The following is a 72089-nucleotide window of genomic DNA, read 5'->3' on the forward strand; positions in this document are numbered from 1 at the left end:
CTTGTTTGTGATAATGACAAAGAACAGTGGAAATCCCACTATTGAGAAGCTCGACAAGAACAACTACCCTTCATGGAAGTTCCGTGTGACGAACTTCCTCATTGGAAAGGGCCTTTATGAGTTTGTCTCAGGTGAAGAAAAGGAGCCAGAGCTAGGTATCCCTCTGACTGCAGATGAGTTAAAAGCATGGAAAGAGTGGAATGCGAAAGACAAAAAGGTGATGTATTGGCTATCTACAATGATTGATAATACTATGATGGGACATATCAGGAATGCAGAAACTTTACATACAGCTTGGAAATTTTTTGAGAGAATGTTTTTAGTAAATACAAAGGCACGAAAGATTCAACTCAAGCAAGAGTTGAATGCCTTAAAGAAAGGGAAAATGTCTATCAATGAGTATGTGTTGAAGGTGAGGAGCATTGCAGATGCTTTAGCAGTGATTGATGCAATGTCGGATGATGATGATTTGGTTTCATCCACTCTGAGTGGCCTTAACAATGAGAAGGTATGGAAATCATTTGTTACTTCAGTATATGTATGGAAGCCATTTCCAGATTTGATGAGCTGATCTCTCTCATGATTACTGAAGAGATCAATACGCAGGGTGTTTCGTTTGAAAGAAATGGTGAACAAGTCCAAGCATTTTACTCGAGTTTAGGAAGGGGACATGGTAGATCCTCTTTGAGAGGGCGCCCTATGTGTAATATCCCCGTGTTCTTTTTCCCCCGTGACTCCCCCCCCATAAGAACCCCCCCTTTGTAATTTTAAAAAAAAAATTATTATCATCAGTACAATTTTTTTACTTCCCCCTCTCTCCCCGCGCCGACAACACATTCGGGAGAGAGAGAGTGGGAGTGGTGGTGATGAGGGGGGCATGCAACCCCCAGGTGGGAGGGTTGGCCATGCCACCCACCTCCTCCCCCTCCTATATAAGGGGAGGCCCCTCCCCTCCCTCAGCACAGAGAGAATGCGCCTGCATCATCACCTCCAGTAGTAGCAGCATCCCCGGCAGGCTCTTCCCCCCCTCCTCGCTTGGTGACAGCTCCACCCCCCTTGGGCCTTCCGATTGGAGCTCCCCCCCCCCCCCCCCCATCTGCTGAAACAAGGTCCATCCCTGGACCTACGTCCATAGCCACCCCCCCTCCATCCTGCTGAAATGGGGTCCGTCCCTGGACCTACATCCATAGCCACCCCCCCCTCCGTACTACTAAAACGGGGTCCATCCCTAGACCTATGACCGTAGCCACCCCCCTCCGTCCTGTTGAAACAGGGTCCGTCCATGGATCTACGACTGTAGCCACCCCCCCTTCTGATCACCAATTGCCGCGGGGGGCCCATGAGGGAGAGTGAGAAGAAGGGAAGTGGAGGGAGAGAAGGAGAAGAAAAGGAGTAGGAGAGAAGTAGAGGAAGAAGAAGAAGAGGGAGAGAAAAAGGAGAGAAGAAGAAGGAGTGAGGAGAGGGAAGAAGAGGGAGAGAAGGAGAAGGAGAGAGGAAAAGGAGTGGGAGAGTGAAGAGAAGAAGAGGGAGAGAAGGAGACGGAGAGAAAAGAAGGAGTGGGAGAGTGAAGAGTAGAAGAGTAGAAGAGGGAGAGAATGAAGAGGAGAGAAAAGAAGGAGTGGGAGAGAGAGGAGAAGAAGAGGGAGAGAAGGGGAAGGAGAGAAGGAGAAGGAGAGAAGAAGAAGGAGTGGGAGAGAAAAGAGAAGAAGAGGAGAGAAGGAGAAGGAGGGAAGAGAAGTAGAAGAAGGAGAAAAAAAGGGGTAGAAGAGAGGAGAAGAAGAAGGAGAAGGAGAGAAAAAAGGGGTAGAAGAAGGAGAAAAAGAAGTAGAAGAAGGAGAAAAAAAGGGGTAGAAGAGAGGAGAAGAAGAAGGAGAAGGAGAGAAGTAGAAGAAAAAGAAGAAGAGGTAGAAGGAGAGAGGAGAGAAGTAGTAGTAGAAGAAGAAGAAAAAGAGGTAGAAGGAGAAAAGAAGAGAAGAGGAAGAGAAAGAGGGAGAAGGAGAAGAAGGAGAAAAGAAGTGGGAGAGGGAGAAGGAGAAGAAGAGGAGAGAGAGAGAGTAGGAGAGTAAGAGAAAAGAAGAGGAAGAGGAAGAGGAGAGGAAAAGAAGAAGGAGAAGAGGAGAAAAAGAAGAAGAAGAGAGGGGGTGAGAGAAAGAAGGAGAGGGAGTGAGAGTTGGTGAGTAACTGCAAGGAGCCACACTCAAACCACCCCCTCGGTGAAGGACCCTATCCAGCGGTCTTTCCTACCTGAACCTGTCAACCCGAAAACCGTTAAGGTCCAGATTGCCCAATCTCCGCGAGGCGAATGGCTCCCAAGAAGAAAGTCACGGGAAGCATAGGTGCCAAAGCTACCAGTAATGCTGGAGAGGCGAGCGGAGCAACCAATGCAACAAACACGAATCAAACCCATAAATTAATTAGGTATTATTTCTCATGGAAGAGATGAAAGGGTTTGTGACGTGCATGGAACTAGAACGAGTCTTAGGGTTTTTACTTACTCTAAGCACTAAGTTGCATGCGTGAAACGGTAGAATATGGAATTTGCATAAGATTATATGCATGAAATGATAGTTTTTACGCCTATAAAATGATAAGGCCTTCACATTATTCCATATAAAATAATAGCAGTTCAGTGCATGAACAGTCATTTAGAATTCATGCTTCGCATTCATGATTAAAAGAAACACAGAAAATGTTAGTTTCCATTCGTAAAATGCATTTGCACCATCGAAAAAGAAACCTAGACTTCCATATAAGCAAGTCACATGTGATCCGGTGCATTAGAAATAAGTACTTGTTGCTAGGAATGATGAGAGATAAAGGTTGTTTAGGACGTTCAACTTTACTAAGCGCACCATGTGCATGATAGGTAAGGTTGATTGGAAAATTCTGCATGGAACCGCACTAAAAGAAATGGAGGAAACGCATGCATCTAGACTATATCTTGAAGGCCCAAATGAAGAGTCATGTGTTGCCAAGTGTACCAACCGAACTTGGTTAGAACTAGAAGATTAAAAAGACCCTTGGTTGGGTTGGGAATAAGGCACGACCGTTGCCTTGACTGACCAACTAATGCTTGAGTTAGGGATTAAGATACCCTAAGGTAAAACCCAAGGGAAAAGGGCAAGTTAAGAATAAGTTAACTTACCAAGACCATTTGCTTGCATAATCTTGTTTGAGATTATTAGGATCTCACCAAGTCGCAAAAAGACCCAAGATCAGATGCTGGGAGCATCCGGGAAAAAAGGATTCATACCTTAGCAGTCGGTCATGCAAACGACCTCGGAAATATTCGTGCTTGTACTTAGGTACATTATTTGATCTCTTTGCTCAAGGAACTAATTCAAGGAAAAAACTTAATGCTTCAGGTTGAAAGCCTGGAGGGAGAGGCAGGAACAATTACCTCCCACTGTCTGCCTGGCCCTATCCAAGGGGATTGTTAGCCGCACCGAGTATATGGACCTAACCTGTCGTGAGAGGTCTCTCTGTGGGTGCTGCTTGGAGCGGGAGGACGCTTGGGTGCCAGGGGAGGCTCTAGCTCTGTAAATCCCTTACCTTCGGATCCCGTACAAGAGGCGGACGTGACTCGAGATGGGATCTCGAGGCTCGTGTACTAGTCAACATCGCGTAGAACTTGGAGCAGCAATCCTGTAGATTGCTGGGATAGCCTTCGGGCGTGATATTGGATGTACTCCAGGATTCTGATAAATAAAGAGCAGTTATTGAAGAAAAGAAACTTACTTGGCATTGTTTTTGTGTCAGTGCCTAAGTTACGTGAAGGAACCCGTGCTTAATTTGTTTAATTAAGGAAGCTGATTTTGCATGTCAAAACGTAATGTGTTAGGTAATTAGATAACTAAAGAAAACAGAGGAAAGTGTGATGGATGTGGCTTAGGCCTGTCCTACGGAAGGGTGGTCCCGGTCAGCTGGGAACTTTTCTCAAATGATGAGATAATAAGACAATGAAGACCTAGTGTCTGTAGATGTAGAATCCCGGTTTATTCTGATTTAGGGGAAAGGGATGGGACTATGCCATATGGCAAAGAGGTTGAGCTTCGCATCCCTCTCATTTCCCATTCTCCATGAACCAAGTGCAGCATGAATCTGCTTCGACTCTGTTGTTCCTACGCAAAGTGGTACATCTAGAGCTCGACGCTAGCTTCTTCCTAGAGACTTTGCTGATAGGAAAGGAACCCTGACCTCAGATCGATCCCAAGTGGGAACGGTTGGACACTTCCGCTCGGGGTAGACTCGGGAAGACCTAGATTGCAAACCCTATGTCATTCCTTGTGAGTGCCAGGCGGAACCTTCTAGATCCTCCTCCCGATGGGCTGCTAAGACGTGTCCCACAAGTGGACAAGCGGGCACGTTACAGTTGGTATCAGAGCGAACCAACAGGATCTAAGATTTACATTGAAACTTAATGGAGGAAAATAAAGGGAATAAGGGGTCAACTAGGGAAAGGTGAGTGGAATAGAGCAGTGTTTTTTATTGAAAACATTCCTTTACTCACTTATGGATGTTGGGTTGCAGAGTCATGAAGCATGGAGCAAATTCTTGGTGTTCCAGGTTATGTTCATGACTGCAATGCGTGCTTCGAATTATCATTAGAGGCTAGGCATGATGAATATTCTGGACCGCATCTATAATCCTTCACCCCTATATGTGGAACAGAGATGGATGGGAGAATCAAGAATATACTACATAGCAGCCCACCGACTTGCGTACCTTCAGACCAACTTGAAGAGAATCAAGTGGATGGAGGATTTAAAGATCGTGAAGCTGTTCATCTTTGTCGAAGCTCACTCAAACGCAACCCTACATTGCTGGTGGTTGGCAAGTCAAGCATAACAAGTATGTGTACGAAGAAGTGACTCGGATGATCCCTGCCGACAGAATCAAAGTGTTAGGGCGCTATGAGAAGAACGGGTATCAAAGGAAGGGATACCCCGAGCTTCCTATGACTTATCGTTTCTTGAAAATCCACAACCCCACTCCATATTATTACTCAGTCCCTGTAGCCGATTGTAACACAATCCTATTTTCCCCAAACTGATGTATCAGTCAGCTTGTCCTATGTTTCCAAAAGAGAATGTACACAAAGGGTTATGCCCTCATGAATAAAAAAGACTTTTACTATTGTCTATCCTGATTGTAAATGTTGGCAAAGGTGTTAAGTGATTAAGTCACTTGGCTAAGAATCTTATTGTCCAGACGCAAACCCAAGCGCAAGTTCCAAGTCCGACTCCAGCACTAAGTTCAGCTGTGATTCAAGAGAAGAAGTTCCTTCTCAAACAAATTAAGCCACCCAAGTTCGATGGCAAGGGAAGGATTGTTCAAGCTGACGCTGAGATTTGGATCGAGTCCATGGAGGACTATTTTGAGGCAGCAGGAAGTGCACCTGCTAACCAAGCCATGCTTTCCAAACTTAAGCTTACAGGCAAAGCAAAACTTTGGTGGAAACAGTGGTGCAGAGACCAAGTGATCTCAGAAGGGACAGTCACTTGGAAGAAGCTTAAGGAAGCTGTGCGAGGGAGGTATCTGCCACCTGCCTACCGCACACAGAAGATGAACGAATTCTATGAATTGAAGTAGCTTGGACTATCCCTTGATGCATATTATTCAAAGTGTGTCTCTCTCCTAAAGTACGCACCTCCAATGGATATGACACAATAGGTGTCAAAGTGATGTGCTGGGTTGAATCCACCCATAAACACCCGATTGGAATCTATACGCCCAACGGACCTACAGGATGCACTCATTCGAGCTACTCCAATAATACAAGAAGTGCAGACCAAGCCAAGGAACAACAAGACTTGGCCTTACAGGGATCAGAACAAGGGAATGTTTAGGGCTCAGACTAAGAGAGTGCAGGGTCAGAATCAGGGGCCAAGAAAGAAAGCTAGGACCAATGCTGTCAACAACTTTGTTCCTACACAAGGTAATGACCGCAATCTACGTTGCTTCCATTGCAATGAGCCCGGACACTTCAAGAGGAAGTGCCCCAAGCTTAGCAGAGGACATCGCCAAGGGTAATTCCATGGAGCCGCCCATGGCCAGGGAACCATTGTCATGGCCAGAGGGAGAACCTCCAGTGTTTCCAACAAGGAGCTGGGCGATAAAGAATATCCATCCATGGATGCTTACATTGAGAGGGCAACGGTTCACGCCGCTCTTAACAAAAAGGGTCTGAATCGCCAATTCTCGATGATCCAAACTCCATCAAATTACGAAGGTAAAAGCTTCAAAACCCTAATTGACTGTGGCAGTATACATTCCTTCATTTCGCCGATCTGTGCAAAAAGGCTAGGGATAGCCACAATAGACGCACCTACTTTACTTGTGGAATTGGCAAATGGTCGTGAGGTCTCTTGTGCTAGGCAAACTGCTAAGGTGAAATCCCTACTGGTTGATTCAGGGTAATGAATCTAGGTGTCCACGAATGTTTACTTGGAATGGATTGGCTAATACCCAATGATGCCCACATCCACTATGGAAAGGGCCAAGTCTCCTTCCAAAATTCTGAAGGAGAACTAGTTACAACTCAAGGAGAGATTGGTAAGCCAAAAATACAGCTGGCAAAAGCAACACGGATAATAAAAGGAGTTAGAAAGGGCCTACTTGTCTATCTGATTAAACTGAATAAGCTAGATCAGAATCAGAATCTGGGGAAGAACCTTCATGGTTAAGGAAATACGCAGACGTATTTCTTGAAAAGTTGACAGAACTTCCTCCTCAAAGGGAAGTTGACCACAAAATCAAGCTGGCGCCAGGAGCTGCACCAGTCGCAAAGAGGCCATATAGGATGTCCATCCCTAAAGCTATTGAATTGAAAGAGCAACTCAAGCAACTGTTAGACCAAGGCTACATCCGTCCTAGTAGTTTGCCATGGGGAGCTCCAGTGCTGTTCCAAAAGAAGAAAGATGGAACGCTTCGGCTATGCATTGACTACAGAGGGTTAAATCAATCAACCACCAAAAATAAATACCCCATTCCAAGAATAGATGAATTACTTGACCGTCTTCAAGGTGCGAAGATCTTCTCTAAGATAGATCTCAGATCTGGATATTATCAGATAAGGATCAAGGAAGAAGATATCCCGAAGATTGCATTCAGCACAAGGTATGGACACTTTGAATTCCTAGTGATGTCATTCGAGCTAGCGAATGCTCCTGCTACCTTCAACAGGTTAATGCAATATATCTTTAGGCCCTATCTTGATGACTTCGTACTCGTCTTCTTTGACGATACCCTAGTCTACTCTAAATAGGAAAAAGATCATGAACCCTAGCTTCACATTGTTCTTGAAACAATAAGAGCACACAAGATTTATGCCAAGAAAAAGAAGTGTGCATTTTTCAAGCGACAGATTGAATATCTGGGATTCATTGTATCAGTGAAAGGAATTTTAATAGATCCAGCTAAGGTCAGAGACGTTCTGGAATGGCCAACACCAACTTCTGTCAAAGAAATACGTAGCTTTCTTGGATTGACAAGATGGTATAGGATCTTCATCAAAGATTATGCTTTGATTGCAGTGCCTCTGACTGATCTACTAAAGAAGCAAGTAGCAATTGTATAGTCACCTGCTGAACAGATCAGCTTTGACACACTAAAGCAAAGCTTAGTGTCAGCACCCATCCTGAGACTTCTTGATCTTAGTAAGGAGTTTGAAGTGGTAATTGATGCCAGTGCACTTGCTTTAGGATGCGTGCTTATGCAAGAAGGTCATCCTGTAGCATACTCTTCAAGGAAATTGAAGAGCCATGAAAGGAATTATGCTACCCACGATCTGGAGCTGTTGGCTGTCATCCATGCTCTCAAACTTTGGAGACATTACTTGCTAGGTAACAAATTTTCCTTAGTGTGACGGACCACAAGAGTCTTAAATGGATCTTCACCCAAAATGAGCTCAATATGAGACAACATCGATGGATCGAAGTGTTGGAGGAATATGATTTTGAAATCAAATATAGGCCTGGAAAAGAGAATGTAGTTGCCGATGCACTCAGTCGCAAGGCATTTCTAAACTCTATTATTTTGCAAGATCCATCAACAGCAAGGTCACTAGCCACAAAGGTATCAATGCCAAACAACCCAATTCTTGAGCTAGCTAAAGAAGAGGCATGTCATGACCCAGTCTATCAGAAATTGCTAAGGGAGATCCCCATCAAGGATCAAGACCCGAAGCTAAAGACAGTATCAAGAATTCTCTGTCAATAGTGGAGTTGTCTACTTTAGGACAAGATTATGTATCCCTACAAGCCAATCTCTCAAGCATAAGATACTTTGGAAAGCCCATGACTCCCTTTCTCAGGACATCCTGGATATGCCAAGACCCTTAATGCGGTTAGGAAGAGCTATTATTGGGATAGGCTCAAGGGTGACATTCTCAAATATGTCATGGAATGTTTGTCTTGTCAACGCATTAAGGCAGAACATGTCAAAACACCAGGGAAATTACAACCACTTGACATTCCCCAAATGAAATGGGAATTCATTAGTATGAACTTCATTGTTGGCCTACCCCAAGTTCAGGGAGGATACAACTCCATTATGGTCGTAGTAGATATACTCACCAATGTTGCACATCTCATCCCTGTCAAGACAAACTATAAATCCTCAGACATCGCAAGATTATTCATCAAGGAAGTATTCAAACTGCATGGGTTACCCAAAAGAATCATTAATGATCGTGACTCTCTCTTCACATCACACTTCTGGAGGGCTATCTTCGAGGCTATTGGGACTCAACTATGTTTCAATACAGCTTACCATCCCCAAATTGATGGTCAAACGGAACGAGTCAACCAAGTCATTGAAGATATGCTTAGGGCACAGTGCTGTCGCGAACCCAAAAAGTGGATTCAATATTTGCCACTGGTTGATTTTGCCTACAATGCTTCCTACCAACAGAGTATTCAGATGACCCCTTTCCAAGCATTGTATGGGCACGATTGTCGTACCCCTTTGAGCTTCTCGGATCCAACTATGAGGGTAGAAGCTTCAAGGCAGATACTAGAAGACATGGATGATCAAATCAAGTCAATAAGACAAGACATCCAAGTTGCCAAGGATAGACAGAAGGCTTACGCATACTTGAAACGGCAAGACATATCCTTCGTTAAAGGTGATATGATCTTCATCCGCGTACGTCCTAAAAAGAGTTCACTATCCCTAGGAGAGTACAAGAAGCTAAGTCCAAGGTATTGCAGGCCTTATAAGATCATTAAGTGCTTAGGGCCTAATGCCTACAAACTACAGCTACCCGCAACCATAAAGATTCATAATGTATTCCACGTTAGCCTATTGAAAAAGTATCTACCTAATCTGAATCATGTACTTGATGATTAGCCAAATTGTAATGCCTAGCCAAGGAGACCTTGAGCTATGGCCTGATAGAGTCCTAGATGTTAGGGAGAGGCAATTGAGGACAAGGACCTTGAGAGAATACCTCATTCAGTGGAAAGGTTATCCCGAAGAGGATGCCACCTGGGTGGATGAAGATACTCTCAACCAATAGTACCCTCAAGTCCTTTCGAGATGAGGACATCTCGATTCCTCTAAGGGAGAAAGGATGTAATACCCCCGTGTTCTTTTTTCCCCGTGACTCCCCCCCCCATAGGAGCCCCCCTCTTTGTAATTTCAAAAAAAAAAGAAAAATTTACTATCATCAGTACAAAATTTTTTACTTCCCCCTCTCTCCCCGCCAACAGCACATCGGGGAGAGAGAGTGTGGGAGTGGTGGTGATGGGGGGGCATGCAACCCCCAGGTGGGAGGGTTGGCCATGCCACCCACCTCCTCCCCCTACTATATAAGGGGAGGCCTCTCCCCTCCCTCGGCACGGAGAGACTACGCCTGCATCGTCACCTCCAGCAGCAGCAGCATCCCCGGTAGCCGTCAGTTGGCTCTTTCCCCCCTCCTCGCTTGGCGGTAGCTGCACCTTTCCTTGGCCTTTCGATTGGAGCTCTCCCCCCCTTAGTCCTGCTGAAACGGGGTCCGTCCATGGACCTACGTTCGTAGCCATCCCCCTCCGTCCTGCTGAAACGGGGTCCATCCCTAGACCTACCTCCGTAGCCACCCCCCCTCTGTCCTGCTGAAATGAGGCCCGTCCCTGGACATGCGACCGTAGCCACCCCCCTCCGTCCTGTTGAAATGGGGTTCATCCCTGGACCTATGACCATAGCCACCCCCCCTTCTGATCACCAGTTTCCGCGGGGGCCCCGTGAGGGAGAGTGAGAAGACAGGAAGTAGAGGGAGAGAAGGAGAAGAAGAGAAGGAGTAGGAGAGAAGTAGAGGAAGAAGAAGAAGAGGGAGAGAAGGAGAAGGAGAGAAGAAGAAGGAGTGAGGAGAGGGAAGAAGAGGGAGAGAAGGAGAAGGAGAGAGGAAAAAAAGGAGTGGGAGAGTGAAGAGAAGAAGAGGGAGAGAAGGAGAAGGACAGAAAAGAAGGAGTGGGAGAGTGAAGAGTAGAAGAGGGAGAGAAGGAAGAGGAGAGAAAAGGAGTGGGAGAGAGAAGAGAAGAAGAGGGAGAGAAGGGGAAGGAGAGAAGGAGAAGGAGAGAAGAAGAAGGAGTGGGAGAGAGAAGAGAAGAAGAGGAAAGAAGGAGAAGAAGGGAAGAGAAGTAGAGAGAGAGAAGTAGAAGAAGGATAAAAAAAGGGGTAGAAGAGAGGAGAGGAGAAGAAGAAGAAGAAGGAGAGAGGTAGAAGAAGAAGAACAAGAAGAGGTAGAAGGAGAGAGGAGAGAAGTAGTAGAAGAAGAAGAAGAAGAGGTAGAAGGAGAAAAGAAAAGAAGAGGAAGAGAAAGAGAGGGAAGGAGAAGAAGGAGAAAAGAAGTGGGAGAGGGAGAAGGAGAAGAAGAGAAGGAGAGAGAGAGAGAGTAGGAGAGTAAGAGAAAAGAAGAAGAAGAGGAAGAGGAGAGAAAGAGAAGAAGGAGAAGAGGAGAAAAAGAAGAAGAAGAGAGGGAGAGAGAGAAAGGAGGAGAGGGAGTGAGAGTTGGTGAGTAACTGCAAGGAGCCACACTCAAACCGCCCCCTCGACGAAGGACCCCATCTAGCGGTCTTTCCTACCCGAACCTGTCAACCCGAAAACTGTTAAGGTTCGGACTGCCCAATCTCTACGAGGCGAATGGCTCCCAAGAAGAAAGTCGCGGGAAGCGTAGGTGCCAAAGCTACCAGTAATGCTGGAGAGGCGAGCGGAGCAACCAACGCAACAAACACGAATCAAACCTAGGTTCTAAGCTTTAAAATTAATTAGGTATTATTTCTCGTGGAAGAGATGAAAGGGTTTGTGACATGCATGGAACTAGAACAAGTCTTAGGGTTTTTACTTACTCTAAGCACTAAGTTACATGCGTGAAACGGTAGAGTATGGAATTCGTATAATATTATATGTGTGAAATGATAGTTTTTACGCACATAAAATGATAAGGCCTTCGCATTATTTCACATAAAATAATAGCTTTTAAACCAGTTCAGTGCATGAACAGTCATTTAGAATTCATGCTTCGCATTCATGAATAAAAGAAACACAGGAAATGTTAGTTTCCGTTCGTAAAATGCATTTACACTGTCAAAAAAGAAACCTAGACTTTCATATACGCAAGTCACATGTGATCCGGTGCATTAGAAATAAGTACTCATTGCCAAGAATGATGAGAGATAAAAGTTGTTTAGGACATTCAACTTTACTAAGCGCACCATGTGCATGATGGGTAAGGTTGATTGGAAAATTCTGCATGGAACCGCATTAAAAGAAATGGAGGAAACGCATGCATCTAGACTATAACTTGAAGGCCAAAATGAAGAGTCCTATCTTGCCAAGTGTAATAACCGAACTTGGTTAGAACTAGAAGATTAAAAAGACCCTTGGTTGGGTTGTGAATAAGGCACGATCGTTGCCTTGACTGACCAACTAAGGCTTGAGTTAGGGATTAAGATAGCCTAAGATAAAACCCAAGGAAAAAGGGCAAGTCAAGAATAAGTTAACTTACCAAGACCATTCGCTTGCGTAATCTTGTTTGAGATTATTAGGATCTCGCCAAGTCGCGAAAAGACCCAAGATCCGATGCTGGGAGCATCCGGGAAAAAAGGAGTCACACCTTAGCAGTCGGTCGTGCAAACGACCTCCGAAATATTTGTGCTTGTACTTAGGTACATTATTTGATCTCTTTGCTCAAGGAACTAATTCAAGGCAAAAACTTAATGCTTCAGGTTGAAAGCCTGGAGGGAGAGGCAGGAACAGTTACCTCCCATTGCCTGCCTGGCCCTATCCAAGGGGGTTGTTAGCCGCGCCGGGTATATGGACCTAACCCGCTGCGAGAGCTCTCTCTGTGGGTGTTGCTTGGAGCGGGAGGACGCTTGGGTGCCAGGGGAGGCTCTAGCTCTGTAAATCCCTTGCCTTCGGATCCTGCACAAGAGATGGACGTGACTCGAGATGGGATCTCGAGGCCCGTGTACTAGTCAACATCGCATAGAACTTGGAGCAGCAATCCTGTAGATTGCTGGGATAGCCTTCGGGCGTGATATTGGATGTATTACACATATATGTTTAATAATCTTAGGAGTCCATTGCTTTTACCTGAGGTGCATTAATGTTTGATAAATTAAGTTTCAATCTACATGTGATGAAGCAACTTTTGCAACACTAAGATAGCATATACAAACTCAGTGCATGTGTGTTCAAGTGAGCGAGAGTGACATATATTGTAACAAAACAAGTCTCATGAATGGGAGAAAAGTGGATGTAGTGGGAGCTCACGCTCAACCGCCAAGACCCACGGACCGCTTATTGTTTCAAGCGTTCCAAGCGAGCTCTAATGGCTATCTCTCACCTAGCCGACGCGCCGTCGATCCTACGAGTGTAGTGAGCTTACCTTAATGCCGATATGAGTAGCCTCCTCCCTCACACACTTCAGTAGCTCCACGATCCTAGATGCTAGCTCAAGCATCCTCAAGCCTCCTCCATCTCCAAGCTCCATCCTCCATATCCGCGCGTGCGAGAAAAGAGAAGAGAAGAAGAGATGGTGAAGAGCTTCACCCTCTTGATCCCTCACTCTAACACACTCACTCCCTCACACTCTCACACTCCCTCTCTCAAGAGCACACACAAGCAAGAAGAGGAGGAGAAGAGAAGAAGAAGAGAGCTCTTGTTAGCCACACACTAAAGAATGAGCTTTCATTCACTTTTTGAACTTTATATACAAGCCCTAAAATCCCATGGGCACCCATCCCTTTTTTACATGACCGGCCATCGTGGTAAGGTCCTTTTTCCATTTCCCTCTTCTAGCCTTGTGCCTCTAGCCTACACCCATCTAATATTTTACAATTGGCACAGGAGGGAGTCTGGTGCTCTTTTACAAGAGTTTTTCAAGTTTTTTGAGGCACCTTTTCATTTAAAGTTGCGCTTTTTGCCCCGATTCATCTTTAGAGGCCACCTGCGTGTCTTTGCTATTTTTTCATCTTCTTTTTACTTTTTCCTTCATTTTTCCGCCATCTCGACTTGGGGTTAACATTGGACATTTGATAACTTTATTAAGTTGCACTAACATTAGTCTTTCCATATCATAATCTTGTAAGATAAATACTAATAAAACCATTCAAACAAAAAGCGATAAGTAATATGGAGTAATTATGGGAGTGAGAAAGAGAAAGAAGTAACATGAAAGAGAGAGAGAGAGAGAGATCGAAATAATGAGTGAGAGGGGGTGGATAGAGAGATTATATGTGTGAATGAAATAGATTATGAGAGGGAGGGAGGCAGGGAGGGAGAGGGGCATTCTTGCAACATTGCACATCCATGCTTGATAGGCACCTTGATATCCATGTTTTGTATGGGTTGACTGTTGAGCATTATAAAAACTACTAGCATTCCGCGCGCGCTTCGCGCGCACAAGAATGCTTTCTCTCTCTCTCTCTCTCTCCCCCCCCAAATTCTCTGTCTAATTTTCTCTCTCTCTCTCTTTCTTTGCCTTTTATTTTAATTTATTTTTTTCCTCTCCTGGTTCTCTCTCTCTCTCTCCTTTTTTTCTCTCCCCACTTTTCTTCTCTCTCTCTCTCTCTCTCCTTTTATTCTCCCCCCTCTCTCCTCTCTTTTCCTTCTCTCTCCCTCTCCTCTTTTTCCCTTTTTTTTCTTATTCTTCTCTCTCTCTCTTCATTCTCTTTTTAAAATTTTTCTTCTCTCTCTCTCTCTCTCCTTTTCTTCTCTCTCTCTCTCTCTCTCCTCTCTTTTCCTTCTCTCTTTCTCCTCTATTTTTTATTCTCTCTCTTTTTAAATTTTATCTTTTCCTTATATATAATTCTCTCTTTAAGTTTATATTCTCTCTCTCTCTCTCTTTCTCTCTCTCTCCGTCCCCTTTTCTTTTTCTCCCCTTTCTCCTAGTTTTCCTTTTTTTCTTCTCTCCCTCTCTCTCTTTTAAATTTTATCTTTTTCTTCTCTCTTTCTCTCTTTTAAATTTTATATTCTCTCTCTCTCTCTCTCTCTCTCCCCCCTCTCTCCCCTTCTCTCTCCCTTCCTCTCTTTCTCAAAAAATATTTAAATTTTAAGAAGACTTTTCTCTTTTCTCTTTTTCCCCATCTCTCTTCCTCTTTTCCTCTCTCTTCTTCTTCTCTCTCTCTCTCTCTCTCTCTCTCCCCCCTCCTCTCCTCTCCTTTTCTCTTCTCTTTTTTTCTTCTCTCTTTAAAAATTTTTCTTTTCTTTTTCTTTTAAATTTTATCTTTTCTCTCTCTATAATTCTCTCTGTGTTCAAATTCTCTCTCTCATTTTCTTCTCTCTGTCTCTGTCTCCTCTCTCTCCTCTTTTTTCTTTTCTTCTCTCTCTCTCTTAAATTTTATATTTTCTCTCTATAATTCTCTTTCTCTCTGTTCCCTCCCTCTCCTCTTCTTTCTTCTTTGCTCTTTGTATATTTCTCTCTCTCTCTCTCTCTCTCTCTCTCTCTCCTTATTTTAATTAAAAAGAAACTTTCTTTTTTTTCTTTTTCTTTTCTCTTTCTTTTAAATTTTATCTTTCCTTTCTCTATAATTCTTTCTCTTCTTCTTATTTTCTCTCTCTCATTTTCTTCTATCTGTCTCTCTCCGCCCTCTCTCCTCTCTTTTTCTTTTTTCTTTTCCTCTTTCTCTCTTAAATTTCATATTTCCTCTCTCTATAATTCTCTTTCTTTCTTTTAAATTTTATCTTTCATCTCTCTATAATTCTCTCACTGTGTTCAAATTTTTTTCTCTTATTATTTTCTCTCTCTCATTTTCTTCTTTGTGTCTCTCTCTCCCCCTCTCCTCTCTTTTCCTTTTTTCTTTTCTTCTCTCTCTCTCTCTCTTAAATTTTATATTTTCTCTCTCTATAATTCTCTTTCTCTCTGTTCCCCCCCTCTCTCTTCCTCCCTCTCCTCTTCTTTCTTTTTTGTTCTTTGTATATTTCTCTCTCTCTCTTCTTATTTTAATTAAACAAAAAGTTTACATTAAAAAGTTTAATCTGAGAGAGAGAAAATCTAAACCCTACTCATGAGAGAGAGGGGGAAGGGAAAGAAGAAAAATATTTAATTAAAAAATGCTATTCTCTTTCCTCTTTCTCCCCCTTCTCTCTCCGTCTTCTTCTTCTTATTCTTCTTGTCTCTCTCTTTTATTCTATCTCCTTCTCAAAGTGTGTGAAAAACTATGTTTAATAATTGTTAAATTAAAAAACTTTTAAAATGTTTAATTAAAAAAATATTAATCTAATTGAGAGAGAGAGAGAGAGAGAGAGAGAGAGAGAGAGAGAACCTAAGCCTTACACATGAGAGAGAGAGGGGGAAGGGGGAGGGGGAATTTAATTAAAAAAGAAATGGGGTTTTAATTTAAAAAAGGGAGGTAAGGAGGAGAGGCTTTAATGAAAAAAGAGAAGGGAAAGAGAAAATGAGATATTACACGTGAGAAAGAGACGAAGGGAGGGGGTTTTGATTTAAAAAAGGAGGTTTGAAAAAAGAGGTAAGTTCGAGAAGCCCTCTGGAGGTTTGGGGCTTTCTGAACCTATAGCTAAAATAATATAGTAGTAAGATAAGATAAGATGAAAAGCGAGTTGCAAAATTAATAGGGAATATACAAAAACACAAACACACACACATGCATACACATATATCTCTAGAGAGAGAGAGAGAGAGAGGAGGGTGCATATCCCTACTATACATGCACCTTGACACCTATGTGTGCACAAGACATACACACACACACACACACACACAAAGGTGCATATTGCTGCTATATTCCTTGACACCCGCGGGTCGCATGAGTGCGGAGTGCTAATCTCTATCTCTATTTACATTAGTTTTAGTACTTTTATCTAAAGAGAGCCCCAATGCTCCCTAGGTCTTTTCACGTTAGCTTCCAAAAGGGACAATCCAATTCAATTCACCGAGAGAGAGAAAGCTCTCTCGTCATAAGCTTCACACGATTGACCAAAAGCCAGCTTGTCCATGGGACCCATATGTGTGCCTATCTGCCTTCCGTGCAAGCGAGGCTCCTCTCCCCTCGTCTCTCCTCTCTCATTCCATTGACCTTTATTGAGTTCGAAGCCAGCTTGCTTCCAGACCCAAAATTATGTGATTCCTCGCTCTCGACTTCATATATATATTTTTCTTTGGGCGTCCTTTTATGCCTCTCCGTGGGCCTGGTCCCGAGGTCATGACTCATCATCACACGTCCCCCCCCCCCCCCTCGCTCGCTTCCGCCCAAATGGCATATCGACATAGACTATGGTATCTTTTCTCAGCATGTCTAGAGTTACTAATATACTATTTAGTATTTTTCGTCTTTCCATACTGAAAATGCGCCCCACGGTACCTTTGCCTCTTCAGTTTCACCACCCGACGATCATTCCATGTGCACACACGCAGCTCACAGGCAGTTTCACACACGGTTTTCCGAATGTCTTTCTCGTGTGCCGCCGGCGCGGACCCTGATCTAAGCCCGTATGCACATGCACACACACACACATACATGTATATTATATGTTATCTAGAACAATGAACCTCTTACATTAATGTTTTGAAGTTGTGCCTAAAGTGTGTAAGCCGTTTCACCCATGATAGTGTGCAGGCGGAAACCCATTAGGTGTATGTATGCATGCACACATGCATACTTTCAAGCGACGTAAGTTTCACTATCGTCGCAATGCCCCCCCATCCTCGCACAAACCCTAGTTGTAATTGTAATATAATATAACCCTATCAAGCTAGGCCTGCATGGTCCAACTACTTCCCTAGGCCCTACACCTTTGTGACCAATCCCTAATCATTCACCTGATTGCAGATTCACTGCCCCCCATCCTTGGCAATCATGATGTAGAGGCCTCTCCTCTTGAAGGCCTTTTGTCTCTCCCAATCCGACAAAGCAAGTAAATAACAAAAGAAAGGCCAGGGAAAGAACCGTTCGCTGCCTGTCAATCCCCCCAAAGTAGAAGAATCCTTGCCCTTTTTCTAATTAGTAACCCACCCAGTTTCATCTTATACTTCTTCTCCCCCTACTTCTTTGCATTTCTGTTTCGTCTTTGAGGGGGTGTTCTTTGGATTCCAATCTCTTTGGGCTCTTCGTTTTTTAATGTAAGAAAATTGTATAATCGGCAAGCTATCCATAGATATCTAGAACCAGAAACTCTCTTTGGAGAGTGTCTCTCTGCACCCTCCCCCCCCCCGCCCCCCCTCCATCTCTCTGTTTCTCCCTCTCTCTCTCTCTCTCTCTCTTTATCTCTCTGTGCCTGTCTCCTATCCCCAAGTTTGTACCCCTCAGTCTCTTTTCTTTTGGACAAGATGAGTTATTGGAAGACCAAGGTAGTACCCAAATTCAAGAAGCTGTTTGACAAAGGGAAGAAGAAGGGTGCAGCTGAAGCTTGCAAAAATTTCGACAAATCGAAGGTTAGCAGACTGTCCATGGTGCTTGACAGATAGATGTATATCGATAGCTTAAGCATTCTTTCATGCGTGAGGTTAAGTATGGCATCAATTCTTGGGTATGCAGGAATCCATAGACAAAGAGATTGGAGAGAAGACACCAGATCTGCATCCCAAGGTTGTGGAAATTTATCGATCTTCCACTATTATAACTAAGGTGATTGTTTAGTCCAAACAGGCCGATCTTATTCACATCTTAATTTTGTCACACATGTCGATGATTTAATACTCTGTTAATGTCTCAATTTTCAAGTGCCCTTTTGTCTCCTCAGAAATTGCTCAAGGAGCCCAGTGAGCCTGCGGTTAAAGACAACTCAGATGCTGTCAAGACCGTTCTGCAAGAGCTGTCAAAAGCTGGTAGGTGAAGGGCTGCTGTCACTAGTCTAATCCTGGGGTTGTTTGGATGTTATGTTGATTGATTTGGGAAAAGCAATGGTCTCCATGTCTAATACCTTCCAGCCAATAGTTATGCCGTAGTAGCCTATGCAGTGGTAGCTCCTGTGGTCGATGGTCGTCTCTGATGATCGGGGTGCCGGCCAGCCAATCGGCTGGCTACAGGTCCTACCGGCTATGCAGCCGAGGGTCGTCAGGTCTCGTTACCATAGCCTGTTGGCTATGCTCTGTATGCAGCGGTGGCTGACTGTGGCCAGTCGGCCTGCTGCAGGCACAGCCAATAGGTTATGGCTTCGAGGTGGTGATGGCCGGCTGTTGCAAAGGGCTATTGGCACCTACCCACGACCTTGACCTTTTTCTTTCCTCTGATTCTAAACTTTGGTAATCCTGATTGGGATGTCTGTCTTTGCTCTGACTCTGAGGTGTTGTTAGTCCTGACTGGGATATACATCCATGTGATAACACAGGCAGGGTATAGTTATTGTAAGCAGGATCAATGATGAACGATGCTTAGCGGATATATTTCCCTGGTTTCTCAAGGATTTTATGGTTTTGATGCTGTCATGGCGTAGGTTTCCCTGGTGCACAGATGCTGACTGAGGCGGAGAGCAAGTTCGGTTCAGCTTTCCTACCTGGCCCCATCGTTTATTTGTTTGAGAAGACTTCGACCTTCTTGGTAGAGGAGCCCTTGCCTGAGGTGAAGGAAGAGACCAGGGAGATCGCAGTGGAAGACATCAAGGCTGAAGCTGCTGCAGAAGAACCGCCAAAGGAAGAGGAGAAGAAGGAAGAAGAGAAGTTAGAGGAAGCTAAGGAAGAGGAGAAGAAAGAGGAGGAGGTGAAGGTGGAGGAGAAGAAAGAGGAGGTGAAGGTAGAAGAGAAGATAGAGGAGGTGAAGGAAGAAGTGAAGGTGGAGGACGTACCACCACCGCCTGCTCCTGCTGTTGAAACTGCCGCATCGAAAGAGGCACTGCCTCCGCCCCCTCCTGCAGCTGAGGTGGTGGAGAAGCTCGATCCTCCTGCCGCTTCCCCCGAGAAAGTTGATCCTGCCCCTCCTCCTCCTGCCGCTGCCGCCACCGCCGCTGCTGCAGACCCAGTTGCTGCCCCCCCTCCAGCCAAAACTGAATCTTGATGTGGTCTACACCATGTCACATCGGCATGCCATGTCACCTTGAGGCTATCTCAGGTAAGGTTGCATGTGTGACAACCCCCCCCCGCCCCAAAATACACGCGCACACGCGCTCACACTCCACTCATATGATATAGAAGATTTTTCCTAGCATCCCAATGTGTGCCATTTATGATCATTCCTAGACCTAAGAGTGTTCCAATGACATAGATCTACGAGTGTCTCAATGATGGGCTAGAAGTGCATGCCACATATAGGCCACAACATCTTTACCAACTTTACTCACTTATCCATTGCTTAGCCATGTAGTTCACAATTGGTGCACCTTACGAAGAAGTCATGAGCTTCTTAGTTTGCTCCCTTTTCCATGTCATAAGGATCTCTCAAAAGCTTAAGTGCTCTAGGTCCACCTTTGTCCATCAAGCCCCTCTATCCTCAATGTTCTATAGCATACCATACTATTTTCATATCTATTATGTACTTTAGTCATATTTCTTGATTCTTTCTAGATGGTGTTGGCTGGCTGCTATGGTGATTTTCATTGTATCTCATCGATCCTCATGTACATTGTCACCTTTACTCACTCACTTCCATTTCAAAGATTGTACATTCATATTTTTCCTCTCAATAATGATGCTTATGTTTTCATGATCTATGGTGATATTGTCCATGGCACTTGTGCTTTCATATCAAGTTTCCAATTAGATGTCATTGAATGCTTTGGATTCCTGTAGTGTGATTACTTTGGGTAGCTCCTTTTTGCCAACAACGAAGACTTTATTCCAATGAAAAGGCAGTTTTTTTATAAATAATGTGGTTTTCTATTGTGGGGGTTGTTTTACCCCCTTTTGGGAGAGTATATATTTACATGAGGATTCTTTCTTGAAAAGTAGTTTTTAATCTATTTATAAAGTGATTATCATTTGATTACAATTGTATTTTTAGCTTATAGTGGTAATTTATGAGTGGAATAGTATCATGCTATTGAATAGAAGATTTAATGTCAAAGTGCTTGAGTGAAGTCATGACCAGAAAAGATATATAAATTTCAAAAAATATAAGTTTGCATTTCAATAAAGGAGCTTGAACTACTTAGTTTAGTCGCACAAATCTTGTTGAGCACATTGTTTTGTCTATCATTAGGGTTGGGCTATTTGCTAGAGCATTTTGAGTGTTTAGCTTAAAATGTTAATTTATGAGTGGGATACTATCATAGTATCATTAGGGTTGGGCTATCTACTAGAGTTTTTGAGTGTTTAGCTTATAATGTTTATTTATGAGTGGAATATACTATCATAATATTGAATAGAAGATTGTGTCAACGTGCTCAAGTGAAGTCATTAGTAAAGATAAAAAATGTTCAAAAATTTTTAAGTTTGCATTTCATAAAGATGCTTGAACTTATTATTTTGGTAAGCCTTTGAGCATATTGTATTGTTTATCGTTAGGGTTGGGGCCATCTACTGGAGCTTTTTGAGAAGTGGATCTAATAGCAAATATTGTAGGTTTTGCATTTGATCAATAAGTATTACAATGCACATTGTATCTACACAGGAATACTATTGTCCTATCAAAAGTAAGAGTTGAAGCTTAGTCCTTATTGAAGTCAATGTTGGACTTGCACAAAATCTTCACGAGTGTATTTTGACTTTAAATGAGCTAGTTGACATGTATATTTAATAAGAGGGTTGTATATAAAGTTTCTATAAGAAACCAAAGTCTTATTTAGCTTGTGAAATTTTACTTTCATGTTTTATGTTGGATTGAATGTACCCTCTTTCACATTGATGAATCATATTCAATCTGATATATGGTATTGAGTTAACTCACTGGGATTGAGTTTCCAAGTTCTTACATTCCTGTGCTACTAGCCAATGTGTGGTGATTACAATGTTAGAACATTGTTTTGGGGTAGCATGAGTGTTTCAATTAGAGAGTTCTTTTTGGGGAAGCTATTGTTTATATGCTCGAGGATATTGTGTAGATGAGGACTTGATTTAGAAAGGCCTCTTGTTTTCCATTATGATGGATAATATTTTGACAAGGATAATCTATTCTATATATTATTTCAAGCTTTGGCTTGGGGATCCCCAAACGAGCCAAAAGGCTCTCGAGCCGATATGGCACAAGGAGAGGTTCGTTATCCAACAAAAAAAAGGGGTCCTCCTTGAAGGGTGTCTTCATCATTTCTACTCTTTCCCACACTCATAAGGTGTTCTTGCAAATGGGTATACACATGAATCAATCATAAATGTTGTTGAAATGGTAAGGTGACTTCCACTTCTAGAAATACCTAGAAAAAATACTTTGAGAACAAATAAAGAAACTATAATGGGTTATATCTATCAAGAAAAGGTCGTGTGTGTGTGTGTGTGTGTGTGCGCGCGCGCGCGCAAAGGCAGTCAAGCAAGTATGGACAACTTGTGGGAAGGGGGTTGCGAGGTTGCCTTATTGGTGCATGAGGTGGTCAGGGGTAGGCAGGGGTAGATCAATAGATAGGGGCATAATGGGTGAAAGATATTAGCAATGGTGGAACAACCATCTCTCTCTCTCTCTCTCTCTCTCTCTCTCTCTCTCTCTCTCTCTCTCTATATATATATATATATATATATATATAATGGCTAGGTGTGTGTAGGAGCAGATAATCGAGGCAATTAAGAATAGGTGGCCAAGAGTGGGTGAGGATAACCCATGGGAAGGGGGGGGGGGGAGGTGCAAAGAGGCAATTAAGAATAGGTGGCCAAGAGTGGGTGAGGATAACCCATGGGAAGGGGGGGGGGGGGGAGGTGCAAAGCTACCATTTTTGACGTGTGAGGTGGCCAGGAGTAGGTGGGGGTGGATTGACGGACAAGGGTGTGATGGGTCATCGGCAATATGACATGAAGAAGTAAGTGGGGATTGCAATAAGATTGGTAGTAGTAGATAGCTTACACACCAAAAGGCTAGGCAAGATCAATGCTGACTATTGAGGATTGAGGTGGCCATCGATAGGTGGCTCGACAAACTAAGAGCCATGTACATATTCCATGTATGGAGAAATGCCACTGAGCAAACTAAGGGCCATGCATGGAGAAAGGCTATGCCATAGTAGACACTTGATGGTCCAAGTTAAACTTGGATGGGTTAAACGTGGTAGTTAATACAATATGATGCTTCATGCATGCACATGTGCGAAAAGTACTTTCCATGAATCAAATACAGATGACTATGGAAGGGATTGCACATTAAGAGAGGTACATAAGAAGGGGATGCTCTCCTAAAACCACAAAGAGGGTTGCCAACTTTCCTTCTTTCTTCAAGAGAATGGTGCATGCATGCAACTAGTCCTATTTATCGGCATTGGATGGGTTTTTGACCCAGATGATGTAGATGGGAATAGGCATGCCATTCAGTTTGGGGTGAAAGTCCTAAACGAGCGGCAGCGCAGGTATCCACATATTAAGAGGGAGCTCTTGGGAGTTTTCATGGCTCTCAAGAATGTTAAAAAGTACTTCATTGGTGCTACTGTGGTGGTCGAGACTGATTGCTTGCCTCTTCTAGGTATGATCACGAGTTGTTCTACTCCTCGAGACATTGCCATGCTTAGATGGATTGGGTACATAAAACCCATGAATCTTGGGTTCAGGCACATAATAAGTAAACAACCCAGTAGCCAATATATTTTCATGAGCAAAGCATGATGATATGGATTCTTCTTGCATTGATGATGTTGATGGTGGGGCTGATCTTTCAACCATGCATGTTGATCATACTTGTCATGTATTTGCTTTGGAGAGCTTTGATGAGTCTTTATATACATGAGAGTATTTGTAGATTGGCTGTTATTTGAGTACCATGTCTAGATAGGATGGATGGACTGATGTAGACTTTAAGAAGATCAAGAGGAAAGCTTATGGTCTCTTCTTGCGCAGTGGGCTGCTTTGGAAGCATCCACAAAAGCGAGGAGGATATCCATTGAGAGTTGTATGTGACAGAGCTTTACATGTGCGAATCATGAGAGAGTTTCATGAAAGTCATTGGGCAGGATATAGAGCTGTTTGGGCAATCTACGGGAAGATTAGAGAGTGCTACTTGTGGAGAGGCATGTATAGAGATATTTCACAATTTATTGGGATATGCATTGATTGTCAGTTGTTTTCTTCAATGAGGCATAGAGACGAGCTTTACCCTTCTTACCTGCTATGTATTCACCACAAGTGGGTTCTTGATTTGATTATTATGCCTATTGGATCATGGCAGATACGTTTCATTGTTTTGGCATGAGAAGATCTCACAAATGAGGTGGAAGGAAGAGAATGAAGACTACTTCAGTGGTCTGTAAGTTTCTATTGGATGATGTTATTTGCAAGTATGGCTACATTGGGAAAATTACAACAGATAGAGGTGAGTTGGATGTTGATGAGGCTAGGGAGTTTTTCTCTTGCCTTGGCATTGTAAACGCCCCGAACAACGTAGTATGCTTAACAATTATGATATTCTCTTGTTTTCGAGATTTAATATAAAAGAGAATGAACACTTAAAGCTGAAAATGAAAATTACTCACAAAATTACAGCCATGAAAATGTAAAAGTAATGGAGACAAGATTGAGGGTTGAAGATGGGCAACCCCCCCTGAAGGAATGTATTTCTGCTCAACTCAAGTCCCTTAGGGAAGAGCTCAGTTACAATCAACCTGAGAGTGAGAAAAAGTAATTCTCACTCTCACAAGATCATGCAAAGATGTATAAACATACACGCATTATCTATTATGCAATGATAAGAACTGATTTCTTCACAGTATGAGAGAAGAAAAAGGGGAAATCAGCCTTCTCCATCGTTGAACAGTAGTACATGGGGCTTGCTTCTTGTTGCTAAAATGGAAGAAAGAGCTTGAAAAGGAGGTGTTGTAATGAATTTACAGGCTTGCTATCCTGTAAACAGCAGTGATAGAAGAGGGAATATGGAGGAATTTGATAATGGAGAAGTGGGGGATGATGATGGGGATGGATGGGGCCAGTTTCTGGCTATCTGTGGGTGCTATACATGAGTTTATAGCAAAGAAAAATGATGTTGAATAAAGAAAAATGAGCTCTTATTTATAGGAGAGGGAAGAGCTAGTACAAAAGGGGAAAGTGGAGTAGCACAAGACAAGTGTCCAGCCACATGTCATGAGATGTGACAAGTGGTGGGACACTTGGAAACTTGTGTGACAAGTGTCTTGACACTTGTCTCTTTTCTATGGCCTTCCTTTTTGGGTTGAATACTGTCAAGAATAGAAATAACCAAATTTAGTAAGCACAAGCAGAGCACAGAATTTACTATTTTTAGAATGACATCCCTATTTTTTAGGACTAGCATTTTTAGGCTAATTCGAGGCTCCTAAAATTTAGGAACCTCCTAAAATTTAGGGACCCCCCCAATATGGGTGTCATATGAAAGTTTTTTCCGTGTACATCGCAAAAATGGTATCCGAATCTTCATGTGACTTTCCTATGCAAAGAAATGTGCATTTCAAGCTTTCAGCCCACACATACACATTATACAAGCATTTCATGATCATGCCATCTTGTTGATTGTAACTATCTGTTCTGGTGGATCTAGCCCACACTTCAAGGCATCAATCATTTCTGTGTACGAATCTAACCCTGATATGCGTGAGTTCTAGTCACAGGCGCCCAATCGGGCCATATAGGTGGAAGTGTGAACTATCTTTTCTCTAACCCACCGCATGGGTCCACCATAACTTGTGACCACTCATCAGTGGCCAGCTCCAATGCACTTTTCTTTATATCTAATTAGTGCAAAGGAAATAAATTTAATAAATCATTATATAGAAAAATTAATGAAAAAGGATACAAATTCTATTTCTATAGAGTTGTGACAGCCCTCTAGCTTTTATTCAGCTGTCCTCAGCTGAAAAGCTTCTTGATATTGCTGTAGAATATTTGGGTAATCCTTCATGAATTTTTCATCTACCCACTGTGCATCTGTTGTGGGTAGATTCTTGAATTTTAGTAAGAATTTTCGTGTCACAAGGCCACTTCTCGTGGTTCGATCCTTGAGAAACAAAATCTTTTCAGCTTCCAAGAGTTGCTCTGTTTCTTCAACTTCTGGGAGATCTTCAGTAATGGGTTCCTTTGGTTCTGGTCCTATGTAAGGTTTTAGCAAACTTACATGAAAAGCATTGTGCATTTTCCAATGAGTAGGAAGCTCAAGTCGATAAGAAACTTCATTTATTTTCTCAATCACTTTGAAGGGTCCAAAGTATCTACTGGAGAGCTTTGGAAAAGATGAATTTTGACCAGAACCTTGTTTGAGCCTGCTTTTATCAAACTTTAGCAAGACATATTGACATTTTTCAAAAGCCAAAGGTCTTCTTCGTTTATCTGCTTGCTTCTTTTGTCGCTCTTGGGAAACTTTGATAGTGGCTCGAACTTGATCCATTGCGGTTTTTAAATCTGAAGCAAACTCATCAGCAGTAAAAATCTTATATTTAGTGCGAATAATTGGAGGAGGAATCACTTTACCCTGTACTATTTCATTTGGAGCTTTCCCTGTGGATGAGTGCACTGTATTGTTGTAAGCAAACTCTAATAATGGAAGATATTTCTCCCATTGTGACTTATGTTCACCAACATAAGCTTTCAACATATCCAAAAGAGTGAGATTCATCACCTTTGTTTGGCCATCAGTTTGAGGATGAAAAGCTGAGGAGAACTTTAAAGTGGTTCCCAAATTCTCAAATAAAGCACGCCAAAAGTTACTTGTGAATTTGGAGTCTCTATCTGAAATGATCTTAGAAGGCATACCATGTAATCTGAAGATATGTTGAATGAAAAGTCTTGCAGCTTGTGCGGATTTCAATGTTTTATGACATGGAATAAAATGTGATTGTTTGCTGAATCTATCAATTATGACCCAAATCATATCATGACCTTGAGGTTTTCTTGGAATACCTGAGATGAAATCCATTGTGATAGATTCCCATGGATCTTTGGGCACTGGAAGAGCTTGCAACAATCCTGGAATCTTCTGCCTATCATACTTGGATTTTTGGCATACCAGCCAAGCCTCAATGAAGTTATGTGTATCTCTTCGTAATGTTGGCCAATAAAAGTAGCGCTCAATTGCACTTAGAGTGGCTGCCCTCCCTCTATGCCTGGGGGTTCATGACTTTCTTTAAGCACCTTTTGTCGAACAGGAAGAGTGACACAAAGGTGATTGTTCATGAGAAGGTAACCGTCTTTGATGGAATAATCTGGATGAGAACCTCCTTGCTGTAAATTTGACCAAATTGTTGCAAAATTAGTATCTTCATCATAAGTATTCTTCATCGTTTGAAAATCTTCATGATGAGCCATTGTAATAGTTGCAATGTGAGACACTCTAGAAAGTGCATCAGCAACTACATTTTGTTTCCCTGGAGTGTACATAATTTGAAAATGAAACATAGACAAGAAATTTTCCCATCTTGTATGTTTCTCCTGCAAATGCTTTTGAGTCTTGAAATACTTCAAGCTTTGATGATCAGTTTTAATAAGGAATTCATTGCCTAAAAGATAATGTTTCCATATCTTTAAAGCATTAACCACTACTAAGAGCTCCTTTTCATAAATGTCATACATTTTCTCCACATCATTTAGACGGCGGCTTTCAAAGGCTACGGCATGGCCTTCTTGATTTAGCGCTGCACCAATACAATCACCGCAAGCATCTGCTTCCACCACAAATGGTTTTACCAGATCTCGAATGATAAGAACAGGTCCAAAAGTAAGAGCTGTTTTCAGCCTTGTGAAGGCTGCCTTCTCTTTTTCCTTCCATTGGAAAGAGATCTTCTTCTTTGTAAGGTCATGAAGTGGAGAAGCCATATGTGCAAAATGCTTGATGAAGCGGCGTTAATAAGAACATAAGCCAAGAAACGATCGCACCTCATGTACATCATGAAGATGAGGCCATTCTTGGATTATCCTGATCTTTTCAGGATCCATCTGAATCCCTTCAGAAGAGATGACATGCCCAAGGTAATTTATTTTATGCATGAAAAATTCACTCTTTTTACCATTTACCAAGAGTTGATTTTGTTGAAATAATTGTAGAACAATTTCCAAGTGTTGATGATGCTCCTCTTCATTCTTGCTAAAGACAAGAATATCATCAAAGAAAGTACCGACATATTGTCGATGCTCTCTAAAGTTGCGCTCCATCATTCGATTAAAGGTGGCTGGTGCATTGGTTAATCCGAAAGGAACCACCAAGAATTCATAAAGACCGTATGAAGTGCGGAAAGCAGTTTTGTGTACATCTTGTGGTATTACCCTAATTTGATGATAACCACTCTTTAGATCAATACAGTTGAAAACCTTTGAGCCTCCTAGACGATCCAAAATGTCGTCAATTCTGGGAATAGGAAACCGATTCTTCACAGTGATTTTGTTGAGGGCTCGATAATCAATGCACATCCTGAATGTGCCATGTTTCTTTTGAACAAGAAGAACCAATGAACAAAATGGTGAGCTACTTGGCCTAATTAGCCCACGGTTGAGTAGGTCTTCGACTTGCTTTTTGATTTCTTCTTGTTGAGGACGGCTCACACGGTATGGTGCTATATTAGGAGGAGAACTGCCTGGGATAATATTAATATGATGGTCTTCTGGCCTTTCTGGGGGAAGCTGATAAGGAAGATCTTCCGAAAAACAATCTTTATACTTTTCCAAGAGCTGAAGTCGCTCTTGGTTTTCAGCATTTATATTATCTTTTACATCAGTGACATAAAGCAGACAACATTGAACACAATCCTTAATTGCTCTAGAGACTTGCATATGGCTTACCATAGGTATGGTGTCTCCAAAAACTCCAGCTTGGATCTCGTACTTCTTGCCTTTGTTGGTGAGTTCTACCTTCTTTTTCTGAGAGAAGATGGTTGAATCTACTCTATGATTCCAGGGCATGCCAAGAATCACATTGCAACCATCAAGGTCTCCGATACAGAAGGTATCTTCGTCACTGTAGCCTTGAATTTGAAACTTGAGCTTGCCAATGTAGGGTATCACAGTCTTCACTGTGTCACCTTCATCAGCATTTAAAGCTTGGCGAACTTCTGCCGGAGTGTCCATCTCTTCATTCTTTAATCCAAGCTCTTTAGCTAATTGCAAGGAAATGATATTTTCATTCGCCCCAAGATCTATCAGGAATAGTGCTTGCTTACCTTGCAACTGTCCCCAAGCTTTTAATAATTTGCGCGTCTTTGGAGTGTGAGTTGTGTTTGCAACTACATCACTGATAGCATTGATTTTCACTGGCGACTTAGGCTTGTTGTCAGAAACCTTGCTTTGTCCCTTGTTTGGACATTACTTCGCTATGTGGTCTGTTTGTCCACATTTAAAGCACTTCCCTTCTTTCATGAAGCGTTGCTTTTCTTCTTCGAAAAGTTGCTTTGCTTGTGGGTATAGATTGGAGCGAAATTGAGGAGCATTAGGAGGTGCATAGGGCTTCATCTTCTTTTGATTTGATGGCTGCTTTTGCCACTGTTTTTGTCCTTCATTTGGGGTTGAATACTCCTCATCATCAGCTACTCTCTTCTTATCATTCTTTTGGAATGATTTGTTGCCATTGTGCTCCATTTCCCATGTCTCAGCATGGTCAATGAGTTCCCTGAGACTAGAACAATGATAATGATTAAGAGCAGTACGAAGTTTAAAATGCAAACCTCCTTGAAACTTCCTAAGCTTTTTCGAACTGCTGATCTTCTTGAAATGTTGGACCTTCAAAAGTAGCTCCCAAAATCTCTTGGTATAGTTACCAAGTGACTCATTTTTCCTTTGCCAAAGCCGATCCCATTCCATTTTTACATCTCTTTTGAAATTAACAGGAAGAAATTGGCTTTGTATCATGCGAACAAAGGACCGCCATGATTTTGGGGCAGCATGATCATATTCCAACCCCGTTCACCAAGTATGGGCTAAGTCGGTTAAATGTAAAGCTGCAAACTTAATCTTTTCTTTTTCTTTATACTTGTCACGACCATACAAAATTTGAAATTGACGAATCAACTTCAGAAGAAGATCAGGATTTCGGGAACCATCATACATACTGAACTTGATCTTCTTTTCAAGTTGAGATAGCGACTTAGTCTTCTTCTTCCTCTTATGCCTTCGTCCATGCCCGGATCCTGAGGTTGAAGATGATGAAGTGCTTGATGGGGATGAAGATGGAGACGAGGGTGAAGAATGTCGACGCCTTTGACGATGATGAGGTCTTCCACGAGAAGGGTGTGATTCTTCGTTACTAGAAGAGGGTCCATCAGAGTAGGCGCCAGATGACTTTGAAGAAGAGGATGAGCTTCGACGCGATCTCTTTCTTTATCTTGAAGTAGAATGGGACTGCCTCTTAGAAGTAGTTGGACTTCTTGATCGGCTCCTTTCATTGGTATGGCTTTGTCTCCTTGAAGCAGATGGGCTTCTTTCCTTGAATTCTTTGGGATTCTCAACTTTTTCTAGTTTGAGAAGTTGGTCACGAATTTGCTGATTCTCCTCTCTAAGACTTTGAATGGCTTGAAGGATAGCACTCGACTGATCCATTGAGACTCTTAAGAAAAAGAAAAAGAAATGCTCAAGCACTCAATGCAAGGGCTGAAAACAAAAAAACTTATAATTGTAAGCACTACCAGTGTTGGGGTGAGGACCGAGCCAAAGCTCTGATACCACTGTAAACGCCCCGAACAACGTAGTATGCTTAACAATTATGATATTCGCTTGTTTTCGAGATTTAATATAAAAGAGAATGAACACTTAAAGCTGAAAATGAAAATTACTCACAAAATTACAGCCATGAAAATGTAAAAGTAATGGAGACAAGATTGAGGGTTGAAGATGGGCAACCCCCCCCCGAAGGAATGTATTTCTGCTCAACCCAAGTTCCTTAGGGAAGAGCTCAGTTACAATCAACCTGAGAGTGAGAAAAAGTAATTCTCACTCTCACAAGATCATGCAAAGATGTACAAACATACATGCATTACCTATTATGCAATGATAAGAACTGATTTCTTCACAGTATGAGAGAAGAAAAAGGGGAAATCAGCCTTCTCCATCGTTGAACAGTAGTACATGGATAGGGCTTGCTTCTTGTTGCTAAAATGGAAGAAAGAGCTTGAAAAGGAGGTGCTGTAATGAATTTACAGGCTTGCTGTCCTGTAAAACAGCAGTGATAGAAGAGGGAATATGGAGGAATTTGATAATGGAGAAGTGGGGGATGATGATGGGGATGGATGGGGCCAGTTTCTGGCTATTTGTGGGTGCTGTACATGAGTTTATAGTAAAGAAAAATGATGTTGAATGAAGAAAAACGAGCTCTTATTTATAGGAGAGGGAAGAGCTAGTACAAAAGGGGAAAGTGGAGTAGCACAAGACAAGTGTCCAGCCACATGTCATGAGATGTGACAAGTGGTGGGACACTTGGAAACTTGTGTGACAAGTGTCTTGACACTTGTCTCTTTTCTATGGCCTTCCTTTTTGGGTTGAATACTGTCAAGAATAGAAACAACCAAATTTAGTAAGCACAGGCAAAGCACATAACTTACTATTTTTAGAATGACATCCCTATTTTTTAGGACTAGCATTTTTAGGCTAATTCGAGGCTCCTAAAATTTAGGAACCTCCTAAAATTTAGGGACCCCCCCAATATGGGTGTCATATGAAAGTTTTTTCCGTGTACATCGCAAAAATGGTATCCGAATCTTCATGTGACTTTCCTATGCAAAGAAATGTGCATTTCAAGCTTTCAGCCCACACATACACATTATACAAGCATTTCATGATCATGCCATCTTGTTGATTGTAACTATCTGTTCTGGTGGATCTAGCCCACACTTCAAGGCATCAATCCTTTCTGTGTGCGAGTCTAACCCTGATATGCGTGAGTTCTAGTCACAGGCGCCCAATCGGGCCATATAGGTAGAAGTGTGAACTATCTTTTCTCTAACCCACCGCGTGGGTCCACCATAACCTGTGACCACTCATCAGTGGGGCCAACTCCAATGGACTTTTCTTTATATCTAATTAGTGCAAAGGAAATAAATTTAATAAATCATTATATAGACAAATTAATGAAAAAGGATACAAATTCTGTTTCTATAGAGTTGTGACAGGCATTAAACTTGCTTTGACTTTAGCATATAATCCAGAAGGTAATGGGAAGAGCGAGAGAGGCCATTTGTCGATTGTGAAAGCCTTGGCCAAAGCATGTAGTGGATGGGTCAGGGAGGAGTAGCCTAGATTGTTGCCTTACGCCTTATGGGTTGATCGCACTACCCACAGTGTGACCACATGTTATATGCTAGCTGAGTTGATGTATGGACAGAAACCAGTCATGCCTACAGAAACTTGCATACTCACTTGGAGTGCTTTATCGTGGTAGCATGATGAGATGACTAGAGAGGATCTTTTGGCTCTTCATATTCGTCAATTGGAGAGGAGATCTGAGGATATTAAGAGAGCTGTCCAGAAGCTCAAAGAGGCCAAAATTCATAGCAAAGACTGATTTGATTAGCAAACACAGATTGAGACCTAGAGAGATTGAGGAGGGAGATTGGGTGTTGGTCTACGATAGAAGTTTAGACAACCAGCACAGTACTATCTGCCGCAAGGCTTCAAGATGATGGTTTGGGCCTTATTTGGTGTAGCATGTCCATGATAATGCTATATATTCCTTAGCAGAGCTCGATAGTACGGCCTTGTAGATATCGATTTACAAGAAAGAGAATCAAATTGTTCAAGAGGAGAGATGATGTAGCCTATGTAGTTGAGGAGTTGGATGATGAGTTTTATGATGGAATTGAGGTAGGAAATGATATAGATGAGGATGTGGATATTACAGATGATTTTGCAGAAGATGAGGAGACTGTGTTGACCATTGAGCTTGGCGGTGATGAGGATGGGTAGTTGTGGCCCATCCGGAGGATGTGCAGGCTAGGAGGGGGCGGATATTGTGACGCTGCACATCCACCACTACGAACCTGAGGGCGGAATTTTTCTCCAAGAATTTGAACTTGTTAGTCAGCATCATTATTAGGAATTTGTTTTCCGTTGTGTGTGTCTTTTCATTTGCCGTTCAGTTTGAACATTCACTTTTAAAAATTTGATTCCTTGGTTCCATCCTAAATTTTTTGTATTCGATGAGTAGTACTCATACGTAAATAACCCAGTGTATGTCTATGTGTATGTAGCTCATATGAATGCTTTTTTGTGTGTCTACGTTGTTTATGTATCCAAAAACTTCTGAAATGGTAACAAAGGTTTTTACTATATGTAGTTTAATATCAAGAAAGCAGGAATGTCGGATTTGTACGGGATTCTTAGGACCATATGAACTCTGTCTAATCCAAAGTCAAGAGGGCAAGACATGAAGAGCAGTTTCTTAAACTAAAGTAACATCTTGGAACGAGTCTATCAAAAACCCAAGGACAGAAGATGCATAAGATTAAATTCGATCAAACTCGAAGCTTTCCATGAAAAAGGGTGTGAATGGTGACTAAATAAAATTGGTTCCCTTCTTGAAAGTGTGAACATAAAAACAAATCATTGGAATAGATCATAAGCTAATGATTTAGCTTATCAATGATTGGAAAAGCTTTGAAAACGCTTTTAGATTGAAATGAAGAAAAACAATGTCGCTCTATGCATAAAACGGCTCTTATCAGACTTTTTTTTTTGTTGCCACCATTAAAGCTTTTAAGCTTTGAAGATTATGGGGAAAGCAAAGCTAATGATAGCTATGTAAAAGCTATGATCTGTGACGATTTGGAGGGGATGATGTAGAAAAGTCTAGATGGAAGTTAACATCGAGGGGGGGGGGGGATAATGACATCAAGAGACTACTGTATGATTAATCGAATGGTGGCATTTGCCTCAAAGTAAAGTTGGGAGGTCTAATTATCTGTGTCATAATTTTAGGCAACCATGCAAAAAGGATGTCCTCAGGCCTTGGATCAAAGAGCATGCTTGTTCCTTGCTGAATTATTCCTCATTATTGATAGCCAGACGCCATGAGATATGCATAAAACGATTGCACAGAGTCTGCAAACGAAAATGAAGTAGCAGGTAAAAGTGAGGGCGCGAGCCCGCGCCCTTCATCCTATTCTTTCGCAGAATCCAGTGCATGCCTGAACTAGCGGCATTATGACATGTTGCAAAAGAAGCTTTTCAATGAGAGAGAGTCATGTCTTCTGTATAATCAAGCAAGCAGTCCTTGTGGATCTATTATGGCTACAATCCGCTTCATGAAGATGAGCTTGATTAATGAGAGCAATTTTGAAATCAAAAGAACTAAAAGATTACTATGGATTTAGCTCTCCCGATTGAGCTTTGGTTTTGTAATCTGGTTTTGGATTTGTACTTGGAATAGAACTGCAATATACTAGACCTTTGTCATCAAATATGTTGTCTTGAATCAATCTTGATCTTGCTTCCATCTCACATAGCATCCTTGTGACGAGTGACTTTTGCAAAATCCAATACGTATTTCGTGCGATAGCGTCTGGTGTCATGGGGATGTTATGAGTCACTACACTCGGATATACTCCTTTCAACTTGTCAAGGGACCAAGTGAATATGTCTATGTGCTCTCGTAGCAGCGTAATAAGATCTGCTTGTTCCTACTCGGTCAAGGTGTTAGCTATGAAGACCAGTTAAGGCTTCTCCCCTTCCTCTGCCAGGTTGACCTCCTTGACCTTGGCCGACCCTTCTACATGTCCGTTCGCTTGTCCTTGCCTCTTGGCACCCAACAAGATCACTACTCTATTACCTTTCTTAAATTTCATGAATCGTTTTGGTAGATCTTGTGGTTTTTTCTGCTCCTCACTCACCATTAGGCTCCCTAGGTTGTCTCTTTCTTTCCTCCTTCACCTGTCTAAGCCTTAGGTGGACTTGCAAGTCCCCCTTGGTGCATTTGGTTCTAGGTGGTCGATGGATCCCAGGGTCGCTATTATGGATCCTAGGGTTGCTATTATCTGAGCTTACTTCTGACTCAGAGTCAAACTCTCAATCTTTGTTGAAAGAAAGAGTTTCTTTTGGTGGTCGTAGCTTCGAGGGTCATTTCGTCTACGTAGCGGTGCGGCACTAGGTTGGGTGAGCCTTGCTCGTTCGTAGTCAATCCCTCTTGTGTGCTCAAACCATGTGTGATGACACTATGTCCATATGATTTCTCTCTCGATTCTAAAGGTGCTCTCTTCCTGTGGCTTGAAGTCTACTCGTATTTGCTCAATCTCATGTCCATTAGTGTCATACTCTATCGTGTCAATCTTTTCCTTGCTCTCTTCACTAGAGGAGCATCAATCCTCATACTCATCATCTGAACTATCCTCGTCTGATTGCTCGTCATCTCCTAGTTCCTACACTCCTCTTTCTCCTCATTCGTGACCAAGGCCCAATTGTACCTCAGGTTCAGATCATGTACCTTGGTCCATTCCTAGTTGGGTTCGCCCATGAGATCCTCAAGGGATTTCACATTAGCGGTTGGGTTGCCACGTAGCTTGTCCTTCAAGTACTCTAAGATCTCGTGGAGCTCTTGCTTGTTGTTCAGGATATGGAATGTGACAGGGTTGGGTAAGCTACAAAAGCTAGTCATCATGCATAAAGGTATTGGGGGCTCATTCATGGGCTTATCGACTACCTTAGCGACATGCTCATATTCCTTCTCGTTGTCTGAGAATGGCAGATCGATTGTGGCTAGTACGTGATAACTCCTTACTTTGTGCCATTTTTACACTATTTTTTGGCAAAATTGTATATTATGTATTACTATTAAAAATTTTAATTAAAAATAGAGATGTAAAGTCTTATTTAAGCAGTGCTGGGGGAGGATTTAGAAGTTAAGAGTTAGGATAATTTTTAGTGGAAATTTTAGGAAACGAAAAAATATTAAGTGGTAGAAGGCAGATGCAGGAAATTTTTAAGTAGAAAGCGTAGACAAATTGGAGACATGTACAATTTAGCATGCATACACGAATTTCGGGTCAAGAAGCTATGGGTAGGGGACGAATTAGGTCCAGAGATATGAAGAGATGCAAAAAGAAACCGATTCAAGTGGGAAATTGTCAATTTTTAAAAAGAGGTTGATAAAGAAGTTATGTGGAGAGTGTCTTGTGAAGAGAGAGGTTGAAGGAAGGGAGAAGAAGACACAAAAAAATGTGTGCCATCATGCAAGAGTATGTTGATGATTTCTGTTATTTCATTGCCTCATTTCTAGCAATGGAAGGCTGCATTTGATCCCTTCTTGCATCTCCTTCAGCCTCATTCCATTCTTGGCAACCATTCTTGGGTATTGAGAGAGAGAATTTATGCAAGATTTAGAGAGGATTAGTGAATATTAGTGAGAGGAGTGGAAGATTATGACGTTTGCTGATTTCAGTAAGTGAAGAGAGTGGAGGAGGAAGCACCAACACTCTCAAATACGGTGGAATGACTCTAATTACTTGGTTAATCGGATATATTGATTTTCATTAAAATTTGATCAAGAAGTGGAAAAAATTGATGTTTTGTGATCATATGCATTTAGTTTTTGATTTCTAAAGGTGAAATGGAACAAAAGAAACAAAGTTTTTGCATTAGATGCATTAAAATGATAAAGGAATGATTGAAATTATGGTAAAATTATATTTTTTATCATAATTAGTGAAAATTAAGAATTTTGCATGATGTTAATGAGAGATGAGTAAAAATAGAGTAAGAAAAAAGAAGGACCTAAAGAGAAAATCTCATAACCTAAAAATGAGTTTAATGAGAGATATATACATTTTAGTGCTAAAAGTAGTTGTTTTTGGTCCTAATTAGTGATAATTAAGAGTATTAATGGAAGATTCGAGATACAAGCCAAAAAGAAGTTGAGTTATGTGGTAACGCATTCACCCATGAAATATTATTTGAAATGGATGTTTAAAATTTAGGTTATTGAAATTTTAAGTGTAAAAATGATAGTTTTTGGATATTTTTAGTGATGATTAGTGTATATTAAGAGAAAATGGAGAAATTTATGGTTGTAAACTGGTATATCAGCTACATGTATCATGATGGATGTATGTTTAATTAGGTTTGATGATTTATGGTTAGATATAAATTTTATAAATATTTTTATTTTTTGAACTGTAATAATAGAAAATTAATAACTCTTGATAATGAAGGAATTAAGAGATGAAGTAAAAAGATATTGTAGTTTATTTTCTGTATAGAACACGGTCCTAGGCTCTTATTAAGAATAGATTCCGTTTGTAGGTACTTCTTTTATAAAATGATGTTTCAGGGATGAAATGATAATTAGTGGATATTAAAGTTTAAATTAAAGGGTTAACACAGATTATGGATGAAATAAGAGTTTAAAAATGATATATTTCTATGATTTAATTCTTGAGTTTATTGAAGTTTATAATCTATGAGTTGTAGTTCAAATTGAGAGGTTAGATGGTAATGATAAAATGATAGTACATAAGTAAAGAAAGTTATTATTGGCGGATAGTTGGAATACATAGATAAATGAAATGATACTTTTATGTGGATAATTTAGAAGTAAAGAAAATATAATTTTCTATCCTAAAACCTTAATTAATATAATGGCTTCACACATTCATTTTGCCCATGTATTTAGGGGCTTCTTAGGGGGACCATCATTTTTGGTGTGTTTGTTGAGAAAGGCAAGCATGTTAATTAAGGAGAAGAGGGGGTGGTTGTTTGTTAATCTGAAATATAAGCAAAAATGAAATAAATTGTAAGTCGAAGATGAGGCATTAAAAAGGAACAGAAATGGAGTGGAAGATCTAGAAGATTATTTAATCATTTGAAACCACACTCTCTTTAAAGTTCAATATCCCGAAAGGGGCAAATAATAAACCGCCACAAGTTTGGCAAGAGCAACATATAAGGAGTCTCCTCTGAGAGATGGGGAGAAGCTATAGAGCCTAGGATTAGAATCTTATACCTATTTGACCCTGCTGTAGGATTTGACTGGTTATTTTGAAACTTACTCAACAAAGTACTGATCTAAGCTATCAGGGTTCTGATATACTGCTATAACGAAGTTTTCTTGTGAAACTTCTTTTCTGAATTGCTCAAGGCTATACAGCATATCATTTTCAACAAGGCAAGGGATACCGATTTGGTAGATGGGGGTAAGAATTTTGGACCTCAACTATGGGTTGACATTGAGCAATTATGCACTTGGAATTGGATGTTCAAAGATGAAGCAAATGGAATTGTCTTGGTAGCAGTGCACTTTAAGTTAGTTGATGACATTCAACTGAATACTATTAGCATGAAACATCATTACAATTGGTTTATGAGAGTGGGATACAAATCATTTAGGCGAATAGATTGGGCTAATGTGTCAAAGTGGGTAGTATTAACTAAGGGTGTTAAAGTAACATTCGATACCAGGGACGCAAGAGATGTGGCTGAGATTTTGGGCATAGTAGAAAAGCCTAGTGAAGAGTTAACTTATGGTGTGGAAGACAAGGAACTACTTGATCTCCTACGTAAGTTAAGCCTCCATAAGCAAGGGCTCTTGCAATAGAGATAGATAGAGGGATGTGTTTGAAGGGACAATCATTACACGCCAGAGTGAATGAGTGAAAGTCAAAGGTTAGCACGGGACAAGCGAGCAAGAAAAAGATTGGAAAGAAAGGCTGAGAGAATAGTGGAGCAATTAGAAAAGTTGAACGAAGAGTTATAGAATACTTTGCAAAGGTGGGCTGAATTTATCACTAGAAACCGAAAAAAATCACCAGGGAGCCGTCTTCTGTTGGAACTATGTTAGATTACGATTGGGAGAAGCAAGCAGGAAGCTCCGAGGGAACGAGTGGTACTAATAAAGGTAGCTCAAAGAAGGAGTCAACTGCTAGTGATAAGAAGGAAGAAGAAGCAAAAGAAGAGGCTCAAAACAGTGATTTTGTGGGGTTTGATAAGTTCTCCATTGAAACAGTAGGATCTAGAACAGATGAAGAGTTTGTTAAATGTACGATAGAAGATAATAGTATCTATAGTCTTGTAGAATATTGGGGTCTTAGTAGGTTATTTACAGACCCAAAAGAACAAGTTCCAGTCTTTGAAGATCTAAAGGAGGTACTAAGATAATTCTATATGGTTGTGAGAGCACCTGTGCGGCTTACCGACTTCACTCAATACTCTGGCCGTTGGGATGATGATCCAGATATGCATGCCTAACGGTTTGCAGTTACATGTATAGCGAATGAGATCATTGATGATGATCAAAAGTTGCATATATTTACAACCACTTAGAAGGATGAAGCAACTTTGTGGTATGGAAATCTTCATGACTTCACTAGGGTGACTTATGCGATGTTAAGAGGTGAATTCCTAACTAAGTTTAGATTGCAAGGGTTTCAAGACCATTTGGGATTAGATTTCGATTATCTAACACAAACCCCATGAGAAATTGTGGAGCATTATATTGAAAAGATGGAAACATTATTTAGAAAGATGGGGCAAAACGCTCCTTCAGAGGGATATGCAGAAACTTAAGTTTATTAAATGATTGTAGGAGATTGTCAAGGAGCACGTAAGCCTTAAACGACCAACTAATATAGCAGATGCAAAGACACAGGCATGTTGGTGATTGGAAGAGGTGCAATTAGGACAACTGAGGAGGAAAGGATTATATAACAATCCTAGATTAGTTCCCTTAAGTATGTTGCCCTCAATGGCAACTAGTGCACCATATGCAGGAGCTCCAGTAGCTCCTCATGCTGCTTATATGACAAGTGCGGGTGGAGCCCCAAGACATACACCAAGGAAAAGGGGTTTCTATTGCAAGAAAATCTATCATGTAACATCAACAAGCTTTTGTTTCATTCTTTAGAGAACCACAACAAGGAAAAGAACAAATCTTCACGCAACATCATAGTAGATATCTCCCATGGATTTGATAGAATCAACCATAATCTTCAACATCTTCATAGAATCCATAAAAACTAACAAGAACACAAAAGAATACACAACTTTTGAATGGAAATAAATCACATAGTATTCATCTTCATTGTCTTCATAGTTGATTCTCTCAATCTCTCATAGAAGGATACATTTTTTTGATAGAATTGGCTATCTATGACTCTCTCTTTCTCTTTCAATCAATAATACATCATCTCCTCACTACAATACTAAAAAATCACTCATAGCAAAACTTCTTAGGTCGTGGATGTCCCTTCCAAGAGGTGTGTCTGATATGAAAGGTCACCAGAGCCATTACAGTGACTCTTCAAAGCTCATCACTGTCACTTCATTCTAGTCTTCTCTTGAGTCTTTGGCAGCTACTTCTTCCACTTCCTTGAGCTCTTTTGAAATTAAATTCACCTCTTTTCAAGGCTAGAAAACTTTCCCAAAGTCACACATACATTTTAAAAACACTTACAGAAGTATATAGAACATAACAAAACAAAAACAGAGCAAGAACAGAGGCTCTACAAAAGCTCATTAGAGGGTTATAGAAGATCAACAAAAAACATCAAAACCTTATAACTCATACCAAAACCATTCCAAACTATCAAAAAATATTTAATAAGCTTTCAAAAGACCCCAACCTTTATCAATCATTAATTCATGCTTCTTACAAAAGAAAATTAGAACAAAACAAAAGGTATCAGAATCAATCAGAACCTCAATAGATCCTATCAAAACATCACAAAATCTCATATTTCTATTGAGAATCATCATGAGCTTCCAAAAAATAATCAATATCATCCAAAACACTCTCAAACACTTCCTAAACAGTTAACTAATCATCACTGAAAATCCATCAAAAATCAACCGTTCAGGCCTAAAAAATAACAAAAATCAACAAAAAAATCTAGTCATTTCAACATTCGACATATCAATTTTAATGAATGGTTTGTTTTAAGAAATTATTTAAAAATTGATGAAATTTTTATTAGGTGTTAAACCTTAACAAGAAAACAACGATTTCTTCTTAAAATGTTAATTACAAATTATTAGGGGTGAAGCGATACTTAAAACGAAACCTAGACTTCGATACCCAAACCAAGGTCTCTAAATGAAAATTAATTGATTAAAAATTAAGTGTGTATTTAGTACTTTTTGTTAGTGCGTGCACTTGTGACGGCGGGTTCAATTTTAATAAACTTAGATGTGTATATAGTGCACAAAGTGTGTGTGAAGTGAGCAACTAATTCATTTTAAGTTATTAAAAAAATGTGTGTTTGGTGTGAGCGCGCGTGGAAAAGTGATTGATTAAAGTTCATTTTAACAATTAACCATAGTTATTGGGTGAAAAAAAATTAATAAATAAGGAAATATAAAAGATAAATACCTGGCGGTTCCTCAACAGCAGGCGCACTAAGGAACAGCCTCACCAGTAATGCACAACGGCGCAAGTAAGGTAAAGTGAACCTCCTTGTGACAAACAGAGCTGGCCCTGCTCTCATTGTTAATCCAATCAACATCCTTCTTCGCAAATAATAGGATCATATGACTTTTCTTTCTCCCCTAAATTCGATTACACCCAAACATCTGCCGCTTGATTGCTCCCTTCCACAGTAATCCCCAAAAACAGGTTGAAAGCCTCCCCTTTCTTCTTCGATGGCAGACTCTCCGATCACAGAAAGCTGTTGCTTTTTTCTCTCTTGGTTGCTTTTTTTATTTCCCTCTTTGTTATACCTACTTTGGCATCATCCTTCTCCTTGAGAATCTGGCGTGGTTCCTTGAGCTTACTTTTCAGATCGTGAGAACAGAGATCCCAAAATATCCAGTAGCACAGGATATTCTACTTTTTGTAAAATTTTTGCTTTTTGATTAGACTCTCTCTTCCAGAAAAACTTAACAAAATGGATAGTCAGATACTTCCGCAAGTCATTGATCTCTGATTCTTTTTACATAAACATCACTTCTTCCTAAAGCTGATGATACTTTTTCCAGCTCTGACTTCATTGCTATTTTCAGCCCATCATGTAAATGGTTGACATCCTGTGAAATGTGGCATTTCAAAGAGTACACTCTCTCTTTTTCTGTTTCCTGCTCTCCACTCTCAGCACAAGCAATCTTGCTGGTTAATTCAATGCTGAAGAGCTCCTTGACAAAATTGATGAAGATAACCTGCCATCACCCGTAGGCTGCAAACACTGAGACAAAGTGTAAAGCAATTGTGTCCAGCATTCTTCAGCATCTTGTTGCATGTATGCACCAGTGTTTGTTTGCTGTGCAAATTGTGGATACTTTCCTCTCAGAACCGTCCAAAACCGAATAGGAGCTACAACCCTGTGACTTGTATCAAGTTCATTAAATAATTCACGGGTAGTAAGCGTTAAAAGATGAGATGAAGGATCTAGTTCATTGGCACCTCCCCCATAATATTTCTGCAAGGCATCCTTTAGTTCAGGAACAGTATGCAAACATTGTACAGTAGAGTTCATATATCAAGTGTTCCTCAAGTTAAGCAGCCCTGTTGTATGACCCTTAACTTCTTGCACAATAGTATCACCACCTTTGCTATGATCTGCCCATGCAGAACAAAATGCAAACACAACGACTAAGTATGAACAAAGTAACAAATGTCACACACACAACTTTTTGGTGGATTTCACACCTCGAATGCGCAGCAGTACGACATCCACCCCCTCTGATCCTGCGCATCCTCTGGATGGGCCAACTACCCATGATCATTGTCGTCAAGTTCCACAAATAGATCAATCTCTTCATTGACTATTTCCGGTATATCAGCAAGGTTATCTATCATATCATCTGTCTCTTCTACTGGAGTTTCTTCTCGTTGCTCTTCTCTTGCAAATTCTTCCAATGCATAATCCTCATCATCTCTTTTCTTGAAAATCTTAATTCTTTTTCCTGCAATGGGCAGTCTAAGCACTGTCCCATCCAATTTTGTCAGCTCATATGTTGCATTATCAAAGACATGTCTGACTATGTATGGCCCAAACCATCTTTTCACCATCTTCCGAAGTGTAGTATGCTGATTTTCAAGGCTACTATCAAAGACTAATACCTAGTCTCCCTCTTCTATTGCTTTAGGGTACAAGCGATGCCTGCTGTCAAACCTGTCCTTATTTCTAAGTCTAGCAACCTTCAACCTGTCAATAGCTAGTTGAATATCCTCTGGTCTTCTCTCCAACTGCCGGATCCAAAGAGCTAAGAGCTCCTCTCTTGTCAAATCCTCTTGCCAAGGTAAAACTGACCAAGTCAAAGCACAAGTCTCAGTCGGCATAACCGGTTTCTGACCATACATCAACTCTGCGGGCATATATCCTGTGGTAACATGTGAGTCGTACGATCAGCCCACAAAGCAAATGGTAGAAGTCTCGGCCATTCTCCAATCCATCCTCTGCATGCTTTGGCTAATGCTTTCACTATCGGCGGATGCCCTCTTTCACTGTTACCATTTCCCTCTGGATTGTATGCTGTGGTTAGAGCCAACTTGATTCGTAGTTGAGAGAAAAACTCCCTAGCTTCATCTGCATCCAATTCACCGCAATCTGTAGTGATCTTACCCACATAGCCATACCTGTAGAAAATTTCGTCCAATAAGAGCTTACACATTGCACTAGTGGTCTTTGTTCTCAAAGGTTTGCCCTCAACATAATTAGTAAGATCCTCTCTAGCCAAAACAATATATCTCATCTGCCATAGACCCATAGGCATAGTAACCAAGTCAACTACCCACTTATAATGAATGCATAACGAATAGGTCAGATGAAGCTCATCTCAATGACGCACTACGAAATACATCTGACAATCTCTGTAAGTCTCTACAAAGCGAGAAACATCTCTGTACATGCCTTTCCACCAATATTTTTCCTTGATTTTCTCATAAGTAGCCCACACTCCTCTATGACCATCCCAAGGACTCTCATGAAACTCCCTCATCACCTGTAACTGGGTCTCTTTATCACAGACAACCCGCAAGGGTAATCCACCTCTTTTCTTCGGGTGCTTCCAAAGAAATTCATCCTTGAGGAAATAACCATAGGATTTTCTTCTGATCTTCTTGAACTCTTCATCTGTCCATTCATCTCTTTTGCTTAGTGTACTAGGTACTTGCCAATCTGCAACCAATCTCCAACATAGAGTTCTTCTATGAAAGCCACAATATCATAGACATGGCAAACATGATCAACCATAATGGCTGAAATTTTTGCATCATCCTCTTTTGCAAGTAGTGTCTCCTCATCATCACACCTAGCTCTAGACAGCATATCCGCCACTGGATTATCCTTCCCTGCTATGTGTTTAAATTCTGGATTTAATGACTTGATGTATGCGATCCATCTCAGCATAGCTATATCCGGAGTAGAGCAACTCGTAATCATACCTCTATCAATGGCAAGCAATCTGTCTCTACCACAACTAGGGCTCCAATAAAGTACTTGTCACATTTGAGAGCCGTAACAATTCCCAGTAATTCCCTCTTGATTTGCAGATACCTCCTCTGTCTCTCATTTAGGACTTTTGCCCCAAACCGAATAGCGTACCTATTTCCATCTGCATCATCTTGACCCACAGCCCAACCTATGCCAATTGGACTAGTGTCAACTGTCAATGCAATAGGCCTTCCGCAATTATAATCCGCTTTCCTGAGAGTAGGAGCAATCTGCAATAACTTCTTCAATTTCCGCATGGCTCTAGTGTGGCTCTCATCCCAAAAAATTCTGCCCCTTTCGAAAGAAGCTGATATAAACAATCTGCTATGTATGCAAAATGGGGTATCCAAATCATGTAAAACACACAGGCTTCAATGAATATCCGTACCTCTAAAGTGGTAGAACAATACTCTGTAATCTTTCCTATAGCATCCACCTTCTCAGGTGAAGGTTTCCTGCCATAATATCCACACATATGTCCAACAATGACAACCTCATTTACTCCAAAAACAGATTTTTGCCTTGATAGTGTCAAGTTCACTTCTTCTAACCTGGCCAAAATCTTTTTACAAGCCGAAATATGATCAGCCACAAAGTATCTGCATCCCTGTTCATCTAGACTCTCATTCTTCTTTTCTTCTGCACACCCCTTAATGGGCACATCATCCAAGAAAGGCATGGTGAGCTGAGGTATGTACTCACGAAGGACCTTATGCATGGCATTCATCATATGCGCAATAGAATTAGTGGCACCTTGAGGCAAGGTACACATCCTGACAAGCCCAATAGGAGTTCTCATAATTGTTATGTCCCTGCTTTCCAAAGCCAGTTGAAACTGATCATATCCTAAATACAAATCACCTAAAGAATAGATGGGACGTCCAACAAATGCTTCTGCAAACTCATCCACAACTGGACCTATACCAACATTCCTGATAGTAACTTTGTTTACTGGCTGCATGTCCTGTATAAATCGAAGAGTACCATTCTTCTTTGGAATCGTAAACCACCTATTTGAGTATGGTGCAGATGAAGGCTCTAGGATTCCCATCCTGATTTTCTCATTCAACAAGTCAACTAGCTTTGGTAGGTGTGCCCTAGGCACTGGAATAGGTTGGAGGCTCCATGGAATATGAGGAATAGTAAAGATCACCATAGGGGCAACAATATCTGGATTTACACATCCAATCTCATGCGAGAAAAAAGCAAACCCCCTTCCATGTCGCTCAAGCATATCCTAAAAGCATTTCTTCTCTGAGGGTAGCAAGAAATCACCATTTTCAATTTTTAATTCAGCAAGAGTCTTTGCTGAAAATTTATGGCCTATATGCTCTAGATTCCTCAAAATTGGCTGCTTGGTAGCCCTCTCTATTTGTTGATCACTGTCAGGTGGAAGCGGTCCAGCTACCAACTTCACCTTCTTATCCACAGTCTTATATTTCGTGTCAACCCTAGCTTCATTATGATCCTCTATATTACTCAAATCATGCTGTGAATCAGCAATTCTGTCCTCTGGTGGGCTGAATATTCTCAGCCCTCTGCTCTATGGACTGCATAGGAACAACTCTAAACTCTGGATGCTGAAATATTTCAGCAGTAAATTCTATTGGCTGAAAATTTTCAGCCCTCTGTGTCTCTATAGGCTGATCATAATTAGCCGGAAACTCTGTTTGCTGAATTTCTTCAACACTCAACACTTTTTGCTAAGTCACCTCAGCCTAGTGCACGGATCATTCAATATTAATTTTCAAATCCCTTGTCGGGTACGATTTTTGGGTTTTTTCAATGTGAACGGGGTTTATCTTGATTGGATTGTCGGACACTTTTTTTTGCACATTTTTTTGTCTTCTCTCACTTCATTCCAGCTAATGGATTTTTCAATATTAATTCTTGTATATGTTTTTAAGTTCGTTTTTCACATTTTTCCCATGTGAATGCCCTCATTTCACCTTGGATGCATTGCTACATTTTTCCTTTATTTTTCCCTCATCGTCCGACACATCTTTTATTTTTTTAGAATTTTATTCTGATACACAATTTGCATGTTATTAATTTTTCTTTATTTTGCCATGTTCCCATGAGCCTCACCTTGCATGTGAACGCTTGTCTTTTTGATTTTACATACCTCGCGACATCCCCGTGGCGTCCCGACTTCCCTGTCGCCGTCTTGGCCCTGTCTGATCCTGTTGACACAAAATTTTTTACCCTGGTCCCATGCTTATGCGCTGGATGAGGGGGGGACTCCCTTGATTTTATTATTCTTATTATTTATCCCTTTTTTTTACATGGAGCACCAAGAGAGACACTAAGAAAAAGGGGTTTCTACTACAAGAAAATCTATCTTGTAACATCAACAAGCTTTTGTTTCATTCTTTAGAGAACCACAACAAGAAAAAGAACAAATCTTCACACAACATCATAGTAGATATCTTCCACGGATTTGATAAAATCAACCATAATCTTTAACATCTTCATAGAATCTATCAAAATTAACAAGAGCACAAAAGAATACACCACTTATAAATGGAAATAAATCACATATGATTCATCTTCATTGTCTTCATATTTCTCTTTCTCAATCTCTCATAGAAGGATACATTGTTTTGATAGAATTGGCTATCTCTGATTCTCTCTTTCTCTCTCAATCAATAGTACATCATCTCCTCACTCCAACACTCAAAAAGCACTCATAATAATCCTTCTTAGGTCGTGGATGCCCCTTCTAAGAGGTGTGTCTGATATGAAAGGTCACCAGAGCTATTACGGTGACTCTTCAAAGCTCATCACTGTCACTTCACTCTAGTCTTCTCTTGAGTCTTCAGCAGCTACTTCTTCCACTTCCTTGAGGTCTTTTGAAATTAAATTCACCTCTTTCCAAGGATAGAAAACTTTCCCAAAGTCACATAGACATTCTACAGAACACTTATAGAAGTATACAAAACATAACAGAATAGAAACAGAGCAGGAACAGAGGCTCTACAGAAGCTCATCATAGGGTTACAGAAGGCCAACAAAAAACATCAGAACCTCATAACTCATACCAAAACCATTCCAAACTATCAAAAACTATTTAATAAGCTTTCAAAAGACCCTACCCTTCATCAATCATCAATCCATGCTTCATACAAAAGAAAATTAGAACAAAACAAAAGCTAAACAGAAGGTATCAGAACCAATCAGAATCTATTAGAATATCACAGAACCTCATATTTCTACAGAGAATCATTATGAGCTTCCAAAACATAATCAATATCATCGAAAATACTCTCAAATACTTCCAAAACAACTGATCAACACTCAAAATCCATAAAAAATCAACCATTCAGGCCTTAAAAACAATAAAAATTAACCAAAAAATCTAATCATTTCAACGTTCAACATATCGTTTTTAATGAATGGTTTATTTTAAGAAATTATTTAACAATGGATAAAATTTTATTAGGCGTTAAACCTTAGCAAGAAAACGATGATTCCTTCTTAAAATGTTAATTACAAATTATTAGGGTAAAGTGGTGTTTTAAATGAAACCAGGACTCCGATACTCAGACTGAGATCTCTAAACACAAATTCATTGATTAAAAATTAAGTGTGTGTTTAACAATTTTATTGAGAGTGGAAAAAGACTAGATTTTTTAATTGATTTTTGTTGTTTTTGAGACCTGAATGGTTGATTTTTGATGGATTTTGAGTGATGATTGGTTGTTTTGGAAGTTTTTGAAAGTGTGTTGGATGATATTGATTATGTTTTGGAAAATCATGATGATTCTCAATAGAAATATGAAGCTTTGTGATGTTCTGGTAGGTTTTGTTGAGGTTCTGATACCTTCTGTTTAGCTTTTGTTTTGTTCTGGTTTTTTTTTGTATGAAGCATGGATTGATGATTGATGAAGGTTGAAATATTTTGAAAGCTTATTGAATAGTTTTTGATAGTTTGTAATGGTTTTAGTATGAGTTATGAGGTTCTGTTGTTCTCTGTTGACCTTCTATAATCCTCTGATGAGCTTTTGTAGAGCCTCTGTCTCTGCTCTATTCCTGTTCTGTTTTGTTCTGTAGATCTTCTATAAGTGTTTTATGGAATGAGGGCATGACTTTGGAAAAGTTTTTAAAATTTTGGAAAGGATGAATCTAAGTTCAAAAGAGCTAAAACAAATGGAAGAATTAGTTACTGAAGACTGAAGAGCAGACTGAAGTGACAGAGACAGAAGTGAGCTATGAAGAGACACTGTAGTGGCTCTGGTGCCCTTTCATACCTCCCATGCCTCTTGGGAGGTGCATCCACGACCTAAGAAGGATTATTATGAGTGATTATTGAGCATTGTAGTGAGGAGATGATGTACTATTGATTGAGAGAAAGAGAGAGAGTCAGAGATAGCCAATTCTATCAAAACAATGTGTCTATCTATGAGAGATTGATAGAGAGAACTAAAGACAATGAAGATGTATACTATGTGATTATTTCCATTCAAAAAAATGGTGTAAAATTTTGTGTTTCTTGTTTTATTTATGGATTTTGTGAATATGTTGAAGATTATGGTTGATTCTATCAAATCCGTCGGAGAAATCTACTACGATGCTACGTGAAGATTTGCTATTTTCCTTGTTGTGGTTTTCTAAAGGTTGAAATAAAAGCTTGTTGATGGTATAAGATAGATTTTCTTGCGATAGAAATCCCTTTTCCTTGGTGTTTCTCTTGGGGCTCCATGTTTTTGGTGCGCAGCCGGGGAAGCTTGCCATCAACAAGCATCATAAGAGATTGAAAATGAAGGAAATGGCATTACCAAGAAGAGGAGAATTCAATGGATGCTTGCAAAGTTCCTTCTTCCACTGAAGAGCTGGAGATTCTTATTGCCAAACCCAATTTCTACAAGAAGTTCATCCCACAATGGCGGAAGCATATTACCATCATGATGCAAACTATGTGTGATGGACTATTTTCTCTTACTGTTGAAGTAGCAGAAACTTGCATCTTGGTGGCAAATTGTTTGGGAACAAACTGAAGAGTAGAAACAGAGAGAATGACCATCCATGGAAGATTTGACATTCATTGAGAAGTTTCTAGACATCAAGTGGGAGATCGTGAAGAAGCTTCAGGAGTCCCGGTCAGTGGAGGTTCACGAAAACAAGAAATAAAAGAGTTGAAATTTGTTCGTGGATACTCAACAGCAAGATACGTGGGATGCTTGGTGCATTGACAACCTCTTGTTTGTTCAATTAACAACCCACTGGAAGTTGGTAGACAGAGTATTCTTTACAACATACACTATTGAAACCATCAAAAGCTGGCATTATTATAATGATGGCACAATAATGATCCTAAGAAGAATGAGTTTTGATACTTTCATAACGGAATATCTCCCCCTTTGTAGTGGTTTGAAAGCTAAATTTAGAGATGTTGAAAATAAGGAAGTAGAAGAGATGTTGGCTAGAGAATCCTCTAGAGACTGAAGCCCCTCTTTGATTCTATTCTGTTGAGTACAGACCAACTATTTGGAGACAACCCCCTAATGAATGATGTAATCAAGAGGCAAGTGTTAGAACGAGTCCAGAGGTGCGTGAGAAGAGAGAATATAAGAATCAAGGCTAAGAACGAGCTTGTAGTAGAAGCCTTCTTTGACGCCCTAAAAGCACTCTTTACAGAAGTCCCTATGGCGACTCAAGGTCCTCTTCCTAGTCAGATTCGTCCTGGTGGAAATATTGATGACAAGCCAACAAATGTAGTCTCATTGCCAATTTTTAAGGGAGAGTACAATGAAGACCCCGATCTTCATGTAGCAGAATTTATGGTAGCATATGTAGCTAACAATGCCAGAACCTTTGAGCATTGATTAGCGATATTCCTCTCCACTTTCAAGGGTGTGTTTCAATGGTATGAGAGACACGCAATAGGAAATTTTGGCATATGGGACGATCTCAAGTTGGCCTTCCTCACTAAATTCAGGTGTGAAGGTTTTGAAGAGCGGATGCGAGAGGAGTTCATGAACCTAAGTCAATCCTCTAGAGAAAGAGTAGAAGATTATGTCTCGTGAATGGAATCCATCCTGAAGAGATGGACTAACCATCATTTGGATGAAGGCATCCAGAAAGGAGTATTCCTCAGAGGCCTACAACCAAAAGTTTGCAAGTTCGTGGAATTAAGAAGACCAATCAATCTGCAAGCTGCAGTGGAAGGTGCAAGATTGTATGATGAAGTTGAAGCAAGGTTGTGAATGACTCCAGGAAGAGGAGCTTTACCTCCTCCCATGCCAGGAATGGTATACCCATCAAATGCAGTCCCAGGAACAGTTCCCTAATCCTATTCCTAGATGCAAACAATGCCACAGTACAATGCACCTAATCCACAGTGGTCACAGACAACAATGCCTCAAATGATGGTTCAACCACAACAACAGTGGTCTCAAACAGTTCCTCTAATGGTGATCAAGAATAGTGGAACCCTACGAGCTAGAATCAATAACCCCAAGTCTCAACAGGAGCTTTGAATTAGAACCAGAACATAGGACCCTCTAGATCAACCCAACCATTGTATGCAGTAATAGCAGAAGCTTCTTAAAACCCTACTACAAGTACTCCAGGAAGTGAAAATCTGAAGGACTACTTATCCAACTCAGTTGCAAGTATCAAGAAAGAGCTTATGGATGTGATTACAGAGCAGCTACAAATATTGAAGGTGAATACTACCAATATATCCACTCCTACGGGAGGTGGGAGAGATGTGATGCATTCTAATACATGGTGTGGAAAGTGCCATCAAGCGGGACATTTAGCCACTAAATGTATCCGAAAACCAACCATTCCTGGAGCATTCTGTTCATATTGTTTGAGAAAAAACCATACAGAGGATATCTGCTCTCTGAAAGAGATGCACGAACGAAGATAGAAAGATGAAAACACAAGATTCAACTTACTAGAATCCAAAATGACAATGCAAGACATTGGACCAAAGCCTAGGGAGTTTGGTCCTAATTTCGGTCCAAGGAGGTTTCCCTCTCAAAGTTACAGAGGACAACAATCTAGAGATCCAAGGTGGAATGTTACAGATGTGGAGAAAATGGTCATATCTCACCGAATTGTCTAAACCCTAGAAGATCTGTGGATTACAAGCCCTTATGCAATCGATGCAAAGGAGAAGGACATACTGCAAAAGATTGTCCAAGTCCAATCCCTGTCAAATCTACTTCTGATACCCAATAGAAGACCCAAGAACCTACTTCCAATTTGGTGGAATTGGAAGCGGGCGCAATAACATGAGCAAAGAAAGGAGAACCTGTAGTTCCAAAAGAGAGCGTTCCTTCTGCCAAGACTGTGAAGTTCAACCTCCTTCAAGAAAAATAGAACAATGCAATCCAGAATAAGGAAGTATAGAACACTACAGAGCCACTGAGAGCTACATAGACATAAGCAGAGACAGGACCAGAGGTCCAGGAAATAGAGGATGCGAAAGTCCCTCCTCATGAAGACGAAGTGCATATGTTGCCGCTCCTGGAAGAAAAAGGGAAGATAAAAATGGGTGTGGCCCCATTTCCCAGTCGATTGGAAAAGCATATGGATCGTATCAAAGAGTATGATTTGGTCAAAGACCTAGACACCTTTAAACCAAACCTAATATTATGACAGTTCTGATGTTGTCTTTGAGTTGCCGAAAGAGATATAAGAGCAACTTGACAAGAAGATGTGGCCTAAGGATTGCTCCCCCAACAATAACAAAGTTCAACAGAGCCTCAGAACCTGTGAAGGAAGTAGATGTGGCTAACACCTTCCTAGATCTTGGAACTTCAGAGATTAGTGTATGGATAGAAGGATGCTTTATTTCAGATGCATTGAGATTGATGGAGGATCATCAATAAATGTAATGATGGATGTGACAATGAATGATCTAGGTTTGCAAGGAATTCAACATATATAGTGGCTTATCAGATTGGCAGACCAAAGCAGAATTAAACTGTTGGGCATCCTCCCATATGTAAAAACAACCCTAGTAGGAAGAGACTATTAGCTGACATATTTGGTGGTCAAACCAAATTCTTATGGGACCTAATACCCTCTTCTCTTGGGAAGACCTTGGCTTTCTGAAGCAAGTTCTAGGATGGACTGGTTCAAAGGCACCCTAACCCTAGGCAGAGGACCCATAAAGTGGTGTTGAAATTGTATGGATCACAAAAAGGTAATGAATCCACATTCATCAAAGTCATAACAGAATCCGCCAATGACGTAACAGATGGTACATTAGGAGATGAAGAGGCTGCTAAACAGATCTTTCCCAAGAAAACAGAGGCACAGTCCCTAACAGTGGGCACTGTAAGCCAACTACCGAAGAAAGCAAAGTCTTTTTCCATGTAAAAATACATTCTGCCTCAACCCGAATTGACTTATGAAATCATATCTGACAGCGAGATAGAAGCACGAATGTACTGTTCTCCCTGTTATATGGCAAACATAAAGAAAGAAGCAGAGTCAGAAGTAGACACAGAGACGGAGGACCTGCTCTTTTTCTATAGAGCCTCTATAGAAGTAGAGACAGAGCCTCTAGAGGAAGAGGATGAAAATGATGAGGAAGAATTATGAAAGTGCAAATGAAGAAGTTCCTCTGATAGCACGCGATCTTGTTGATGTCCTTACAAAGACCTCGGAGGTTGAAGATCTTGGGGTGTTGGATGGAATGATCGTGGTTCGATTTCGGTTGACCAATGGACCACAAAGTATGCAAAATCTGCATAAACAATGGATCAAAGGTATAAAAATTAAGTTCACTAGTGGCTCCTATCGCCTTGACCATTCATTCTAGAGAAATGATGATGATGATGCCCATTGTCAACAGAAGCCAGAGCCATCAGAGCCACGGCTTATAGAAGGTCTGTGCTATGTGACATTCCTAGACGTATCCTTTGAAGATGAATCCCTAAGTCCAGAAGAAATCACCACTCACATAGAAATAAACAAAGCTCTGATACCCTTCTAGCAATCTCACCAGACAAATGAGTCAGTCGTTCAGAAGAAGGACACTGGTTCTAGTAGAACATCAAACGATGACACTACTCCCTTTGAAGGAGTCAGACCTCTATCCAAAAGCAATCCATGGGTCATTTATCCGTGAAGTGGAAGGTGAAAGGCAATTGACATTCCTGGATTTTGACGGTAGTGAACGTCACCTAAAAGTGGGTCTAAATCTTCCAGAAGAAGAACTAGTGGTCTTGCAATAACTACTAAAGGAGAACTTAGACGTGTTTGCATGGTCGTATAAAGATCTAAAGGAGATTAATCCCATAGTATGCCAACACCACATCGATCTAGAGCATGATACCAAGCATGTGAGGCAAAGACAGAGGTGCATGAATCCCAATTATTCTTCTTTGATGAAGGCTGAATTATTGAAGCTCCTTGAAGCTGAGTTAATTTATCCCGTGGCTAATAGCGAATGGTTTCATTCATTGTTGTGATAGTACCCAAGAAGAACGGGAAACTTCAAATATGTGTGGAATTTCGAAAGCTGAACTCCAAGACGAAGAAGAATAATTTCTCTATCCCTTTCACAGACCAACTGTTGGACATAGTGGAAGGCCATGAGCTCTATTCCCTCTTGGATGGATTCAATGGATACAGCCAAGTCCAAATCGTAGAAGAATACCAATCCAAAACAACCTTCACAACAGAATGGGGAACCTATGTTTACAGAGTGATGCCGTTTGGGCTCTGTAATGCTCTTGTCACCTTCCAACGAGTAATGATGGCTGCCTTCCAAAACCATCTGCATGATTTCATTGAGATGTATCTCAATGAATTCTGTGTCTATAGCCTAATACGTGAGCATTGGGGACACCTAGAGCAATGTTTTGACTAATGCCGAGAGTATGGAATCTCTCTCAACCCCGAAAAATGTGTCTTTGGCATCTCATCAAGAGTTCTTATGGGCCATATTTACTCCGCACAAGGGATTGCAATAGACCTGGCAAAGATTGAGAAGATTGCTGCCTTGACAGCACCAACAAAACTCAAGCAACTGAGAGGATTTCTTGGCCATGTGGGCTACTACAAAAGATTTATTGCACATTTTGCAACTAAGGTAGCCCCTCTGCACATGCTCCTAAGGAAAGATGTGGATTTCCTTTGGACTGAATATTGCGAAGAAGACTTTAATACCCTAAAATAGTGCCTCATTAGAGCACCCATCATGCAGCCTCCTGATTGGACAAAGGAGTTCCATGTGCAAACAGATGCATCGGTTCAAGGACTAGGTGCTGTCTTATGTCAAAAAGACCCCTCTAAATTAGATCAACCAATCTATTATGCAAGTTAGAAAGTAACCGAACGCGAGCAAAACTACATAGTGACAGAGCTTGAGTGCTTAGCAATGGTGTTTGCACTGGAGAAGTTTCGACACTATCTATTGTCAAAGCATTTTAAGTTCTACGTGGATCATGAAGCCATGTCCTTCTTGATGAACAAAGCAGATGTCAAAGGACAACTGATGAGATGGTTGCTCATGTTCCAGGAGTTTGATTTTAAAGTGGTCACTAAGCCTGGCCGTTCCCATGTCCTAGCTGATCATCTGTCACGAATCTCTCAAACAGTAGAAGAGGAACAGGATGATCTAGACCTTCCTGATGCTTCCTTGTTTCTAGTCGAAACAGTTACTCCTTGGTTTGCAGACATAGCCAACCTCCTGGAAACTCAATAGTATCCTCCTGGCATCTCAAGCTGTGAGAAGAAGAAGCTTCTGTTGGAATTAGTCCCCTACACCTTGCTAGGCGGTGCACTGTATAAGAAAGGCAAATATGAAGTGTTGCAAAGATGTGTTGTAGGAGTCGAGATGGGGATTATTCTTAAGGTTTGTCATGATGAGCCATGTGGTGGACACTTTTTAAGAGAAGCAACAACCAGAAAGGCTCTGCTCGCAGGATACTGGTGGCCGACCCTCCACAAGGATGCCTATAACTACTGTAAGAGATACGATGCTTGTTAGCGAATGGGGAAACCCACCAAAAGAAGTGCCATGCCACTGCAATATATCCTTCCCCTAAAGCCGTTCGAGAAGTGGGGGATTGATTTCATGGATCCCATTAATCCGCCTACCAGACGAAAGTAGAACAAATACATCCTGGTATGTACAGATTATGTCACAAAGTGGTGTGAAGCTAAAGCTCTGAAGCGGGATGATGATAACAGCGTAGCCCTGTTCATGTATGAGAATATTATCACCTATTTTGGTAGTCCCCTCAAGCTGGTCAGTGATAGAGGTACTCATTTCCTTAACAATATCATGGAAGAGTTGACAGAACTGTATAGGATCCGCCATCGCAAGTCCACCCCCTATTATCCTAGAGCCAACGGCCAATTTGAAGTCACCAATCGCATCCTCTATTGATCCTGACAAGGACGATTACTACAATTGTTGTGATTGGGATGATCGACTTACAGAGGCCCTCTGGGTATACAAAACCTCTTATAAGGTAGCTATAGGACAAACTCCTTTTCAATTGGTGTATGGTACAGAAGCTGTCTTCCCTATTGAGCTGGAGTTGCCCTCTTTGTGAGTGGCAGTTAAAGAACGCCTCGGAGATGATGAGTCCCTCTAGTGCCGTCTGCTGCATTTGGAATGCTTGGATGAGCTTCGACGGATGGCCCTATAGTGCATGGAAACCACTCAAGGGCGACACAAGGCCTATCATGACAGCTTCACCAAGCATAAGGAGTTCAAAGAAGGTGATCTTGTCCTGGCCTATGATTTGTGATTTGGGAAGTTTCCTGGCAAGCTTCAATAACGCTGGATGGGTTCCTATAATGTACTTGCTGTCAATCCTAATGGCTCTATCCAAGTGCAGGCCATTGATGCCTCTGATGATCCCTTCCTGATCAATGGCTATCGCTTGAAGAAGTACTTCCCTCCTTGGGGATCCTAACAATCACAGTCAATGCACCCTTTCCCTTGTGGGCATCCCATTGTCCTTCTCCTTGTGCTTCTAATAGCCCTTATGATCTTCCTCATGAGGCGGTGTCGTTTTGCTACCCCCTCCCAGCCTTCCATCCTTACTATGTTCTCCTCTCATCTAATCTAGCAGTGGTAATGTGGATGGTCCTACCACATGGTATTTCTACCATACTCTTTATTTTTTAAAAAAAAAGAAAGAAAAGAAAAACAAATTGTTATGGGAGAAAATGAAGTGATTCCCTATCATAGCAAGCCTTGTTCTAAGAAAAGGTGGCAAACACCCTTGGGTGGGAAGTTGGCTGTGGAAAATGTGGTAACACCCAACAATCCAGAAAGTTGATTCATTAGTTGACATCTCTAGGACCCAGTTCCAAAGCCGCCTCCCTTGGTGCGCTATGTCCTGCGCCTCTCTGCCGAGCGTCTGACGGCGGTCTTCTAGCAGATGACATGTTCTATATACGATACACAGTTCTGATCTGTTGGCTATCTCCCTAGGTATGCCTCTTCATCAATAGATGAAGCGATCTTCATTGAAAACCCCATGAGTGATGTGAGTTTTCATCCTAACGAGATGGGGATGTGAGTATGGTTTGCCCTCTGTATCTATCATTGAGCATGAGACAAAGGGTGGGGTGAGTGACCAATCATTTTCCTTCAATTCAAATGAGAGGTGCGATGTGTGAATGGAGTATTGCATGCGGGCCTCTCAATGCACACAACAAGATCTGTTCCTGTGCATTGCACTATAAGGCTCCTCGGCCTTCCTTCTTGCACCGTATGCCGGCACAGGATGGGATGCACAGTTGCACCATCAAATGTGCACACATCATACAATCTTTGCACAAGTGACTGTGAGGATTACATCAATGGGTTTCAGGAATGGGCTGCCCTCTGTATCTTTCAATAGAGTGTGAGACAGAGGGTGGATTGAGTGTGACTGGTGTTTCTCCTCAATCGATTCCAAGAGGTGAGGTTGAGGGACATTACAAAAATTGGAGTTAGGTACGTTTCTGTTTCCCTATGCATACATGGGACAGGTCTCTGCCATCATCACAGGACACGTCACCTTCTTTTGTACACTACACAAGGCTCCTCGGCCTTCCTGCTTGCACCTATGCCAGACGGGGTTGGATGTATGAATGCACCATCAACTGTGCACCCTGGCATACTCCTTCTGTCCCATTCCCCTTATTGATTTCTAAACTGGGTGTGCGATGCGGGTTTTCTTCATTATTCACTCGAGCAATGTGAGTTATGGGGTGAGCGACTGTTCCTCCCTTTCTATTTGAGTGACTGTGCACTGAGTGCAACTTTCTTCGTTATCATCAGATTTCCTGTGCCTTCATCAGCAAAGCTACCTCCCTGGGTGCTGCTGCGTGGTCATTGCCCCACTGAATGTATGCTGTAAAGACATCTGGGTATCTCCTGCCGCCGATTGTGAAACAGAACGTGACATCAACCGTCAACCGCAACTCTCGGCAAAATGGGCCAAGTTTTTCTAACCCTACTCCTTTTGCTTGCACATGATAGTAAATGTCTTAAGTGTGGGGATGCCAGCACAGAGTTGATTGACAAGTCTGCGACCGTGTCAATCAATCTATCCTAACCAGTAAGATCTTAAGTGTGGGACACGTCCGTGCACGTCTGCTGTGCATACCCCCTGCATATGTCATTACCCAATCATGCGTGTCTACCACGTACTAGTTCTGCCTTGATGGGGTCTCTTTCTCACCCACCCACCCTCGTACCCCTTGTCGTCGAAACCGTTTTCCTTGTGGTTGCTTTTATTGTGTAAATTTTCCCTTTTCTATGTGAACATACTCTACATTCACCAAACTCCTGATCCAACCTTATAGCCCTGTTTGTCCCTTTGAATGACACATTTTTCTTTCTACATCCCCCTTTTTCGGGTTACTATTTTTGTGTTATTAATTTTTGAAGCTTTTCCTACACAATTGGATGTATTTCTTTGCGAACGCGTCCTTATCGCTTTGGAACAACGATTTGACATACCATCCCTATCCTACGCCTTTCCTTGGACATTTTCCTTTTACCTACCTATTATTATGCTATATGGTTTATTTGTAATTAATTTTTGCGTGGTTTTGTGCATTTTTTACGTACGTTTTTTACATTTTTTTCCATGTGAACATGCCCTATTCTCCTCAAAATTCAATTCTGACTAGATAGCCTTATCTGTCCACCCTTCTTGTACAATTATCCTTTTCCCTCCATCCTGTTTAGCCCTCTGGATTTTTTGTTATCATTTTTATTGGTATTTTCAAGCTCAATTTTTTTGTCTTTTCCATGTGAACGCCTCCTAACCCCATTCGAACTGCGATTTGATGTGACATTCCCGAAGGTTCTATATGTCTGACATTTTTTCTTTTTCCTGCCCTCCATTCTGGTGTACGGAGCATTCGTTATTAATTTTTGAATCCCGTCTCGGATATAGATTTTGGGTTTTTTCCATGCGAACGGGGTTTTTTTTGCTTGGCTCTATGTTCTGATGTTATAGGATTGTTGGGCACAATTTTTTGTACATTTTTCCTTCTTTCCTCACTTCGTTTTGGCTAATGGATTTTTCGATATTAATTAACGTATCCATTTTCAAGGTCGGTTTTTGCATTTTTTGAATCCTTGGATATGCATTTTATTGTGCTTGCCCTATGAATCCCCTTCCCATGGACATTTTTCCTTTTTACTACCCTTCATTTCGGTGCTCGGATCCTTTTATATTAATTTTCGCGTCCCGTTTCGAGGGTCATTTTTTGATTTTTTCTAGGTGACCAAGTCTTATCTCTATTGGAATGGTGTTCTGACATGATAGGCCTGTCTGGCTTGACTTTTCTCACAACTTTTCTTTTTCTTGCATTTCCATTCGGCAAACGGATTTTTCGATATTAATTGTCGTATGGGTTCTCGGGCCTGATTTTTGCCTTTGTCCCATGGGAACACCCTGACTTGATCTTGGACACCTCGTTGTACTTTTCCACAGTCTCCCGCTCGCCTTCCAGCACAGTTTTCCTTTTTACCACATTGCGTTCCGACTCACGGTTTGCATGTTATTAAATTTTCTTTGTTTTGTCGTGTCCCAGTGCACCTCGCCTCGCACGTGAACGAGCAAGTTTTTGCTTTTACGCGCCTAGCAATGCCCTAGTGGCGTCCCCGCCTTCCCATCGCCGTCTTGGCCCTCATTGCTTCCCGCCACTGTAAATTTTTTTACCTTGCCCCACGCCTAAGCACGAGACGAGGGGGTTCTTTTAACTATTTTTCTCTTTAGTTATTTATTTATTTTTCATTTAAAAAAAACAAAATTCAAACCTACCCCCCAGACAGTTCCTCCTGCTTCCCTTCTCCTCTCTCTCTCCTTTTCTTTCTCTCTCTCTCCTTCTTCTCTCTCCCCAACCCCTCCCTCTCTCTCCCCTCTCTTTCTTATTCTTCTTCTTCTCTTCTTTCTCTTGTTTCTTCTCCTTCCTTCCTCTTCCTTCTTCTCCCCATCTTCTTCTCCCCCTCCTCCTCCCCCTCCCCTCTTCTTCTCCTCCCGCTTCCCTCCTTCCCCCTCTCTTTCTTTCCTTCGCCTCCCTCCCTCCTTCCTCTCACTCCTCTTCTTCTTTCTTCCTCCCCTCTCCTCCCCCTTTCTTCTCCTTCTTTTCCCTCCACCCTGTCGCCTCATACCTCCCTCCATCCCACCCCACTACCTACTCTCCCCTCCCCCCAGCCGCCTCCTACCTCCCTCCACCCCGCTGCCTACTACCTCCCTCCACCCTAGTCAACCACTTCTCCTGCCCGCCATCTTCGCTGGCCTTCCCCCCCACATTACTCGCCGCTCGCCATCTCAGCTGGCCTCCCCCCCATTTCCCTCCCTGCCCGCCTGTGGCCTCTCCCCTCTAATTTGGCCCCCCCTCCAATTTCCCCCCTACTTTGGCCCCCCCCTCCAATTTGCCCCCCCCCCTCCCCCTCCTCTAATTTGGCCCCCCCTCTATTTTGGGCCTACCCCCTCTTTTTAACCCCCTACCCATTTGTCCCCCCGCCCAGTTGTTTACCTCCCTACCTTGCCCATTACACACCCCCTTCCCACCCCCCTCCTAAGCCCTATTCCCACCCCCCCACGGAAATCTTAACCCCCCCCGGTAGCCCCCATTCCCCCCAACCCTTTCCCCTTTCCTTCCTTACCTACGCCCCCCTTCCCACTCACTCCCCCACTTCGTAGAAACCCTGTCACCGGCGGTTCCCCTTTGTCCCCTCCTCTTTCGCTTCCTCCTCCCGCGTTCGTGGGCATTTACGGGTCTTCATGTCACGTTTGCGGGCATTCCTGCACGTTGGGGCATTGCTATGCCGTGTTGTCACTGAGCTGCATGCAGGTCTTTCCGTGCGAGGACGCGCGTCTCGCCTTGTCCGTGCGGTGGTGCATGCCGTCCGGGCACACGCTACTGTTCACATGCAACTCGTGTACCTTCTCTTATTTTTCAAAAACCCAGTAACACTCGAAAAGAAAAAAACACCTAAAATCCTTTAAAAAATCAATCATAATTTTTTTAAATGAAAATTCAATTTAAAAATAGAAAAATAGCTGAAATATTCATTACTAAATTGGAAATTTTTTTGGTTTATCTTGTTGATTATAATATAGAGAATTAATTGCACAAAATTTAAATCCTTTAAAATTTATTGAAAAGTACAAAAAAATCAATAAAAATCCAAAAAATTAAAATTAAAATTAGAAAAATCATAAAAATTACATCAATACATTTGACTACTTTTAGAATATTTTTATGTGTTGAAAAATCCTTGACACATGATCACCCTATTATTTTCAGGCCAAAATGTTAAATTTTTACCTAGATTAATAGAAATTTTATTTTAAATTCCAAAAATAGGCTAAAAATTTACTGAAAATTATAGATCCATTGTTGAAGCCTGATGGTTTAATTCTCACTCAGGGTTGATTGCAGAAAGCTAGTTATTAAATTTATTAAAAATAACCATAATAAATGAAACATTAAAAAAACACATAAATAACGTCCAATAAAAATGATAATAACACCCAAATATTAATCCGAATTAACTAAACCAAATATGAACCAACTAACCTCGCCTTCATATTTTTTTAGAAAAAGAATAAGGTGTTTCATTTTTTTTAGTAGCAGCTTTTACTTTTTTGTTGGACTCATTACATCTTGGGATCCATCCGTGTGCCCTCCGTCTCTTGCATACACACCCCTGCCAAGTATTTATATTTCTTGCTTTATTTATTTACTTTGTTACCCCTTAGCCACAGTTAATGGTTAAAATGAATTTAAACCACTCACTTTTTCACGCGCACTCGCGCTAAACACACATTTTTCTAAACAAATAAAATGAACGAGCTATTCACTTAGCACATGCTTCGTGTGCTACAGACACAACTAAGTTTATTAAAAATGAACTCGCCGTCATGAATGCACGTACTACACAAAAAGTGCTAAACACATACTAAATTTTTAATTAATGAATATGCATTTAGAGACCTGAGTCTAGGTATCGAAGTTCGGGGTCCGGTGAAAGCACCGTTTTACCCTAATAATTTATAATTAATATTTTAAGAAGGAACCACTATTTTTTAATTAAGGTTTACAATTTAATAAAATTTTATCCATTTTTTTAATAATTTATTAAAATGAACCCTTCACTAAAATCATTCCCCTCATCGCACTTTTTTCATTTTCAATAAATGCGCTTTGTGGGATGGGCACGTGTAGTCTTTCAAGTTGTCATTGCTTATAAAAGTTCTAGTTATGTCATGAGAGGGTTATTGAGGTATTATGGTTTGATTGTATGCTACAATTATGGGTGCGGTATGTAGTTTTCTTTTCTGCCTGATACAGGGTCTCGGGTGCATGTTTGTTGCATAGTATGAAGTGTTCGGTGTCAGAGAGAGAACTAGGGAGAGAGAAAGAGGAGAGAGAAAGTCTGCAGAGGAGAGAGAAAGATAGGAAAGATGAAGAAGCCATGAAAGCTTAGAGCAAGAAGGGAGAGAAAGATTGTAAATGTATTGATTTGTCAAAAGATGTGAAAAATTACAACTTCTCTCCTTATATACCAATGTCTGTGTGTCATGGCATATCATTAACATACTAATTATTCCCAACTTCTTACAATCCATCCCTTCCCAAAAGTTTTTGTCCTAAAAAACAAACCTAGAAAGAGCTAAAGAAGAGATGGATAGAACAGAGTACTACTCTGTTTTACAGCTTTACAAATGGGAAATGAATGAAGAATTATCATTACAAGGGCTGAATTTGAAGAACGGAAAGAGAACCCAACTATATACATGATTTGAAGAACTTCAGAAGCAAATGGAGCCATAGAATCTTCAACAAATAGTTCCAGAAGAAAGTAGAAAGCTTGCTGAATAAACAGTCCCTGCTGGACCAAATCTGCCATAACTTTTGATAGAAGTGTCCAAATTAGATGTACCACATATCAAAATGAAGCTCTTGAAGAGTACTTTAAGCTCATGTAGATAGCTTAATTCTGAAAATGAAGTATGATAAAAACTGTTCTAAAACAGCGTGCTGTCCTGAACCAGTCTGCATCAATATTAGCTCCATAAGCAATAGGCTTCAGCCACCAATGTACTCATCCAATATTGAATCAGGTCTCCAAGAAGCCTCTTCAGAGGGTAAACCTCTCTATTTAATCAAATATTCCACAATAGAACGTGATCGAAGCTTCTTTTCACGCTGACCTATAACAGCCTCTGGGATGTACTGAACAAGACCTTCATCAATAGGTGGCAGCTCATCAACTATATCCACTGGATCACCATAATAGGGCTTGAGCTGACTATCATGGAAGACGTTATGAATCTTTGTAGAAGAGGGAAGCTCTAGTCTGTATGCCAAATCTCCAATCTGCTTAAGGATCCTGTAAGGGCCATAAAATCTGTGGGCAAGCTTATTACTGGATCCATCTTTCAATGTAGAGTACTTAGATTTGGGCACCTTCAACAAAACCAGCTCTCCTTCCTGGAACTCTAAAGGCCTCCTCTTCTCATTAGCATACATCTTCATCTGATCTTGAGCCTTCCTTAGATTCACCTTGCATTGCTGAAGAAGGGTCTGCATTCTTTCCAACTCTTCCTTCCCATGAGGGTTGATCTTTTCATTAAAAATGACTGTGGGTAAGGGCACCTTGTAACCATACAAAGCCTCAAAGGGTGAAACTCCTATGCTTGCATGAGTGGAATTGTTATAAGCAAACTCAGCCAGGTGTAACCAAGAATCCCATGAGGTTTGGACATCATAGCAAAAATGGCGAAGATAAGTCTCCAACCATTTATTAACTCTCTCTGTCTGTCCATCAGTTTGGGGATGATAAGCCGTAGATGGAGCCAACTTAGTACCCATAGATGTAAATACCGCTTGCCAAAAGTTACTCATAAACTTTGAGTCCCTATCATGGACAATCACCTGCGGTAATCCATGTAATCTGAAAATATGCTCCATAAACTGATTGGCCACTTGAGAAGCAGTAAACTGAATTTTTGTTTGGGATAAAATGAGCTGCTTTGGTGAGTCTGTCAACCACCACATAAATACTATTCCACCCCTTCTTGGTAGTAGGTAAGCCAGTGATAAAGTCCATAGTAATATGAGTCCATTTACCCGTAGGAATAGGCAATGGCTGCAACAAACCTCCTGGCTTATGGGTGCTATCCTTATTTTGCTGACAAGGCATACACTTCATAACGAAGTCCTTGACATCTTTCCACAGTCCTTTCCAATAAAAGCTCTTGCTGATCCTGTCATAAGTCTTGAAAACTCCCAAATGTCCAGCTAAAGGCGAAGAATGTAACTCCTCCATAATTTTCCACTTGAAAGAAGAAGTAGAGGGAATAACAACCTTGCCCTTCCACCAAATAAGACCATTTTTAAGCTGGTAATGCGAGTTTTCTTCCATAAGACCTTGCTGTAATTTCTGAAAGATTTGGCTGAATTCCTCATCTAAGAGATATGCCTCTTGTAGCTCTTCAATGCAATCACTATGTAATTCTGTCATGGCTGACACTTTGCAGGCCCACATACGAGAAAGAGAATCAGCCACTATGTTATCTTTGTCCCTTGTATGAGTGATGTCAAAGTCATAATTTTGTAATGTTGCTACCCATCGTCGTTGCTTTGGAGTGAGATTTGACTGAGTAAGGAAATACTTGAGTACCCGATGATCACTATGTACTCTGAATCGGCTGCCATATAAGTAATGGTGCCATTTCTTGATTGCATGCAGGATAGCCAACATTTCCTGGTCATAAACATTCATGGCCATCTCCTTATTTGTAAGCTTACGGCTTTCAAATGCAATTACTCCATGCTCCTGAAGCAAAACAGCCCCAATGCCACGGCCACTAGCATCACACTGTATAGTAAATTCTTTGGAGAAATCCGGGCATACAAGAATAGGAGCAAAAGTAAGTAATTCCTTTAACTGGTTGAAGCTGCTATCTACAAGAGCATCCCAAAAGAAAGCCTCTTTCTTCAACCTGTCAGTTAAAGGGGCTGCAATTGCCGCATAATGCTTTATAAATCTGCGATAGAATGAAGATAGACCAAGAAATCCTCTAAGAGAGGTAGTAGTAGTAGGCATTGGCCAATCTTTTATGCATTGCACCTTCTTGGGATCAGCCTGTATTCCTTTTTCACTGACTATATGTCCCAAGTATTCCACTTCAGTCTACATGAAAGAACACTTCTTCTCCTTAGTAAAAAGCCTATGATGTCTCAACACATCAAAAACCTTTCTCATATGTGACAAATGATCCTGTAAAGTCTTGCTATAGATCAAAATGTCGTCAAAGAACACCAGGACAAACTGAAAGAGGAAAGGTTGTAGAATCTTATTCATCAGGCTTTGAAAGGTAGCTGGAGCGTTTGTAAGGCCGAATGGCATCACCAAGAAATGGTAGAGCCCACGATCAGTCCTAAAAGCAGTCTTGACTTCATCACCCTCTCTCATGTGAATCTGATGATACCCTGATCTCAAATCAATCTTCGTGAAGAATCGAGCCCCCTTAAGCTCATCAAGAAAATCATCTATCCTGGGTATAGGATACATGTTCTTCACTGTTATCTTATTGAGATCCCTGTAGTCAATGCACATTCTGAAAGATCCATCTTTCTTTTTGACTAACAGGACTGGGGATGCATAAGGTGAAGAACTTGGTTCAATGAATCCCATTTCAAGAAGCTCTTTGATTTGCTTGGCTACTTCCTCTCGTTCACATTTTGATAGTCTGTAAGGTGGCTTATTGATTGTCTTTGAGTTGGGTTCCAAATCAATGGGGTGATCCACCGCTCTCTTAGGAGGCAATGAAGTAGGTACTTCAAATAAATCTCTATACTCCTCAAGAAGAGCTATCAAGGCTGGATGGTTTGCTGAATTATTGGGCTGATCCTGTGTTTCTTTGTTCAAATGCAATACAAATATCTGTGAGCGCTTCTTGTACTCTTTCTTGAGTTGTTGAATGGTGATAAGCTGAAAATCAGATCTACTAGGGATTCCCTGTAAACGGATGAGCTGTCCATTGGAGAAAAACTCCATATATAATTGTGAGAAATCCATAGTAATCCTGCCTAAGGTCATCAACCAATCACAACCAAGTACAATATCTATGGGCCCCATTTCCAAAGTGATCAGGTTTACTTTGACTTCAAAATTTTCAGCCATCTGCAAAGAAACTTGTGGGCAAATCTGTGTGCTGGTTTCCTCTTCACCATTAGCCACTTGTACTCGAATGGGCTGCTGTAAGTCGGTGGGAATACAATTCAACTTGTACATAATAGATTTATTGACAAAACTGTGAGTACTGCCACTATCTATCAAGATGAACACTGGCTTTCCACATATGCTTCCCTTCATACGAAGTGTATTAGGGCTCTTAGATCCCGTCCAAGCATCCATAGAGATAGAACAATTAGTGGCAGTAGGCAACTCATTACAAAATCCACCAGGATCAAATGGAATATCACCGCTTGGATCAAAAGGAAAAGAGTCAGATGGATCATAAAAGTACTCCTGTCCACCATCATCCTCGAAATCTTCATTTTCAGCATTGATTGTGACTGCATTAGCTTCATCTATGTCATTTTCAAAGTCCTCAAGAACTAGCATACTCTGAAACTTTGGCTTGGCATTTTTGTATACACACTTTGAAGCATGGTCAGGAGTATACTTTTCTCCACACTTGAAGCATAAGCCTTTGTCCTTTCTTTCCTTGTAAAGATCCATGGGAATATTTTTGGAATTTGTATTGGCTGAAGTGGACTTAGGCTTATTGTCACCCTGCTTAAATTCAACCTTTGGACTGTTTGCTGTCCTGAAATTGCTTTGAAGCCTAGAAGCATTAAATGGAGGATAAATTGGTATCCGTAAGCTCCCACTAGGCATATGATTGCTGCCATAAATGTTACCAACTTGCCCTTGCTTTAAAACAGTCCTTGGCTGTCCATAACTTGGCTGAAATGAAGACTCTTTCCTATACTTTCTTCCATAGCGCTCTGCAAGCTCAATAGCCTTGAAAAGTGAAGTAGGATTCTGCACCATAACATCAGTTGACAAGGATGGTTCTAAACCATACATAAACTTGTGTAACTTGGCCTCATCACTGATGTTTTCCACATACATGGTCAAGTTGAGGAATTGGTTTGTATATTCTCTTACACTTAGGCCCCTTTGTTCCAAACCATACCATCTTCGTTCTAACTTCTCTTTTTCAAGAGGTGAAACAAAGACTTCAGCCATAAGTGCCTTGAAAGCTTCCCAATTCTCAATAAGTACATTCTCTTTCTTGATATACCCCCACCAAGTGTGGGCAAATCCTTCTAAGTGCAAGGAGGCAAAGTGTATCTTCATATCATTAGTTTTAGTAAATATGTCAAAATAAGACTCCATCTTAGAGGTCCATTCCTCTAATTCTGATGGTGAAGATGACTGGCCATTGAATTTGGATAAAACAATTTTGTCCTTGAATTCTTTATCATGAAAGGGTTGCTGTCCCAAAACTGGCTGATCAGGATTTCTAAGTACAGAACCCCCAAATTGAGACTGAAATCTTTCAACAGGTGGCTGAGAATTACCATGTAATCTTCCTGTTGGTAAGGCACCCCTAGAATGCTAAGTATGCAATCCAAAAGCTTGAGTATTGGCTCCGTTCAAACTGTCCAAATAGTCATCATGCCTTTGTGAAGCTTCTCCTACTTCATACTGACTATTTGGAATACCTCTTCTTCCAATGATTCCATCTCCATGACCATTTTGGTTGGATGGCTGAAGTGGGACTGAAGGGTCACTATTTGAACAAGCCTTCTCATTAGCTTCTTTTGATGCCACTTGTAATTGTAAAAGTTTAGAGATTTGTGCCATGAGTAGGTCATTGGATAATACTAACTTTTCCATAAGAGCCTTGGTTTGATCAGTAGATTGAACCATCTGATCCATTCTTGACAACATGGCCTCATGTCGCTCTCTATGCCTTAGTTTATGAGCACACAAAGTATCATTGAGTATACTAATTTCTCCTTGTTGTTGAAACTCTTCAGGGTTCTCTTGAAGTATACTTTCCATCATGAAATCCCTGATTTGCTGTGCATAATCCTCCTGGACCTTATTTTTGCCTTTATGCCCTGCCATACTAGTGCAGTCCTGCAGTACCCCCTGTTAGTAAAACGGCTATAACTTTGGCTAGAAAACTCCGATAAGCCCGGTTAACCATCCTTTACCCTAGTTACCTTCAATTTTGCATAAAATTTGGTGACGTCCAACCATTTAAGCCTTTACCTGCCATATCTGACCTTGGATATATCCAGATGTAGTCATTTGCTAACTGTAGTTGTCCTGCAGCACTCCACTAGTCACTGTCTTGTACCATTTTTGTCTGAAATTGGTTTTGAAATAGGAAAATAGGAGTGAAAATGGAAGAAAATAATGGATCAAAGACTGAAGCTCTGATACCACTTGTCAGAGAGAGAACTAGGGAGAGAGAAAGAGGAGAGAGAAAGTCTGTAGAGGAGAGAGAAATATTGCAGGAAGAGAGAGAATAAGAGTGACGAGGAGAGAGAAATACAGAAAAGATGAAGAAGCCATGAAAGCTTAGAGCAAGAAGGGAGAGAAAGATTGTAAATATATTGATTTGTCAAAAGATGTGAAAAATTACAACTTCTCTCCTTATATACCAATGTCTGTGTGACATGGCATATTATTAACATACTAACTATTCCCAACTTCTTACATTTGGTCGCATATGTGTAGCGGTCATATAGAATTTTTTCTAGGATGTGGATTGTTTGGGGTGGTCAATTAGTTACTCACATTCATGTATGCTTATTTTGGTCGATTTCTTTTTTATGGATATTTTGTTGTTTTGTTGGCATTCCCTGTGACTGTCTGTCTGTGTGTGTAATCTATCTGAATGGCACCTCAAGCTCCTCCTCCAATCCAGTACGTCCCATTGGTCTCTCACGATTATTCTTTATTGTTGGAGTCTAAACTTATTGGCAAATTAGGCTTAACAAAGTTCATCGCACTCTCATTACCACTCATCCCAGAGGATATTGATACTTGTGATCAATTTCTAGCCTCTTACAGTAAGAGGTATGGTCCTGTTAGAGGAACCGTTGTCCAATTGAAACCTAAAAGTGTGGGCAAGGCTTTGTCATTACCCTATCGGGGAGACTCTTTCCCTATTGCTAGACAACTGTTCTTGAATGAGGATATCCTTAAATTGTGGCAAAAGCAAACACATGATGTGTTGGATCCCAAGAAAGTTCTTACCACTTCTGGCATTAGTGTCTCCATGATCTCCAATCCTGCGTGGAAGCAGCTATGCCAGTTCCTTCAGGACAGGTTTATGCCTGCCAAGACACCCTCCAATTACCTTTCAAAGGAGTTTTTTATAGCTTCTAGAATCGTGTTAAAAGGCATAATGATTGATTGGAGTTCTTAGCTTCTGTTCAAAATGGATCAACACTTTGTTAGAGCTACCAGGGTAATGTCACTAATGTTACATTTGGATCCTATCTTTCTATCTTTTTTGCATATGTTGCCCCTTCGAAGGAAGTTCGTACCTTGATAGTTGATCCACCAGATGCTCCTCCCCCTACTGAACACTCTGATGTCGTCATTGAGGATCTTAATCCTATCCCTCCTATGGTAGTTCAGAGGAAACACTTAAAAGGAGTGGTTGAATCAGCTCCAGCTCCTCCTCCAGTCTCAGTTCCTGATCAATCTAGCAGTCACCTCCCAATTTTCCTCACAACGCCGAATCTTTTTAGAGCACATCGTGAGGGTACTCTAGAGATTTCCATCCCTTCAATGCAATGCTTGGTAACTAGAGATGCAATTCCCTTCTTATGTCAAGATGTTCAACGTTCTATTGAGCTCTCAGTGACTACATGTATCCAACAACTCTATTTCTCTTGCTATGATGAAGTACAACAGACCAAAGAAGAGCTGACAAAAGCAAATGCAAAGCTAGCTTTTGCTTATGAATGTTTTTCTGATCTTTGTACTCAAATGGAGCAACAAACTAAGATCATTGATGCTCATAAAATGGAAATTTCTAGTTTGCACCCTCAGTTGGTTGACACTAACACTCAAGTGGTTAATGTAATTGAGGAATGAGATAGATTGTTGAAAGAATCTCACGAGCTTCAGGCTTTGCCAACCACCCAGACAGAGGAGCTTAAAATAGCAAATATCACCTTAGACCAGAGCCGAAACTAAATTCAGCACCTTAACAAGCAACTGGTCCAATCACATTGTTCTTCACAGAGCCCTATTGTGCAACCTGTTCATTCTTTAACCCTTGCGGACTTGGCAATTCTCCAGAGATAGGCCACATTATGTCCGTTGTTTCAAGCTAAAGTGAAAAGATTACAGTCCAGGATGGATTTATTATGGTCTACATTTGAGCAATTTCAGGAGTATGTTCCTCCTGGCCATTCCTTTTTTGTCCACTATCAGCTGCAGAAGTTGGCATTCTATATTAAGCTCTCAAAGATGGATCTATCTCTTCCAGAGGATGGTTGGAGTGGAGCCTGGTCTTTTGATTTGCTGACAGAAGTTGTTCGTATGGTCTTTGAAGATTCTATGACTTTGGATACCATGCTGCTGTCTTATATGTATCTATGAGGTGATCTATTAATTCCAGATGATGTAGATCTGGCTTGGTATGTAGGGGATGTGGTCTTACAAGCTGCCTTATATGTCAACCATTTGGAGTTGAGGATAGATGAAATGTTCCAGTTCTATTCTTCTAAAGTGACTACTTGCCCTGACATTTTATGGCATTCAATGATTGATTCTATAGTCCTGAACCAACGACAGAATAGAGTCTCTATTCATGTGCAGAACACTAACCAACTGAGGGTGGATCTTTTAGCTTATCTTTCCAAGAACCATCCATTTGATTCATCCTTTTTTTATGCCTACCATCAATGATATGTTTTAGGTCCCTCTATTCTTAGCTTATTTTATTATCAAAAAATGGCCCATCGCTATGATGCTTATTTTCCCTTTATCAATCCAACTTAGCAGCCATCTTACCTCTCCTTTTTCAACCTCAGGGTTGTCAAGATTGTGGGAGAGAAGGAAGGAATCTCGCTTGAAGCTTTCTTGCTTGCACAATGGGGGAAGACACACAAGGGTGGAGGCTGAAAACAGTTTTCCTCTTCTTAGTTGTGTAAGCCAAAAGAACTCAAGTACAAAGAAATAGAAGAACCCTCTATATGGGTCTCAAACCAAACTCAACTAACTAAGGTGGCATACTAACTGAGCCACGAACTAGAATAGATAAGGATAGCTATCATGTAGCTATTATTCATGGGCGGTGTACCAACCGCATCTGCAACTGACACGTCGGTGACATAAACACACAACGGTCACCCTGGCGTATCACGAGTGGAGCTCGATATCTCAACACTCCCCCTCGAGCTCAATCCCAATTCCTGCACACCAAGCAGGTCTCTGAACTTGCGCAGCTTCTCTGCGCCCAATGCCTTCGTAAATATGTCAGCTACCTGATCCTCTGTGCTGACATAAACTAGATCAATAAGACCTAGTAAAACCCTCTCCCGCACATAGTGATAATGCACCTCAATGTGCTTTGTTCTAGCATGATAGACTGGGTTATTTGCCAAGTGTATACTACTCATGTTGTCACAATAAATGACAACTGGTCCATCTGTAGACTGATGCATATCATAAAGTAGCTTATGCAACCAAGCTACCTCACATGCAGCCATTGCTGCACCCCTATACTCAGCCTCTGTGCTCGACAAGGCAACTGTAGGTTGTTTCTTGCTGCTCCAAGTGACTGCAGCACTCCCAAAAGAGAACACATATCCACTGGTAGATCGTCTATCAGAAATACTACCAGCCCAATCAGCATCAGTGTATCCATGCAACTGTATCTGAACCCCAGTCTCATAAAATAGTCCATACTGCAATGTGGACTTCACATACCTGAGTATGCGTCTAGCCGCATCCAAATGTGGTTTCCTTGGAGCCTGCATAAACTGACTTACCAATCCAACAACATAGCTCAAATCTGGCCTGGTAATAGTCATATAAATCAAACTTCCTACTATGCGTCTGTACATAGTAGGGTCTTCTAGAAGCTCACCTTGAAATTGTGAACCAGCATAATAATGAGTGTGCAAGATTTTTAAGGAAGGAATGGCTAAAACATACTAAGGCTAAATTTGGGAAAACCACATACAATGATATCTACACATACAAGTACACCATGATCAATAGCCCTAAACCTTGGCTCTGATACCATGTCAAGATTGTGGGAGAGAAGGAAGGAATCTCGCTTGAAGCTTTCTTGCTTGCACAATGGGGGAAGACACACAAGGGTGGAGGCTGAAAACAGTTTTCCTCTTCTTAGTTGTGTAAGCCAAAAGAACTCAAGTACAAAGAAATAGAAGAACCCTCTATATGGGTCTCAAACCAAACTCAACTAACTAAGGTGGCATACTAACTGAGCCACGAACTAGAATAGATAAGGATAGCTATCATGTAGCTATTATTCATGGGCGGTGTACCAACCGCATCTGCAACTGACACGTCGGTGACATAAACACACAACGGTCACCCTGGCGTATCACGAGTGGAGCTCGATATCTCAACAAGGGTGTTCCTGAAATTCCAATCTTTACCTATTGTTATTTCATTGAAGATTGAGTCTTTTCCCCTTCTCCACCTTGTTCTTCTCCATCTATCCAAATACCTTCCACTTCTCTTGCTTATCAATTAACACATTTCTTAACTCATTTGCCTAAATTCTTAGCTAATCCTTCTTTAGCTTATTCCTCATTTTATGATTTTTCCTACCCATCTC

The 72089-nt window shown here is 41.1% G+C and overlaps 1 protein-coding gene and 1 pseudogene across 1 annotated transcript; one reads left to right on the forward strand and one right to left on the reverse strand.

Moving 5' to 3' along the window:
* The first annotated feature begins 17395 nt into the window (after positions 1-17395).
* LOC148022226 (plasma membrane-associated cation-binding protein 1-like) lies at positions 17396-20080 on the forward strand. The gene is made up of 4 exons (XM_087697869.1): positions 17396-17872; positions 17976-18065; positions 18181-18265; positions 18874-20080. Exons 1-4 carry the CDS (start codon positions 17768-17770, stop codon positions 19428-19430), a joined length of 837 nt encoding a protein of 278 aa, XP_087553995.1. The 5' UTR covers positions 17396-17767; the 3' UTR covers positions 19431-20080.
* A 20932-nt stretch (positions 20081-41012) lies between these two features.
* LOC148022227 (ubiquitin carboxyl-terminal hydrolase 6 pseudogene) lies at positions 41013-45920 on the reverse strand (annotated as a pseudogene).
* Positions 45921-72089: the final 26169 nt, after the last annotated feature.

This window comes from Lygodium microphyllum, chromosome 17, assembly GCF_053477565.2.
Source record: "Lygodium microphyllum isolate KBCC chromosome 17, Lygodium_microphyllum_v1.1.10, whole genome shotgun sequence".
Taxonomy (NCBI): domain Eukaryota; kingdom Viridiplantae; phylum Streptophyta; class Polypodiopsida; order Schizaeales; family Lygodiaceae; genus Lygodium; species Lygodium microphyllum.

Coding starts and splice junctions, on each gene's coding strand:
- LOC148022226 (XM_087697869.1), top strand. CDS start 17,768: ATGAGTTATTGGAAGACCAAGGTAGTACCCAAATTCAAGAAGCTGTTT. Junction 17,873..17,975: donor AAAATTTCGACAAATCGAAG/GTTAGCAGACTG, acceptor TTGGGTATGCAG/GAATCCATAGACAAAGAGAT. Junction 18,066..18,180: donor CTTCCACTATTATAACTAAG/GTGATTGTTTAG, acceptor TTGTCTCCTCAG/AAATTGCTCAAGGAGCCCAG.